This window comes from Crinia signifera, chromosome 6, assembly GCF_055691185.1.
Source record: "Crinia signifera chromosome 6, ASM5569118v1, whole genome shotgun sequence".
Taxonomy (NCBI): Eukaryota; Metazoa; Chordata; class Amphibia; order Anura; family Myobatrachidae; genus Crinia; species Crinia signifera.
Genome location: NC_139222.1, coordinates 154,280,524 through 154,352,612, shown reverse-complemented (window position 1 = coordinate 154,352,612; position 72,089 = coordinate 154,280,524). Strand labels below are relative to the sequence as shown.

At 44.0% G+C, this 72,089-nt stretch overlaps 1 protein-coding gene across 1 annotated transcript; it reads left to right on the top strand.

Annotated features, from left to right (window-relative positions):
* The first annotated feature begins 33,462 nt into the window (after positions 1-33,462).
* On the top strand, positions 33,463-65,468 carry AHCY (adenosylhomocysteinase). The gene is made up of 10 exons (XM_083147694.1): positions 33,463-33,617; positions 48,773-48,963; positions 53,611-53,686; positions 54,640-54,792; positions 55,618-55,730; positions 58,335-58,542; positions 58,743-58,830; positions 62,460-62,577; positions 63,274-63,468; positions 65,021-65,468. The coding sequence occupies exons 1-10, from the start codon at positions 33,590-33,592 to the stop codon at positions 65,150-65,152; spliced, it is 1,302 nt and encodes a 433-aa protein (XP_083003820.1). The 5' UTR covers positions 33,463-33,589; the 3' UTR covers positions 65,153-65,468.
* Positions 65,469-72,089: the final 6,621 nt, after the last annotated feature.

Sequence of the window (72,089 nt, the reverse complement as noted above, 5' to 3'; positions counted from 1 at the left end):
AGATGTCCATTTCATCGGAGGTGGCTGACCTATCTGAGGCTTCAGTCCTGCCTCAAGTTCAAGAGACAGCCATTGTGTCTAAGGTCCCAGCAGGGTTGTCTGGGATACAAAAGACAGCTGAGGAGTCATCTGAAGACATTTCCTTTGATGGTAATCTTTCCCATTACCAGGTCCTAGCAGATTACTACTTAGACGCCATGAATCATGATCCCTCTTCTGGAGTCAATATGGCTAATATTGTAAAATGTATGATCTTATCCTTCCGAGGAGAAGCACTAGAATGGGTCAATCCACTTGTTGAAGCCAATGATCCTCGACTGCGAGATCTGATATCATTCTCCAGGGCCGTGATTGACAAATTTGGATTAAAGACTCCTTCATCTTCCTTTGTTAAAAGTCTGCCCATGCCTCTTCAAAACCATGGGTCATCTAGATGGCATGCCGAGAGTACTAGAGACTCTGCAAAAAAAATTTTGCCAAGATCTGAATCAAAGAACTCAACAGTTAGGGGCATTTGTGTCGGCTCTTTAGCACTTCATGGTCTCAAAGAATCATCTGCTAAAAAATCTTTGATCTGCACCCCAGAACTAGACTTCAACTCAGATTATGATTCTGAACACGATGTTACTCCTTTTTTGGGTAGTCTAGTGTTGGCCAGAGCCCATTTTGAAGAGACAGAGGTGTCACCAGCCTTGAAGGGATCTAAGTGTTCTTATAAGAAAAAGAAGCGCCGCAAGTGACCTTGAAAATTTCCATGTGGGGTGTTCGGAGCCCACCCCTAGAGGGGAGGGTAATGTCACAACATTCAGTTATTGTTTGGTTCTTACCTGGTTTCTGGCTTCTTCTTTCAGTTCAGCCCTGCTCCATGCTGCAAGGGAGTTCTGTGTGGTCTGAGCTTTGCTAATTGATTACAACACCTGGGTGAGTCCATGCTGCCAGACAGCTCTGTGTAACCTGACCATTGCTAATGATTAAACACCTGAGTGAGACATGCTCAGCTCTCATTGATTGAGGCACAGGTGATCCAGTTCCTTGTGCTTCCTATAAAAGGCAGTCTCTGGCAGACAGAAGGTGCCAGAGTATAGGTTCACTAACCTGCTCCAGCGTTCCCAGTGCTTGGTCTGATATCCAGTGTTACCAGTGTATGATTCCGGCTATTCTCCTGACTATTCTCCTGCCTGCTCCCTGTGTACTACATCCATGACATCCAGTGTATGACCTTGGCTTGTTCTGTGACCATTCTCCTGCCCGCTCCCTGTGTACTGCATCCTGTGACTCCCAGTGTATGACCCGGCTAGTACTTGGACTCTTGCTCAAGCCTACTCCTATAGTACCTGTATCTGTCTACAAGTTCCTGACCCGGCAAGTCTGACCATGAGTATTCAGGCTTCAGCACAGATGGTTTAATCAGAATCCCTCAGATACTAATTAAGTCACCTGTGCTCAAGCCTGGATATCTAGAAAACCTGCACTGTTGGTGTGCCTTGAGGACTGTGGTTGGGAATGCCTGCTCTAATGCCTCCACCTGTCCTGCTCTGCCTTTGATAGTAGGTGTCCCCCAACATTTTATTCTTGGTCCTCTTCTTCTCTATCTCTACATGTCCTCTCTGGGTGAGCTTATTTGCTCACTCGACTTTCACTATAACATCTATGCTGATAATACTGAAATCTGCTCCTTTCCTGTTCTCTCTCCCTCTGTCCTCACTCACATCTCCAACTGTCTCTCTTCTATCTACTCTTTGATGACCAAGCGCTTTTTTAGACTTAAAATTTAAAAGACTAATCTGACCTCTTCTGACCCTCCTGCATTAAGCCTGACCATCTCTCATCCTAACTTTCTGTTTATTCTCACTTCTTCCCCTTCTGTGTCACCCCTGTCTGTCTAACCCTCCACTTTATAATGTAAGCTCTCACGAGCAGGGCCCTTTCTCCTCATGTGCCTTTCTTTGAATATATAAACCTCTGCCACCCTGATGATTGCTTCAGTGTCCTATTCCCTGATGCAACTATCCATATTTAACATGTACATGTCCTCAATTGTCTTGTACTGTAATTCGTTATCTGTTTTTGCTCATTTGTGTATTATTAAGCGTTGCGGAACCTTTGTGGTGCCATATAAATAAAATATAATAATAATAATAATAGTTTAGTGTTTGTAAGTGTGTGTGTGTGTGTATGTGGCTGTTTGTATGCTTGGCTGTGTATGTGTATATGTGGCTTTGTGCTTGTGGGTACTGTCTGTCTGCGCATATATGGCTGTGTGTAGGCATGTACATAGCTGTGTGTGTTTATGAGGCTGTGTACGTGGCTATACATGTGTTCATATGTGGCTGTGTGTTCCTCTATATGTGGCTGTGTTTGCAAGATAGAAATGGTAGGTAGGGGGTACCAAGTGACCTGGCACGTGCCAGTCCCTTTACTAGCTTACAATATCCTTGTGAATAGCTACACTGACCCCAAGCCATGTGACCCTTTTATTTGGCCTGGCTGCTGGGGTGTTGGTGTTGAAGTAAGGATGGGGGGGGGGGGGGGCACCATTATTATTTCGCCTCCTTGCGCCTGGTGTGAACTTACTCTCCTGTCTAGAGTCCCATGTGTTTCCTTATGCAAGTAACACCTAGATTTTTCTTTTCGCTGCACACTATGGCCCTTATTCTGATTGAGTCAGACGGCTCCGTGGTATTTACGCATGTGCAGAGGCGTACGTCTGAACACGGAGTGAGGTCCATGCAGAAAACGATCGTACAGAACCATTCGAGCAGGGGGTGGAGAGGGGCGCGAAGGGCTGTTTGGGCTCATTACCATATGCGTATGCCCCGCGTTTCATGGGCATTCCCATGAAAACGCTGGGCATACGTATGGTAATGCGGCCGTGACGCACGTGTGGGGGGTGGACAACTGATGTAGCCGGATGTCAGCTGCCCGCCCATATCCCTGCTTTCATACGGAAAAATGTCCAAGTGGTCTGGAGCACTCGGTGCTGCCTGACCGCTCGATTCTCTCACCCTATTACATTTTACCCTATTTGTTTTGCTAATGTCATCTGTATAAAACTTCTAGATAGATAGATAGATAGATAGATAGATAGATAGATAGATAGATAGATACTGTAGATAAATAGATAGATACTAATTATGTCACCCATTTTGGTATCTACATTCGAAAAATGTAATTCACTGATTTTCCGTTTGCACAGTGAGCCTAATTCAGACTCTTGATTGCAGGGCATATTTGTTCTCGGAATGGGAAAAGTCATGTTGCACTGCAGATGGGACAGATGTAACATGTTCAGAGAGAGTTCAATTTGGGTGAGGTGTGTTCAAACTGAAATCTAAACTGCAGTGTAAGAATACAACAGACAGTATTTACCCTGCACAGAAATAAAATAACTCACCCAAATCTAACTCTCTATGCACATGTTATATTTGCCCCTCCTGCAGTGTACATGGGGCCCCATTTAGACCTGTTAGTTGGGCTGCTGGTGTTCGGACCCCAGCAATCAGTTTAACGCTGCCCCACGCAAGTGAAATCCTGCCCATCTGCACAGCTGCAAATGCACATTCACAGCCATGCACACAGGGGAAAATCCATTTGCAATCACTCACCATCAAATGGATTCCGCCTGTTCGCAGACTTACTCAGGGGTCCCTGGCACAGAGGTTAGCAGGGGGACCTGGCTCACTTTGCTGTCAGTGCAGGTGAGCTGCTGCGGCAGCGCCAAATAAGGGAGGGACCAAGTCTTCAGAGAGACTGTTTATGCTGGCTGACGGCTTAGGATCCACTCTCAGTGCCAGGGGCAAACGCAGGATTTTCAGAAGGGGGTTTCCAGAGGGGCGGAGCAAAGCCGAGTCAGTTAAAGTATAAATAATAATAATAAATATATATAGTGGAGTGGGCTTATTATTCATAATTTTCTAGTGGGAGGACAGCTTGCTTGACTGCAGATATCTCCAGTTCCCGAAAATAGATATTTTAGATTTTAATGGAATTAAAAACTAGAGAATCCCACCTACCAAATGATATTAGGGACTAGGGGATCAGAGTTCAGGAGGCAGAGCAATCTGCCAACGAGTATATAAAACTACATACCAAGTGTGTGGAGCTGGAGCAGTCAGGGCCGGCTCTACCATTAGGCAGCATTAGGCATCTGCCTAGGGCACCGGGATCTGGGGGGGCGCCATCAAGTATGTAAATCAAAAAATCAAGGATGTCTATGAGGATTCTTGTTGTACTTACTGCAGGTGGCGACAGTGGAACTTCTAAGACTTCACCTCCAAACTTTCCCTTGAGACATACTTCCCCACTTTGCTTCCCCCCTCCTTGTACTCTGTTGTGGGTGGCAAAGGGGAGGGTTCAGTGGGCCTCCAGGGAAAGCAGGGGTCTTTCCCACCTTCCCGGGGGGCTGTGAGGACCACATGATTTTTTTTGGGGGGGGGGGGGGGGTTGCAGTTCTGCCTAGTGTGCTGAGAAACCTTACACCGGCCCTGGGAGCAGTAACCAGCTGCTGAAAGGCTGATATCTCTGGTTCTGGGAACAGTAGAGACAAGCTACTAGTGTTCATCAAAGGGGGAGAGTCCCAGCTTTTGGAATATACCCTCAGGAAAACTCTATGTCAGACAGAACCTGAAATATATGACTGGGAAAAGCAATTCACAGGCTTGGATGGGGACCACTGCTTTGAAGTCAGATATCTCCGGTTCCCAAGGGCCGATTTCTAAAAATCTTGTACCCATGGAAAGAGGGGACCCTCAGCTTTCAGCCTAGGGCCCTTAGACTCCTGGGGGGGGGGTTTCTGGGTACTCAGAACCCCCCTGTGTGCGCTACTGAGTGCTGAGCACCACGGGCACTGGCTGGGAGAAAGACTCAGAAGCGGCAGATGGATGGCTCCGGGTTCTGTCACTCCCCGGAGGCTGCGTCCTTCCTCCTTCTGCCAGCGGGTAGATGCGGCCTGGCTGCGGGCACAGGACTCACACAGATCAGTGTGTTGGTGTGGCAGGTATGCGGCACACTGGCAGTGCCCCCTGTGCCACATGCTGCGGGGATGAGCTGGGTAGAGACAGCATAGGGCACACAGATGTACAGAGACAGCACTGGACACATTGGCACCTGTACAGAAAGACAGCACCGGGCACACTGGCACCTATACACAGAGACAGCACCGGGCACACTAACACACACAGAGACAGCATGAGCACACTAAGGCACACACAGGGACAGCACATGGCACACTGATACACACAGACAGGACTGGTTGCACTGACACACACACACACACGCACTGACACACACACACACACACACACACAGACAGCACTGGGCACACTGACTGGTTCACTGGTTATAAAATACAGGGGAGCCCCAATTATTTTGGCTTGAGGGTGCCTTGTAAAAAACTTGGAGACCCAAAGGGTGCCTTGAAGGGAACCGCTGCTCTAGCTTCTTTCACTGGACTGTAGCTGCCCAGCATTATATACAGTATTATACTTAACCATGGAGTACCGCACATTCAATGCCCCACTAACTCCTAACTTAACTTTTCATACCAAGCAGGTGGATGTAATTGTTTCACACTATACTAAATGCCACTGGAGGGCGCTACACTTACATATATTGCTTTGCATGAATCAAATTGTACACAGTTCTGCTCTAATTAGTTTGTATCCACAGCTTACAACTGCTCTCAGTGCTTCATTGTGTGTATATAAGAGGCATACACAGAAGATAAACTCATATGTTTATGATTCATAAAGGCGTTTATTTAAATGGGAAGCTTCATGCTGCTTAGGGGTTTTATTACCCAAATATATGCAAATAAACCTATTTGATATTGCTTACTTGATACGTCTCTATTTCCCAGTGACTATTATTTACCCAGGCATAAAATATCAATTACATTAGATTAAGAAATGAGATCAACAGAATCTTAAGGCCCCCATACCAGGGTTGCCTACCCTCCCGGAATGGCCGGGAGGGTCCCGAAAATCGGGTCACCCTCCCGGCCCCCCGGAAAGGTGGGCAACCCTCCTGGATTATGGGGGACCCCCGCTCCCCCCCTGGTTGTGGCCTCCCCTCGCCCCTGACCGCGGCGTTTAAAAACCTTATCTGCCACAGTTGTAAACACTTACCAATACTTAATATAATTGAGAATTGAACATTGGAAATGATTGTAAGTTTTACTGTTGTCTGACAAAATATACTGCTATTATGTTCAAACTTGAAAATAAAAACAATTTTGAAAAAAAAACAAAACCTTATCTGCCGATCTCAGGGGAGGGGGCGGGGCTAAGTGGCATAATCGCGTCATTTAGCCCCACCCCCTCCACGGAGATCGGCAAACCGGGTCCCTTTCCTTCATGGGGCGGGGCTTAATGATGTCACTCTTAAGCCCCGCCCCCGGAACTCCTGCTGAAACAACTCCCGGAGATGAGCTTTCAAAAGTCGGCAACCCTGCCCCATACACTATGCGATTTGGGCATGATTTCACCCGAATCTGATGAATCAGGCCATGAAAAATATTACTGGCATTCACAAGCACTGGTATTACACTGTTTATAAATATTTTGATTTGGTCCTGGACCACCAATCCAAGGCAGTCCTCCATATGCTCCAAGGTGCCCCATGGAGCCACAGCACACAGGGCCTTATTTTGGTTCATTCTTTCTGACAAAATCCTTCTTAGATGGACAAAACCATGTGCACTGCAGGGGGGGCAGATGTAACATGTGCAGAGAGAATTAGATTTGGGTGAGTAATTTTGTTTCTGTGCAGGGAAAATACTGACTGCTTTATTTTTACACTGCAATATAGATCTCACTTTGAAGTAAAACCTCACCCAAATCTAATTCTCTCTGCACAAGTAACATCTGCCCCACCTGCAGTGCACATGGTTTTGCCCATCTAAGAAGGATTTTGTCAGAAAGAATGAACCAAAATAAGGCCCACAGTTTGGGAATCACTGTTCTAAACGGTGCTAAATTAGAAGTAGATTCTGATTGGTTGCCTAAAGCAACATCCCATGTGAAATATAACTCCCATCTTATTAAATTTCCCGCAATGCATCTTTCTCGTTTTGACCAATTTTAGATAAAACCAGGAGAATGAGAGCTGTCCCTAGGCAAAGGCTATCTCTGTCTGTTTGCATCCATACATGGGAGTCAATATCCTCCATGACAGGAGTACCCCTCTATAAAGATACCCAGATGCGTTTACAGTGGTATACTTACTTGTAAGTACAGTACGCATCCTTCATCTTTTGAAAATACACCCGTGGTGAACCTATAAAAAGAAACCTTTATGTGCACCATCTTCCTTGTTTAGCGTGAATGAGGGTACGCTTCTAGTTACCCAATCCCAGATTTCCATTTATATCCTGCCAGTTTAATAGAAGGATTTCTCACACATGCTTTTATTTACTTTGCATATTCTGTCTTCCTGAGGAACATCGGATAACTGTGTATACAAACCTTGGTACTCTTTACCTAGAAGGGCGCCCATCGTGGCCATCTTGGGCATTGAATGCACTAAAAAATCGGGTGCGATGCGACCGACGCGATGCCCGTGATTTCCCATAGGGAACAATGTTAAATGTCCCAATTGACCCGATTTTCCTGTTCAATGTCTCAATTGACCCGATTTTTCCATAGGAAACAATGTTAAATGGGCCACAGAGGCCAAATAGGCACCCTGAAGTGTGAAATGGCCCCCACAATTGTTAACGCCACCCCACGATCAACGTGAACCCGAAGCGTGGCGAGCGCAGCGAGCCCGCGAGGGGCGTCGGTACGCGTCCTACGACCTTTTCATACCCCCACTATCCACGTCGGCGTGGAGTTGAGAATAGAAAGTGGCGAGCGCAGCGCGCCACCGAGCCCGAAGCGTGGCGAGCGCAGCGTGCCCCGCGAGGGGACGCGGAAACCTTCACAGGTATCCGCGTCCCCTCGCGGGCTTCACAGCTGTCCGCGTCCGCTCGCCACGCTTCGGGCTCGGTGGCTCGCTGCGTTTGCCACACTTTCTATTCTCAACTCCACGCCGACGTGGATAGTGGGGGTATGAAAAGGTCGTGGGGTGGCGTTAACAATTGTGGGGGCCATTTCACACTTCAGGGTGCCTATTTGGCCTCTGTGGCCCATTTAACATTGTTTCCTATGGAAAAATCGGGTCAATTGAGACATTGAACAGGAAAATCGGGTCAATTGGGACATTTAACATTGTTCCCTATGGGAAATCGCGGGCATCACGTCGGTCGCATCGCACCCGATTTTTTAGTACATTCAATGCCCGCGATGGTCGCAATTTTTTACTAACGATGCCCACGATCAAAATCGTGGGCGCCCTTCTAGGTAAAGAGTACCCAAACCTTTCATCGCCCCTGGTCCATTTCTCCAAACAACTTTCCAGATTTAGGGGTTGAGTGGTGACCCTGTATTTGTGGATCAGGCTGAAGAAAGGCGATTGTGCCTTGGGACTTATTTTCTTTTTCTGTTTGTAAAGGGATGAGTTGGTAACTCTAGTGGAGACTAGGGTGTGCTGGTGTTAGATAGACTTGTGGTGTATGTGGAGGGACAAGTACAGGATGTTTTGGGGGTAGAGGGATATGGGGTGTATGTGGTAAGACATGGGAGGTAGGTTATATAGGGGTAGAGGCATATGAGGTTCATGTGGGTGGACAGGGGGAGTAGGTTGTGCAAGGGGGACATAGAGATAGGGGTTAGGTATGGGGAGATAGGGGTGTATGTGTGCTGGGGAGAATTATGGGCAGTAAGTGTGTGTGTGTGTGTGGGATAAGGGGTGTGGAGGATTATGGGGATTAAGTATGTTTGGGATAAGGGGGTGTGCGGGGGTTTAAATTGGGCTATGCGATAGGCTACTGGGTCAGAGGCAGCAATGCAGCCAGTGGATTGCTTCAAGGCCCACCGCAATGAAGTTGATGGGATTATCCTCTAGGGACACCAACAAAAATTTGCCTAGGGAATAAAATTTGTTAGGGCCTGCTCTGCCCCCAGTGACAGCCATCCCAGCTGCCTCTGTCGCAGAGCCAGCACGGAAGTGGTGGCTGAATTCTTCAATAGGAGGAGCAGCTACCTGCGCTGAAAGTAGCTGGTTTGCCGGCTGCATTTAAGAAGACCCGGCCGTGGTATACTGCTCTTCCCTCCCTCGCCTGTCACAAGTCTGCCTGCCCGACAAAAGCCTGCTGCTTGGAAAGTGTTTTTTTTTTTAAACTGTTTTATATATGTACAAAGAGAGGGTACAGAGTGCGCTTATGATATACTAATATGCATATCATATAAAAGATATTTATTTATAGCAGGTTTTACCTTTATAATATTTTGTATACAAAAGATAAAAACAAACAAATACAATTCAGTTCGTATCCTGTATGTGGTTCATTCACAGCATATGTTTTGATCACAATTTGAACTGAATTGTATTTGTTTGTTTTTATCTTTTGTATACAAAATATTATAAAGGTAAAACCTGCTATAAATAAATATATTTTATATGATATGCATATTAGTATATCATAAGCGCACTCTGTACCCTCTCTTTGTTCATCTCTAAATTTCGGGTCCCGTCTAACAGGGGATCCAACAGGGTTGCTGCTCCAGGATATCAAGGCGCAGATTGGGGTACCCCCCCTTGTTTCTTTTTATATATGTATTTAATTGTTTGGGAGTACCATAGAGTTGAAGCAGTGAAGGGGATGTAGAGGTGAAGAGATGACAAGGGGACAGAGATGTGCATTGAAGGATGGAATGAGAGGTGAAGCGAAGGAACTAGTGAGAGGTGCAGATGAGACACCGGGATAGAGAGGTGAAAGGAATAGAGAGGTGAAAGGGATACAGGGGGATGGAGAAGTACAGGGTTAACAGAGAGATGAAAGGGGGGAAGGAAAGGTGCATGGGGGACAAAGGTTCAGGGGGAACAAGTGCATGGAAAGGTGCAAAGGGGAAGGAGAGGTACAGAGGGATGGAGAGGTGCAATGACTGCACATGCATACACACATATCTAAATTCATCTGGGGGCATGGCCAGCAGCTGACAGAGCCCTGGGCATGCCCTCACAATGGCAAAAAAATTGTGGCGTGTCTTCCGCTAAGCCATGCCCCTTCACAAGAGGCCATGCTCCTTTCTTATTCATACTATAGTTAAATCTAGGACCACCCATTAACATATTTCTAGATATGCCTATTCTGGCACTGTCTCTCTATCTCTGACAGTGTCTCCCCCCCAACTATTCTCTCTCAGACAGTATTGTAGCTCTCTCTCACTCCCCCTTCCTCTCTCTTTCCTGATCTCTCTCTCTCTCTCTCTCTCTCTCTCTATCCCTCTCTCCCCTGGGAACTCTCTTGAGCACAAAAACCCTGGCAATGAGCATGTAACTCCTGGCAATGAGCATGTAACCCCTTTAACGACCCATTACAGTTCACATTTTAAAAATCCACAGGTGACCTGGAAAACATGAACTGTTAACTGTTATGGGTCCATGAGGACCAAGTTTGAGAGATACTGTTCGGAATGCTAAAAAATATGTAGAATGATATCGGTTGCTATGGCCAACATCTACACTTACTTAAAAAACAAGCTTCTCTGTAAATTTATACCCAAAATTCTGAGTAGGTTTGGGCTTAAACTCTCTAGAAGTGAGAATAAACATATTTATTTGCACTTCCACTAGAGTACATGAGCTGATGCTGATGGCTGGGCTGTTAGAGAATGTAATGTTTTATTTTATTTTTTTATGTCAGAATAGAGCTATCTCGTCTGTCACAAACACATGTTCTTTTTCTGTTTACTATTCACCTTGATAAATGGTATTGTTTGCTCAAGGTTTCCTTTATGCCTTTTTTCTGTCTGGCAGGTGTATTTTTGTCATGATGTCATAGTAATTGACACACTTCTTATTTGTAAGTAATAAACTGAGCAGCTGTCAAGTGTCTTTTTGTCATGATGTCATAGTAATTGACACACTTCTTATTTGTAAGTAATAAACTGAGCAGCTCCCATGGCATCCATTCCACTCTTTTAAGTGTGTTTAACAACTATGAGACGGAACAACCAAATGAAGCATTTAAAAATTATTAATGATAACTAGCTGATGTACTCAACTGGGCAAAGGTTTGCTGGGAGGAACATTTTACAAAGTCGAAATGTAAAAAAAAAACCCTACTTAGTAGGTGGCTGCAACCAATACCCCTTTTTTCTACTATACTACCAGGATCGCACCTGTGATGTCATAGGGAGGTGGGCCCGGGCTGCCCTGGGAGATGAGAGCATCTCCTGGCAGCAGCTTTTACATTGCAGTGAACGGGGGCCAGGTCGCCTCGACCCGGATTACCTATTTCCATTGCCCCTGGACCTGGGAGCATTCCCAGGTAATTTCCTGTGTTGGATTGCCGGGACACTTGACCAGGAATTTTTCGTGGGATGCGTTTCCACTAGCAAAAACCCTGGGTCGATGCATGTCCCCATGCAAAATCCTGGGTTATTTTTTCTAGTGGAAAAGAGGTATAACTGTCACAGCAGATCACATGTTCCAGGTCACACAGCAGGTGCATAGGAAGTCAAACAAATGCATACCTTTCCCAACTTTTGAAGCTAACCAGTCGGGATGCTGCTGCTGAGCGCCGAAGGCGCGTCAAAATTTTCGGGGGGCGTTGCCTAATTTGGGGGCGTGGCCTATACTCGCGGCTCACCCGCGAGGCCACGCCCCCATTTTGCCGCTATGGGGCATGACCCAGAGGCTCTGTGAGCCTCTAGCCATGCCCCCAGCCCCCTGGCTGCGGGAATAGACGCTGTGCGCATGCGCACAGCGTTTATTCCCCGCTGCTTAGCAGCTGACAGGGGGGACTCCCAACAGCCCCCTCACACCGCGGGACACTGCCGCCCGCGGGTGGGACAGCGGGACAGGCCCTGACAATCGGGACTGTCCCGCTAAAATCGGGACTATTGGGAGGTATGCAAATGTCACATTTACAGAGCAAAATATTATATATTGTAAATGGCAGGCAGAAACCACTTATAACAAGACCTTTTATATTTTATCTGATGGGCCTCGGTCAACATCGTCAAAATTCTGTCATACATAAAAGTCATTTTTCTGCTATTAAATATAATAATAATCGGTACTTGTGTACTAGCACGGCACCCACGATATTTGGTCGCACCAGTGGCATACACCCGATGTACTGTGATGCGATTTTAAATTGTATAAGCCCCCTATACGATGTTTAATTGTATAAGCACCCTAATGTGGGCTTACAATGTTAAATGCACCCCCACGCCACCCCCACTATGAACGTAAACCCGAAGCGTGGCGAGCGCAGCGAGCCCGCAAGGGGCGGCGGTTCGCGTCCTCAGACCTTTTCATACCCCCACTATCCACATCAGCGTGGAGTTGATATTATATAGTGTGGCGAGCGCAACTAGCCACCGAGCCCAAAGCGTGGCGAGCGGACGCGTAATACCTGTGAAGTAATGCGCATACGCTCGCCACGCTTCGGGCTCGCCACACTATATAAAATCAACTCCACGCCGACGTGGATAATGGGGGTATGAAATGGTCGTCGGACGCGTACCGCCGCCCCTCGCGGGCTCGCTGCACTCGCCACATTTCGGGTTCACGCTCATAGTGGGGGTGGCGTGGGGGTACATTTAACATTGTAAGCCCCCATTAGGGTGCTTATACAATTTAACATCGCATCGCATTGTATGGCATTGTATGCCATATACAATGGTATACAATTTTAAATTGTATACCATAGAGTGCTAATCGCGTCGCATCGCATACCATCGCATGCCTTATGGTCTGCGATGCGATGGGCGCCGTGATAGTAAACAAGTACCTAATAATCATACTTACCCTCTTTCTTTATCACCCTTGCATTTATCTCTTGTTAGGGCTTAATACATCTGCCCTCTAGTCTGAAACTTAACAGACCTTACACTTTATCACTTCCACTTTATCACTTAATACATCTGCCCCAATATTTGGTATGACCACCCCTTGCCTTCAAAACAAAGAGGAAGAGCCTAAATCCAGAAAGACCCTTTTTGTGGTGAATATTCCAGAATTTTACTGTGCCTGATTTTTATTTGGCTACCTTCAGCCACCATCAGGGGGTCATTTTGGTTGACTTGCAAAGCTGCGTAATTCGCAGCTTTGCGAGCCAACTAAAAGCCACCAGGTGGCCGCAGAATCGCCCAACTCCTCGCCGATTTTCCCCACACGCATGCTAATGGATGTTTCGTATAAACATCCATTTACAGCCGACCATCAAATGATTTCTTAAGCATTCGCAAATCTAATCGCAATCTGGTGACTCAGATTTGCGGCACCCTGCTATGTGAACAGGGCGGGCAGCTGACATCAGGGGACGTCAGTTGCCTGTCCCCGGCACCCTCGTCATGGCGCCATTAGTATGGGAATGCCCAGTGTTTGCATGGGAACGCCCATGAAAAGCTGGGCATTCCCATGGGTGCAATCCGAGCCCGCTGCCCACTGCCTGCACTACTCTGTGTGAACGGGCCGGCTACTATACAAGTCACCATGTCCGTTTGCAAACAGAGCCTGCACATGCGCATAAATGGTTATGTGCATGCGCAGTAGCAATTACTGATTCATTTGTTGCTGATATTTCCTGAATTTTAGAAGATTTTTGTATGTTATAAAACCTTTAAAGTGCTGGGGAGGCAAATTTCGACACCTACTTCAGAACTGATGCTGATTTTAGTTCTACCAGCTATACCCTATTTATGCTGTATTTTATCAACACACCCTGTACGTTACCTTGTAATTTTTTTTTGTTTGCTATGTACGGTGCTGCGGACACTTTGTGGCGCCTTATAAATGAACAAACTACTACTAAGGATAATCACTGAAGAAGTCTCACGTTTGTCAGTTTTTTTAAGATTCACCTTGCAGCAAACAACTGGAAAATTCATGTTCCTAAAAGGCTGAATTAAATATGCAAAAGTAAAAAATGTACAAATTGCCAAACTGTATTTGGTTTTATATTCTGTAAAAGTTCTATTTTTTTAAATTGTTTTAAGGCTGCCTATAAAAATATATTTTTATGAAATAGTATGGGCTTTTGATACAGAGAAAAGAGCAAGTATACAGATAAATTGGTTACATTTTATTACTCTTTCTTTCAGTTTAATATAACCTAAGATTTTAAGAAAATAGAGCCTCAGCCCCTACAAACCTTGTAAACCATAATATTATCGATCTCACATATGCTGCTTTCACACCGCAAAACCTGCTTTGACCTGGTTTTTGACAGTCAACAGGTCAGAGCAAGTTAAACCCCTTTCACATTTCATGTTGTAAACAGTATATTACTAGTTAATTATTGTTTTTGTAGCTTTCACATTGAACCCGTTTTCACCGTTTTTCCCATTTGCCAAACGGACCCCGCTGCCTCCCCAACAATGCATGGTGGACCCCGCTGCACGGCTCCCTGCACGCTGGCAAGTACCAGGGGAGGTGGGGAGCACTGCCAAGTACCAGGGGAGTGGGAGTTCTGCCATGTACCAGGGGAGGAGGGAGAGTGCTGCCAAGTACCAGGGGAGGGGGGAGCACTGGAAACGGACCCCGACGCACACTGCCCATTCGCCGAACGGACCCTGCGGCCTCCCCAGCAATGCATGGACCCCCGCGCGCTGGCAAGTACCAGGGGGGGGGGTGTGGTGTGGGATCCAAAATACCGGTTAATACCCATTCACACTGAAAAATTAATGGGTCTGAACCATGTAGGATCCTTCTTTTTAACCGTTTTGAATTTGAAATTTTTTGAACCGGTAATTTAAAACTGGTGCTTTCACACTGCAGCTATAACTGTTTTGAAACGGTTAAAAATCGGCAAATTACCGGCTTATAGCTGCAGAGTGAAAGGGGTATAACAGAGCAATGCCACCTCCCCCCCCACCCCCTCCTAAAATCTGCAATGCCCTAGTTAGGTTCTATGGACTGCAGCCAATGCAGCCCATATAAGCCTGCCTTACTTTGCAGCCCAAGTCAGCTTCTATGGGCTACAGCTGATGCAGCCCATATAAGCCAGGCTGTTGTGCATGCACAGTGCCTATGCTGCTACTGCGCATGCGCCGGGATCAGAGCCAGACAACTGTATTTTACAGGCTCCAGGATCCTGGCAGGCGGAACCGGCGAAGACTCGGCAGCGGGGACCAGCGGAGATCCAGTGGTGGGGGCCGGCGCAAACCTGGCGGCGTGGCCAGTGGCAGCCCCCTCCTACTCACAGGTAGTAGCTGCCACTGGTGCAGTTGCAATATGTATACCAATCAATAGGGGAAATTCAATTGTTTGTGAGTTACTGCCAACAACACAAATGTTTATTTGCGGCCATTTGAGTCGCCCAGGTAAATCTATGATATCACTGCACAACAGTTCTCAGGAGAGTAAAGGCCCCCATACACTATGCGATTTTGGGACGATTCGGGTGAAATCGGCCCAAAATCGTAGGTGTGTGATATCTTATCCGATCCGATGCGCGGTCCCGTGCGCATCGGACCGGATCAGGGAGGTCGGACGGTCTGTACATACGATCACGTCCGACCTCCCTGTATGCATATGCCTGCCACCTGACAGGCATATGCATGCAGACACCGGGGCAGCGGGTCCCTGAGCACCGGCGAGTGCTGCTGACTGACCTGGCCGGGCAGTGGTGGGGGCGGGCGGCGGTTGCGGTGAGCGCTGCTGACCTGGCCGGGCAGTGTACTTACACATAGCAGCAGCGGGGACGGGCAGCACAGTGGCGGCTATTATATTTTTAAAATACTTGTCAAATGACCGGCCGCTCTCTGATTGGCCGGAGAGCTCTCAGCCAATCAGAGAGCGGCCGGTCATTTGACAAGTATTTTAAAAATATAATAGCCGCCACTGCGCGTCCCATCCCCGCTGCTGCTATGTGTAAGTACACTGCCCGGCCAGGTCAGCAGCGCTCACCGCAACCGCCGCCCGCCCCCACCACTGCCCGGCCAGGTCAGTCAGCAGCCGCTGCCCGCCCCCACCGCTGCCGCTGCCCGCCCCCACTACTCCTCACCGCCCTGCAGCTCCCCGGGTTTTTTTTTACATGGGATAAATCGCATGCGATTTATCCCATGTAAAAAATGGCACATCAAGTGCCAAATTGTATGTGAGCCTCCCGGGGAGCTGCCGGGCGGCTCGCAGGTAAATTGGGTCCGACTTGTCCCTAGGACAAGTCGGCCTAATGTATGGGGGCCTTAAGAATTCGCACTCATCACCAAGTGTTCAGTCGCTCCCAATAAGCCTTTCCAGATTCCATCACATGACCATATATTATATATATGGTCATATACACAATATATTGTGTAATATTATATTGTAAAACACTGTCAATGGCAAAACTAGATAGGCAATACAAACTATTTTAAAGTGTCATCCGAATTAGTAAAATAAATAAAAATATTCCTCCCTTATATCATTCATAGAGGGAAATTTACTAAGATGTGTATTCTACTTCACATGTGATGTTGCTATGGGCAACCAATCAGAATCTACTTCTTATTTACTTAGCACCATCTAGAAGACAGTTGACAGGATGTGATTGGTTGCCCATAGCAACATCATATGTGAAGTAGAATTCACATCTTAGTAAATTTCTCCATCGTGTTTTATTCACATAAGCATTTAGGGAGATTACATACAATACTATACTTACTATCCATGAAACAAACCATTTCCAAAAATGCTACAGTACATTTTGTTCTTTGCTGATTTGATAAATAACACATACATAATACAGTACATTAAACAGACATGCAGCTGAATCTGTTAACAGAGGAACAAATTGAGATTTACTGTAAAACAGGCATCTCTTATCATAGCAGAAAGACAACACTTCCCTGAGGATAGATATTAGGTTTGTTAATAGTGAAAAAGAACAAAAAAACAAACCCACACTGTCAATGCGTGTGATAAACAGAGCAAGCTTGTTTTTTTTATCAATCACTTATTAAACATTTGGTTTAGGTAACCTGTTCTATTAGCCAGCTCATCCAGTCTTGGGCAATTTCGCTCACAATATTAGGGGGTTATTCAGAGTTTTCACAATTCCTTTGATTATTGAACACATTTGCATACGTATGGATCGTAGAGTACATGTGCAAGCCAAAATAGTGACAAAAATAGCGAAGATATGTAATTACAATCCCTTATAATTTGACAAAAAAACAGGTGCCCAGGTGTTTTAAAGGTGGATTTATGATGTCAGCGCTGGCCTCGAATATCCTGTATATAATAAAGTTGTGGAAGGGTCAGACTATGTAGTCCAAATCGAATGGAAAATGACACTGAGTCGCAGTGTTAGCTGCATTCGATGCATATTTGATCCTGAGTTGTGGCCCTGTGGCAATGGTATCGCAAGCAGATACACGGCCAAAATGTATCAATCTTCAAAAAGTGATAAAATGGAGTGTGATAAACAGCCAGACAATCAGCTCCTACCTGTCATGTTACAGGCTGGGCTTAAAACTTAAGACTTGGCTGGCAAGTCTATTTCTGCTTCGATCTGCTCAATGCAGCATGGGGCAGGGGGGCCTCCCTCCTGCCCAAAGCGGCAACCCACCAGGTCCCGGAGGCCATTGATATCAAATCAGTATCAACAGCCACCCCGTGTGCACACCCATTACTAACATTTGCACAGACTGGAAAAATCATTTGATAGTTCTTGAATTGCGTATGGCTGTGCAGCAGGATCGTAGATAGCGATATTTTCACAGTTCCCTCTCAGATTTGGACAGGATGGGTTTTCTTTCTGTCTTGGTGGAGGCTGGCCTGAATCCGCCCCGGCAAACTTATGCTCAGAATGCCAGCAGTTGGGATCCTGGTACTGACATCTCCAGTGTCACTTTTTTGGTCACGAGTATAAGGACACCTGGCCTTCAACAGGAACTGAAATTACATTGTATTCAAAAACATATACTTTAATATGGCGTTGGTCCCCCTTTTGCAGCTATAACAGCTTACACTCTTGGAAGGTTTTCCACAAGATTTTTGGAATGTTTCTGTGGAAATTTGTGCCTATTCATTCTTTCCTCCCACTCCTACCTCCAAGATTTTTCACGTGCTGCTCCCTTACTCTGGAATACTCTACCTCTCCCCCTCAGACTTTCCACTTCTATACAGAACTTCAAACGGGCTCTTAAGACCCACTTCTTCACCAAACCCAGCAAACTTTCCTTCTAACCTTCTGTCCCTCGCCCTGTTTACCCCTCTGGTGTCACCCCTGTCTGTCTGCCCCTCCTCTTTAGAATATAAGCTCTCACGAGCAGGGACCTCTTACCTCATGTGCTTAGCCAGGCAGTAATAGTCAAAAAGGGGAAGGGGAATTGGAGAGTCTGCACTGGTTGGTGCTATAGCACCTAGTGGGGCCCCAAGCGAGACAATATCCTTTAATTTATGTATAATCTCTGTGGGGGTGCAGCCAAAGACAATGGGTTATGAGCAAAAAAGGTAAAAAAGAGAAAAGATTGTCTTCTTTTTTTGGCGCACAGAAGAAAAGATAAGGTATTTTAATTGTTTATCGTAGTATTTATTTAAAATTTAGCTTTTATTTGGTCTGTTTTAAAAACTGCTTTTACTGTGAAATATTAATGCAGTGAGAATTAATTAAAATCGGTATCAGTGTGTCTTTTTTATCTTTTGGTTTAATTCTTGTTCAGAGACGTGTGTTGAGATTTCTTTTATTTTTATTCAGATACTTTAATACATCATGTATATGATACAATGTTTCTTAAATGGGTTGTATTTGTATCAAGGTTCCTCTCATTTATTCTTCCTCTGTGAGTATTTTAACCCCTTCCTGACAGAGCCAGTTTTTGCGTTCCTGACAGAGCCCTTTTTTTCAAATCTGACATGTCTCACTTAAGTGGGGATAACTTTTTTTTGCTTTTACTTATCCCAGTGATTTTGAGATTGTTTTTTCGTGACACATTGTACTTCAAATTAGTGGTAAATTTGGGTCGATACAGTCTGTGTTTTTTTGTGAAAAATACCAAAATATCGTGAAAAAATGGAAAATTTAGCGATTTGCAAAATGTTAAATTTTCTGCTTGTGAGACAAATAATCTTACCACTCAAAATAGTGAATAACTAACATAGACCATATGTCTACTTTATGTTGACATCATTATTTCAACTTCCTTTTAATTTTTTGGGACACTAGGAGGCTTCAAATATGAATAGCAAATTCTCAAATTTTCAAGAAAATTTCAAACACTGATTTTTTTAGGGACCAGTTCAGTTCTGATGTGACTTTGAGGGACTTGTATGTGAGACACCCCCATAAATGATGCCATTTCAAAAACTGCACCCCTCACAGTATTCAAAACAGCATTTTGGAAGTTTGTTAACCCTTTAGGTGTTTCACAGGAATTAAAACAAAGTGTAGGTGAAATTTCAAAATTTCTTTTTTTTTGCAGATTTGCAATTTTAATACATTTTTCTAAGGAACACAGTACATTTTACTAGAGAAATGTGACTGAAAATTGATTCCCCCAATTCTTTTGTTTTCATAAATATCCTATATGTGGCCCTAGTGTGCACGGTGACCAAACCACAGGCTTCATAATAGAAGGAGCACCTACTTGATTTTGGAGCCTCCTTTTTATGAGATTATTTTTTAGGCACCATGTAGGTTTCTAGGCACCATAAGATGCTAAAAGTTAGGAACCCCCCCACAAGTGACCCCATTTTGCAAACTACACCCCTCAGGGAATTCATCTAGGGGTATAGTGTACATTTCAAACCCCCAGGGGTTTCACCAATTGTGGTACAACTGGGCAGTGAAAATGAAAAATTATTTTTTTTACACAAAAATACAGTTCTGGCTCCAAATTTGTCATTTTCAGAAGGTATGAAGGAGACAAAGCACCCCAAAATATGTGCCCCAATTTCTCCCGAGTACGGCAATGCCTCACATGTGACCAAAAAATACCAGTTGGGTGCATGGCAGGACTCAGAAGGGAAGGAGTGATTTTTGGATTTTGCAGCTCAGATTCTGGTGGAATTTTGGTGGGTGCTATGTCGCATTAGCAAGACCCCCAAAGCACCAATACAGTGGAACCCCCCCACAAGTCACCCCATTTTGAAAACTACACCCCTCAGGGAATTCATCTAGGGGTATAGTGTACATTTCAAACCCCCAGGGGTTTCACCAATTTTGATACAAGTGGGCAGTGAAAATTAAAAATTAAATTTTTTTACACAAAAATGCAGTTCTGGCTCAAAATTTTTCATTTTCAGAAGGTATGAAGGAGAAAAAGCACCCCAAAATCTGTGCCCCAATTTCTCCCGAGTACGGCAATGCCTCACATGTGACCAAAAAATACCAGTTGGGTGCATGGCAGGACTCAGAAGGGAAGGAGTGATTTTTGGATTTTGCAGCACAGATTCTGGTGGAATGAATGGTGGGTGCTATGTTGCACCAATACAGTGGAACCCCCCCACAAGTCACCCCATTTTGCAAAGTACACCCCTCAGGGAATTCATCTAGGGGTATAGTGTACATTTCAAACCCCCAGGGGTTTCACCAATTTTGATACAAGTGGGCAGTGAAAATGAAAAATTACATTTTTTTACACAAAAATGCAGTTCTGGCTCAAAATTTTTCATTTTCAGAAGGTATGAAGGAGAAAAAGCACCCCAAAATATGTGCCCCAATTTCTCCCGAGTACGGAAATGCCTCACATGTGACCAAAAAATACCAGTTGGGTGCATGGCAGGACTCAGAACGGAAGGAGTGATTTTTGGATTTTGCGGCTCAGATTCTGGTGGAATTTTGGTGGGTGCTATGTCGCATTAGCAAGACCCCCCAAGCACCAATACAGTGGAACCCCCCCACAAGTCACCCCATTTTGAAAACTACACCCCTCAGGGAATTCATCTAGGGGTATAGTGTACATTTCAAACCCCCAGGGGTTTCACCAATTTTGATACAAGTGGGCAGTGAAAATGAAAAATTACATTTTTTACACAAAAATGCAGTTCTGGCTCGAAATTTTTCATTTTCAGAAGGTATGAAGGAGAAAAAGCACCCCAAAATCTGTGCCCCAATTTCTCCCGAGTACGGCAATGCCTCACATGTGACCAAAAAAATACCAGTTGGGTGCATGGCAGGACTCAGAACGGAAGGAGTGATTTTTGGATTTTGCAGCTCAGATTCTGGTGGAATTTTGGTGGGTGCTATGTCGCATTAGCAAGACCCCCCAAGCACCAATACAGTGGAACCCCCCCACAAGTCACCCCATTTTGAAAACTACACCCCTCAGGGAATTCATCTAGGGGTATAGTGTACATTTCAAACCCCCAGGGGTTTCACCAATTTTGATACAAGTGGGCAGTGAAAATGAAAAATTACATTTTTTTACAAAAAAATGCAGTTCTGGCTCAAAATTTTTCATTTTCAGAAGGTATGAAGGAGAAAAAGCACCCCAAAATCTGTGCCCCAATTTCTCCCGAGTACGGAAATGCCTCACATGTGACCAAAAAATACCAGTTGGGTGCATGGCAGGACTCAGAACGGAAGGAGTGATTTTTGGATTTTGCAGCACAGATTTTGGTGGAATGAATGGTGGGTGCTATGTTGCACCAATACAGTGGAACCCCCCCACAAGTCACCCCATTTTGCAAAGTACACCCCTCAGGGAATTCATCTAGGGGTATAGTGTACATTTCAAACCCCCAGGGGTTTCACCAATTTTGATACAAGTGGGCAGTGAAAATGAAAAATTACATTTTTTTACACAAAAATGCAGTTCTGGCTCAAAATTTTTCATTTTCAGAAGGTATGAAGGAGACAAAGCACCCCAAAATCTGTGCCCCAATTTCTCCCGAGTACGGCAATGCCTCACATGTGACCAAAAAATACCATTTGGGTGCATGGCAGGACTCAGAAGGGAAGGAGTGATTTTTGGATTTTGCAGCTCAGATTCTGGTGGAATGTTGGTGGGTGCTATGTGGCATTAGCAAGACCCCCCAAGCACCAATACAGTGGAACCCCCCCACAAGTCACCCCATTTTGCAAACTACACCCCTCAGGGAATTCATCTAGGGGTATAGTGTACATTTCAAACCCCCAGGGGTTTCACCAATTTTGATACAAGTGGGCAGTGAACATGAAAAATTAAATTTTTTACACAAAAATGCAGTTCTGGCTCAAAATTTTTCATTTTCAGAAGGTATGAAGGAGAAAAAGCACCCCAAAATCTGTGCCCCAATTTCTCCCGAGTACGGCAATGCCTCACATGTGACCAAAAAATACCAGTTGGGTGCATGGCAGGACTCAAAAGGGAAGGAGTGATTTTTGGATTTTGCAGCTCAGATTCTGGTGGAATTTTGGTGGGTGCTATGTCGCATTAGCAAGACCCCCCAAGCACCAATACAGTGGAACCCCCCCACAAGTGACCCCATTTTGCAAACTACACCCCTCAGGGAATTCATCTAGGGGTATAGTGTACATTTCAAACCCCCAGGGGTTTCACCAATTTTGATACAAGTGGGCAGTGAACATGAAAAATTACATTTTTTACACAAAAATGCAGTTCTGGCTCAAAATTTTTCATTTTCAGAAGGTATGAAGGAGAAAAAGCACCCCAAAATCTGTGCCCCAATTTCTCCCGAGTACGGCAATGCCTCACATGTGACCAAAAAATACCAGTTGGGTGCATGGCAGGACTCAGAAGGGAAGGAGTGATTTTTGGATTTTGCAGCACAGATTCTGGTGGAATGAATGGTGGGTGCTATGTTGCACCAATACAGTGGAACCCCCCCACAAGTCACCCCATTTTGCAAACTACACCCCTCAGGGAATTCATCTAGGGGTATAGTGTACATTTCAAACCCCCAGGGGTTTCACCAATTTTGATACAAGTGGGCAGTGAAAATGAAAAATTACATTTTTTTACACAAAAATGCAGTTCTGGCTCAAAATTTTTCATTTTCAGAAGGAATGAAGGAGACAAAGCACCCCAAAATCTGTGCCCCAATTTCTCCCGAGTACGGCAATGCCTCATGTGTGACCAAAAAGTGGCAGGACTCAGAAGGGAAGGAGTGATATTTGGATTTTGCAGCACAAATTCTGGTGGAATGATGGTGGGTGCTATGTCGCATTAGCAAGACCCCCAAAGCACCAATACAGTGGAACCCCCCCACAAGTGACCCCATTTTGCAAACTACACCCCTCAGGGAATTCATCTAGGGGTATAGTGTACATTTCAAACCCCCAGGGGTTTCACCAATTTTGATAAAACTGGGCAGTGAACATGAAAAATTACATTTTTTTACACAAAAATGCAGTTCTGGCTCAAAATTTTTCATTTTCACAAGGAATGAAGGAGACAAAGCACCCCAAAATCTGTGCCCCAATTTCTCCCGAGTACGGCAATGCCTCACATGTGACCAAAAAATACCAGTTGGGTGCATGGCAGGACTCAGAAGGGAAGGAGTGATTTTTGGATTTTGCGGCTCAGATTCTGGTGGAATGAATGGTGGGTGCTATGTGGCATTAGCAAGACCCCCGAAGCACGGTGAAATTATGAACCTAATATTCCATAGATGTGTGGTATATTTTAAAACACTCCTTTATACATAGGCCGGGTTTGTCGGGGCAAGTGTCACACTGGAAAATAGTTTGCTTTCTTATTCCCTTTTTATAGCAAACTTTGCACCTTTTTTGTGTCCTGCCCTTTTTTCCAGTGGAGGGGATTTCATCAGGAAAATGCTGCCCTGGTACAATACGGGGGCCAGTACTAGAAGTACTGGGGCCCTCTGCCTGCTGGTTCCCAAATATTAGGCCCTTTATGACTTCCTCTTGAAAGTGCATAAATGTCCCCCTCTGGCCGGTAGAACGGAATAGCACGTAAGCGTTATACAGTGCCATCTGGATGATATACACGGCCACCTTCTTGTACCAGATTTTTGTTTTCCGCAGGGCACTGTACGGCTTCAGTACCTGATCTGAAAGATCCACTCCGCCCATGTACCTATTGTAATCCAGGATACAATTAGGTTTGGAGGTGTGGGTACTGGTACCTCGTACAGGGACGGAGGTGGTACTGTCTCCGTGAATTGTTGTCAGTATAAGGACATCCCTCTTGTCCTTATATTTGACCAACAACATATTTTCGGTGCATATTCCCCTGCTTTCACCCCTTCTCATTACTTGGGCAATGTGCGTTTTTGGGAGGCCTCTTTGGTTCTTGCGCACAGTACCGCAAGCTGCTGTACCTCTTGAACCAAGGGCCTTAAACAGGGGGATGCTAGTGTAAAAGTTATCCACATAGAGGTGATAACCTTTATCCAGGAAGGGGTGCACTAAATCCCAGACAATTTTCCCACTAACACCTACGAGGGAGGGGGGGCATTCTGGCGGTTGAATTCTTGAATCCTTCCCTTCATAAACCCTAAACCTGTGGGTGTACCCTGAGGTGCTTTCACACAGTTTATACATTTTTATGCCATACCTTGCCCTCTTACTGGGAAGGTACTGGCGGAATTTAACCCTTCCTTTAAAATGTATAAGGGACTCGTCGATACAAATAAATTTTTCAGGGATGTACACCTCTTCAAATTTGGCACTGAAATGATCAATGACCGGCCTGACTTTGAATAGCCGGTCAAAGGTGGGATCATCTCTGGGTGGGCACTGTGCATTATCGGTGTAATGTATAAATTTAAGAATTGTCTCAAATCGAGTCCGGGGCATGGCCATACGGTAAAATGGAGTACTGTACAGAACATCTGTACTCCAATATTGCCTAATTTCTGGCTTTTTTACTATGCCCATATGAAACACCAGACCCCAAAACGTCATCATCTCTACTGCATCTACAGGGGTCCACCTAGCAAATGATGACGTGGGGTTTTGAGCAATAAACTGCTGGGCATATAAATTAGTTTGGTCCACCATTAAATTTATAAAATCATCAGAGAAAAATAATTTGAAAAAGTCAATTTCTCTGAGACCTGTGGAATCAAATTGGATTCCTGGCATGGCCAAAAACTCAGGAACCTGGGGCTCAAAATTGTCTGGTGGTGGGGTCCATACTAGATCAATTATTGGGGGGGGAATCTCAGCTGATCTACGGGGGCGTCTTTGAGGGGGTCCCTCATCACCAGAGGAGGAAGAGGAGCTTAAGACGAATCCTTCAAATTCCCCGCTTGCATCACTGGCTGTGTCAGAGTCAGAAGCAAGCATGGCATATGCCTCCTCCACTGAATACATTCTCCTGGATGACTGGGAGGACATTTGGGAGGACATTTGGGAGGACATTTGGGAGGACATTTGGGATGCCATTTTTATTTTTGTGTTACTGGTAGTGAAATGTTTCAACACGTGTATAGTGTAGGGGGGGGTACAAACTTTATTTCAATCCGGGGGGTATGTAGTGTGTATGTGGTGCAGAAAAAAAAAAATACTTTATACCAATAAAAAAAAAAAAAATGAAGGGGTTAAAAATAAAAAATTGAAGGGGTTAAAAAAAAAAAAAAAGGTCCTGCGCCAAAAATTGAGCACAGATGTTGGTCAGTAACGTCTGTCACTGAACAGCGCTCAAAGGCAACAGGAATCTGATCAAAAAAAAAAAAAAAAATTGATCAACCCTGTACCGAAAAAGCTGATCAGTGATGTACGTCACTGATCGGCGCACAGTGGCCACAGGACACCCACAAAATCAGTGTGTGTAAAAAAAAAATTAAAAAAAGACCCCACAGCACTCACAAAAAAAAAAAAAGGTGATCAGTGATGCGACACTGATTACCAGTGAGGGACAGCAGGTGCACAACCTTTGGTGCAACTGACAGTGCAACTGGCAGCAACTGACAGGTATATATATAAAAAAAAAAACCTCTGCGCCCCCAAAAAGTTGCTGATCAGCACAGATATACTGATCAGCACAAAAGGGGGGGTAGCAGACACAAAATATACACTCTCTATCACTCTCTGTCACTATCTCTCTCTATCTCTCTATCTCTCACTATCTCTCACTATCTATCACTCTAGGACACTGCAGCAGCAGCACTGACAGTTATATGTATAAAAAAAAACTGCACCCCCAAAAAGGGGGGGTAGCAGACACAAAATATTCACTCTCTGTCACTATCTCTCTCTATCTCTCTATCTCTCACTATCTATCACTATCTATCACTCTATGACACTGCAGCAGCAGCACTGACAGTTATATATATAAAATAAAACCCCTGCACCCCCAAAAAGGGGGGGTAGCAGACACAAATCTCTCTATCTCTCTACCTCTCACTATCTATCACTATCTATCACTATCTATCACTGTATGACACTGCAGCAGCAGCACTGACAGTTATATATATATAGAAAACCCCTGCACCCCCAAAAAGGGGGGGTAGCAGACACAAAATATAGCTCTCTCTGTCACTATCTCTCTATCTCTCTCTATCTCTCTCTATCTCTCTCTCTATCTCTCTATCACACTGCAGCAGCAGCAGGAAGTCTCAGGAAGTCAGATCCAGGAAGCGTCCAGCACGCTACAAGCAGTGATAAGGTGATCAGGTAAGGTATTTGCAAGGATCAGGTAAGTATTAGCAAGGATCAGGTCGGTATTCACGGCAGGCAGGCACGGTGACCGTTCTGCACGCTATTCCAGACCGGAATGGCGTCTGCAGCGCAGTCACCGTCAGTTTAAATGTCGCGCCTTGGCTGTGATTGGTCCGTGGGTCCCACGGACCAATCACAGCCTTGGGGGCAGGTGGGATGAGGGTGGGGTGAGGTGTCATCGTCACCGATGACCCCCTCATGCCCCCTGACGCCCGGCGGTGATTGACACCTGTGTTACCGAGCGTCCGATTCGCTGGTAACACAGGAAAACGCTGTGAATGGCTGTTCACACTGAACAGCCAATCACAGCGATCGCCGACGGGGGGGCGACATCGCAGCCCCCCCTGGGCATGCAGGGACATGTCTGCTGTCAGGGACAGCAGACATCGTCCCTCTGTCACTGCGTCTCGAGACGCAGTGACAGTTTAAACTCATGACGTACATTTATGCCATGTGTCGGGAAGTACCTCCCGGCCATGACGTAAATGTACGTCAAATGTCGGGAAGGGGTTAATGAAATTTTATATTAATCTCAGAGGGCTGGAGGTATAGGGGAGTATAGATAGACAGTTTTTTAATTATATATATTATATTTCGACTGTCTCATCTTATTTTTCACCTATATTGATGTATAAAGTTAATTTCCTTTAGTTTTCTTAATCAACACATGTGGCTCCGATTTTTGTTTGATTGTTAATTATTAAATAGGGATTTTATACATCAATATAGGTGAAAAATAAGATGAGACAGTCGAAATATAACATATATAATTAAAAAACTGTCTATCTATACTCCCCTATACCTCCAGCCCTCTGAGATTAATATAAAATTTCATTAAAATACTCACAGAGGAAGAATAAATGAGAGGAACCTTGATACAAATACAACCCATTTAAGAAACATTGTATCATATACATGATGTATTAAAGTATCTGAATAAAAATAAAAGAAATCTCAACACACGTCTCTGAACAAGAATTAAACCAAAAGATAAAAAAGACACACTGATACCGATTTTAATTAATTCTCACTGCATTAATATTTCACAGTAAAAGCAGTTTTTAAAACAGACCAAATAAAAGCTAAATTTTAAATAAATACTACGATAAACAATTAAAATACCTTATCTTTTCTTCTGTGCGCCAAAAAAAGAAGACAATCTTTTCTCTTTTTTACCTTTTTTGCTTAGCCAGGCAGCACAGGCTGCCCTCCGGGTGAGCCAGCAGGGGACCGGGTATTCACTGCACCCGATCATGTATATGTAATGATCGGGTGCAGTGAATATATGAATATCTAATGAGCGGCTCTCGGCCCCCTGCTGGCTGCTATGTGTAAAAATATATATATTTTTAAATTAAATATATATTCATGTGATATAAGCACATGAATAAAAATAGCATGCCCCTTCTCAGAATAAAATTCCTGATTTTTTTACACCAAATGTAAAACAACAACAACCTTATTTTAAAAATTCACTTTCCACTTCTCCATGAAAAGATGGCGATTTGCTACACGGCGAAAATCACTTAGAAAGACGGCGAAAAGTGCACGTTGAATAGGATGATTCACTTTCTGACCCAAAAAATCACCTTCCAACGTGAAAGTAGCACAAATTTGCAGTGAAACAGGGCGAATTATCCTCATTGAATACTGCCCAATGACTTTGATCATGGTACTGTGATAGGCTGCCACCTATCAAATAACACGGTTTGTGAAATTTCAACATTGCTGGATATTCCACAGTCAACTGTAAGTGATATTACTAGAAAGTAGAAGCATTTAGGAACAACAGCAACTCAGCACCGAAGCAAAGGACCATGTAATATCACAAAGCGGGGTTTCTGCTATGTTGCTTGGTGCGTAAAAGTCACCAACACTCTGCTGATTCCATACCTGTAGAGTTAAGAAGTTCCACAGGATTAATATAGGCACAAAAACTGTGTAGCAGAAGCTTAATGGATGGGGTTCTATGGCTGAGCAGCTGCATGCAAGACTCACATCACCAAGTCCAAGCATTGGTAAAGCACAAGGACACTGTGGAGCAGTCAAAACATGTCCTGTGGAGTGACGAATCATCTTTCTCTGGCAATCAGATGGGTGAGTCTGGGTTTGGTGGATGCTAGGAGAACATAACCTGCATTACTGTATTACGCCAACTGTGAAGTTTGGTGGAGGAGGCAATGGCGTAACGGGATACGGTCGTATTGTGGACCCGACTTAGGTCGACAGTCATTAAGTCGACATGGTTCTAGGTCGACATGGATGAAGGTCGACAGGTGTCTAGGTCGACATGGGCAACATGGTTTTAGGTCAAGAAATGCGTTAGGTCGACATGGGTTAGGTAGACAGTTCGTGAGGTCGACATCAGTTTTTTTCACTGTTTTTTGAGCCGACATGTGCTGACAGGTGGTATTTCATGCCCTACCATCCACTAGGGCATGGTGGGAGAATAAAATAGTGCGCCGAGCACAGCGAGGCACCGTGCCCGAAGCATCGCATGTGAAGCGATGCGAGGGGTTGCGGTTGACTTCCAACTGTGTCGACATTCGGGTAAAAAAAACAGTGTAAAAACCATGTCCACCTCGCGATCTGTCAACCTAACCCATGTCGACCTTGCCCCATGTGGACCTAGACACCTGTCGACCTTCACCCATGTCGACCTAGTTGCCTGTCGACCCAATGGTGTCGACCTAATGACTGTCGATCTAAGTCGACAATACGATCCACACCCAGCGTAACCAGGGCTGCTATTAGAAAGTGTGGGACCAAGGACTGACAAAATAAGCAAGGCCCCCCTCCACTGCTGAATACCCTCGAGACCACTCCAGGGCCCGGGGCAGTTGCACCCCTAGCAACCCCCTGTTGGTGGCCCTTGGCGTAACTATAAAAAATGTGTCCCCCCACTGGAAAAGGATTCAGCCTAAACCACCTATGATACCTGCTCATTATCAGAGGACTCCACCCTCCCTCTATACTCTGCGGCTGCGGTCTGTCATATCTGCCCCTATTTTCAGGGTTTGGGCTAGGCCCCTTATTTCCAGTAAAGGGCAATCCCAATGTTTAGCATACCAAGATATTCTCGGGGAGTGCTGGGTGTGTCCCCAAAATAACAAAAAACGGGTTGCTTTGCTAAACCACACTAACCCCTCCCAAAGCAAGCCCTGATTCACTAATGGCCAAAGCTGGGACATATGAATATAATCTAGAGCAGGAAATGGGAAGGGGGCAGGATAGAAACTTTTAAATATATCAAGGGTTTTAAATTGGTCCAGGAGGGAAACTTTAAAAAAAGAGGAGTATAAGGACACGGGAACATGCACTGAAATTGGTCAAAGATGGGGTTAAAGGAAATTTGGGTTTTGACCTGGGTAGATTCTGGAATCGACCCGGGATGCAGGCAGTGTGAATGGTCCCGTACCCGGGATTGGGGGGACAGGACTTTGAAAAAGCTGCTGATTGGAGCTTTCTTGGGCTCACAAATGCTGATGTCATCTTTCAGAGCCCTGGGGTCCATTTTTTAATGACATGCATATGTATTTGCAGGGATCAGTGTGAATGGGGCTGTCCCGGGATGATCCCAGGTCTTAGTGCAGTGTGAAAGGGTACATTCCTGGGTACATTCCCAGGAAGCGTCCAGGAACATATTCTGCGAGTGTGAAAGGGGTATTACTAATTACATATTAGTCTGTGAATTGGGCCCAAAATACAAATGGAAAATACACCACATTTTCCATTCGTATTTTGATGAAGCATGCACTGATCAGTTAGGTCCGTGCATGCTTCTATGTGTAGAAATGAAAAAAAAAAAAAATGGTGTGGGATCACCTCCATGAATATAACCAGCCTCAGGCTCTTTGACTCGGTGCTGGTTCCATAAATATAGGGGGGAAAAGACCTGGGATCCCCTGTATTTCTTTAACCAGCACTGTTTTTTTAGATTGGTCCTGGTGACAAAAAGAATAGGGGTCCCCCTTATTTTTTATAAAGGACCTGCTCTGCGAAGCGTGTGCCTGCTCAATCTAGCTGTGTGTGGGCTGACCAGTGCACCATATTTATACATGCTCTATTGGTGAATTGTTTGTACCTTGGCGCTTCGACTTCCCCAGCCCTTTTTATGGTAGACGGAGTTAAACTTCACAAGTATGAAAACCACACAGTATCCAGTATTCTCTACCTTTCTCAAAGGTAGAAGACTAACAAATATGGCATAGATGTGGATCTGAATTATGTTGCTGTTTTCAGCTACTGCCAATGAGCAACTGTACCGATAAGTATAACTTATATGGATCATTGTTCACTGGATCATTAAAGTATTTTTTTCTTGTGGATTTAAAAGGGTGTGCTGGCCTAGTCTGTCCATGGACGGGGTGAGACCTCTCTGTTGATTGATTTACCATATTGGATTTATCGTCCCTGCACCCTGCTGTTTGCTCTTGAGTAGTGTGCGTCTCCCATATACACCCTCCAGTGGTTTCCTATTTTTTTCATACCAATCACTTTTTTTAAGGGGGCGGCGAAGAATTGATGGAAGTTTTTAAAGTATTCTGACATACTGTGAGTGTCGACCCAATGCTTGTCCACCTAGTTTCTGTAGACCTAATGACCGTATCCCCGGGGTACCTGCCCACACCCTCCCTCTCACGCTGTTCGGATCGCGAACTGGGTGAGTTGCGGTTGCCCCTCCCCCTTGCGCCGTGTCGCACCTTTGCTCCCTTGAGCCACATCTTTTGGAAACATTTGGTGGTACGGAACACTGCCATCGTAAATAAAATGTTGAAGGTTGCAAACCTTTGCTATGCAATGTCCATACCTATCGGGCCGTAGCTACCACTACAAGTGCAATCCCTGCTGCTAGAGAGAAGACATGCCGCAGACATGCTGATGATAATGCAATCAGTTGGTGGCACAAGAAGGGAGGATGATATAGTGTGATGGCACTAGGGGCCTTATTCTAGTTCACTCTTTCTGACAAAATCCTTCTTAGATGGACAAAACCATGTGCACTGCAGGGGGGGGGGGGGCAGATGTAAAATGTGCAGAGAGAATTAGATTTTGATGAGGTTTTACTTCAAAGTGAGATCTATATTGCAGTGTAAAAATAAAGCAGTCAGTATTTACCCTGCACAGAAACAAAATAGCTCACCCAAATCAAATTCTCTCTGCACATTTTACATCTGCCCACCTGCAGTGCACATGGTTTTATCCATCTAAGAAGGATTTTGTCAGAAAGAGTGAACTAGAATAAGGCCCTATATTCCATCTCCCCTTCTAATGAATTTTTTGCGGGTTAAGGAATTTGGGGTTTATTCTGTTTGTTACGGTGGGACCGTATACGGGCGGATCTGGCTTTATTTTCATCTGTGCATGCGTAGCTTTCGCAATGCGCATGTGCGGCGACCTCACACCACTCACGGACGGGTCTCTCTGTGCGAAAAAACCTGTCCGCAAGAGTACGGTCATTGTGGGCGGCATGTGGGCTTATTTATGGGAGCGGCCCGAATAATGAGGAAAAATGGGTGTACACACAACCGCCTAGATCGGCGAACGCACCGTGCATTTTGGCTCAAAAACAGGCGGACGCCAAAGATAGCTCCAGACCACCCCTAGAGATACCGTATGAGAACGGACGCCTGGGTCTGCTAATTAACGCTGATTACTAATCAAACACAGACACCTGAACGTAATAAGCAATGCTGCAGGCTATTAAGTGAAAACCATTATTTCACTACATGCAAGCCACACACAGCCCTCAAACACATTGGAAGCATATCTTTCTACACTTCTCAACATGTAAAGGTTGGTTTAATTTTAGGTAATATTCATTCTAATACCTGGCTATATATGTCAAGGTAGTTATTTTATAACTAAAGAAAGTGTTTTTTTCTACTTTAAAAAGCAGGACACTCAATTCACAGGAGTCGACATGTGTCAACTTTTTCACTAACACAAACATACCAGTTTTTAATTATGGAAAAGACACATAAACCACATCTAAAAGCAACAATGATGTTTTTGGACTCAATTTCTACTTGCAATGTGGCGTACGCTCAGATATGTGAAGGTGTCCGTGGGTAAACGGACGAGATCCGTCCGTGCACTTTGGTGTACACTCTGATGTATGCCAGGTATCGGTGGCTAAGAGGGAGATCTGTCCGTACACGGTGGCGTACGCTCAAGTGTACGCCACTCCCCATTGTCGGTGTTTGTGACCGTCCGCGTGCGGTTGTTCTGTGGGTGGACTTTCGCTCACCGCGAGCGTATGTAAAACGTACGGTGTGACGGGCCGTATATATACGTTTCACCGACCTAACCAGAATAAGACCCAGTAGGAGGCAGCTTTTGCAGACTGACTCGCCCCATATGTTCCTTTTTTACAAACAGTTGGTAGCACTAACAGTAGTGTGATGTGTGGTCCTTATCCTGAACTAGAACTGAATGACTATGCAGTTATTATCTCAAACTAATGATAATAATCAGTCACTAATGCAGCGCAAGAATAGTTATGTGTAAACCAAATCCCTAAGGTGTAGTATCACTCCTGAAGCCTATGTACTTTCACATCCCGGATAACACCGCCATACTGATTATCAGCTCATATGGAAATAAAGGCTGCACACAGAGCCTGTGACACAGATAAATAATCATTAATAGCTGCTCAGTACACATTCATCACTATCTCCCGGCACTTTGCACTGACGCCCGGCCCAACGTCACCGGGTCTCAAAGTGCACAGCCCGTCAGGACTCATCACATAACAACCGAGAGGGCGGGTCTTAACCAGTAGCAGTATCCAACCGGGATAGGCTGCGAAAGTTATCATTCAAATTGGTTACACGCCCACATTATTAGTCAGATGACACGGACCACTCCCCCAGCGCTTCCTTATTTGGCTTAGAGCGGTCTATTCTTAAAGGGGACGCTGAGTAACACTCCTTCTTTCTCGCTGGTTCATCGGGCTACCGTACCTGCTCTCTGCTCCTCACCATGTCTGACAAGCTGTCCTACAAAGTTGGTAAGTGGTGATTCACTGGGTGGTGGGTATGTTTGTTAGACCGGGCATAGAACAACATAGACCTGCACGGCCGTTAAGCCCCGGGGATTTAGTACCAGCTGCATGTCATACATTACACTACGCCAAGGATCGCATCTATGCGTGTTCCATGCATGTGCTCTCCAGCAGCAGCAGCTGCAGCCAGCGTTCACGGACAGGCTGAAGAACTTGTACTAGAGCCACACACTGTTGCTATATCATTCTGGTGTAATGCACATAACCGCATTGCCACTGTAGCGTAGGACTCAATAATTATATTGGGCACTATCGAAGGTACTCCTAACGGCTTCTGCTGTGTGTGCAGATAGTCCCTTTCTTCTGACTTATGTTGAGTCGTTTTAACGGGGAATGTACAGCCGCCCCCCTGTTATCAAACAACCGATTATCTAATAATGGCCTGTGTTCCCGGTTTTATGTGGACAGCACGCTGCTGCACGCCCGGCTCAGCACACGCGCGATGATTCCAGGGAGTTGTAGTGTCTTTCCAATCCAAGTAATGCTAGTCAGTCACTTGTGAAACTGTATTTCCCAGCATGCTCCGGGGCCCGGCAGCTTACATGAGCTGGCACATGTTGTAACAGGAGCTGTCAGCAATCGCAGAGCAGATCTGCACTGAGCAGTGCTACTTCATTCACTACACGGGGCTGGGACTATTTTATGTAACGGTAGTAATAAAGGCCCCCTTGTGAGATTTTGTCAGATTTGACACAGTTCACATGGATTGGGATAATTTATCTGACAAAATCTTATGTGCCTGATGTGTAGGACCCAATGCACTATACCATGCTATTGGTTATAACCAAGAGATTGATCCTCCTGCACATAGGATAAATCTAGAGTCACTCAGGTCCAACTTGTTAGACAATAAGTTGAACAAAATTTTAGCGGGCTTAAGGTGCCCACACACTAGAACGATTTATTATTATTTTTTGCTGATTTCAAATATATTGTCCGATGATGTTACAATAATCAGCCGATATCGGTCCGATGCGCGCTCCCGTGGATCTTTTGCTAAATCTTCTGATCATTAGGCTGATTTGTCCTTAGGACAAGTCAGACCCAATTCTCCTGTGAGCCGCCCGGCAGCTCCTCGGGAGGCTCACATACAATTTGACACTTGATGGGCCATTTTTTACATGTGATTAATCGCTTGTGATGGGGAGCTGCATCGGGCGGTCATCATAATCTGAGGGACGCCGGGGTGTGCAGCGGGCGGTGAGTGCTTTCACTAGCGGGCAGCGAGTCCTGGCCGGGAATGCAGATATCATCATCATCAGCAGGACGGGCAGTGCAGTGGGCGGGCTTTAGATTTTTAAAATAACCTGTCAAATGACTGGCCGTTCTCTGATTGGCTGAGAGCTCTGCGGGACACCAGGGCATGCAGCGACTGCTTTCACTTTCAGCCAGAGAACGGTCAGTCATTTGACAGGTTATTTTAAAAATCGAATGCCCATCCCGCTGATGATATCTGCATTCATCGTCAGGTCAGGACTCTGCACACCCCGGTGTCCCGCAGATGAGGATGACCTCCCGCCCCACTGCTCCCCCGGTCAGGCATATAGGCATATATACAGGAAGGTCGGATGTGATCTTATGTGCTGACCGTCCGGTCCGATGCACACATCAGATGTCGCACACCTGCGATTTCACCGGTTATCGTCCCAAAATCGCATAGTGTATGGGGGACTTTGGTAAAGATGTGCGCTTGCCTGATATCTTTTGTACAGGATGGCTAATTTATGTGCGCATCTTAAGATCGCAGATCTTTCTAGTGTGTGGGCACCTTTTTTAAAAGGGACCTCCTGACCTCACAGGGGAGGAGAGGGGGTGGAGAGAGGAGGAGCAAGGTTGGAAGAAGGGTCCCAAACAGACCCTCGTGGGCTCGCTTCTCTCGCCACCTGGTTACTTAAGGCAACTAGTGGTGTCGTGGCTACCCACTGCCCTTGCTCCTCCCCTGGGCATGGCAGGTCCTTTAGCCCACTACAGTTTAGCATCTACCTTTTATGTAACGTCTTCTACTCTGGATCACTTTACAACACTACTACTTTCAGTGTTACCTAGACCCACACTTCTTGTTTTTGTTTCCAATGAAGGCAGGTATTCAATGCTTTCATGGGGGGAAGGCAGCGAATCCTGTGTAGGATTCTCTGCACATTCCCCCCAATTCTCCCTGTAGGGAGATTTGCTGCCCAGCCTCCTGTCTGCCCTATTCAACTCACCAGGGGCTCTCCGTCCCTGCGAGCGAATAGGGGGCGAACCAGGAGACCGGGCGGCAAATGACAGGGCGGGCGGTGATAGACAGGGCGGGAGTATGCACAGCGCTGAACTCCCTCCCGCCCTTGTTTAGCGCTCACCTCCTGGCTCTGCTCCACAGCGGGGGAAAGCTCCCCGGAGCCAGGAGGCACAGCATAGAAAATAGGACGGCGGGCGGCAAATGTGACAGGGCAGAGCGCGGGCGGCGAATGCCGCCGGGGAGCTGAGGGACGGCTGCAGGCAGGGAGATGGAAGCCTCCCTGCCTGCGCCAGACACTGTGTGGGGGACACAGGGAGAGCCCCCCAGAGCTGGCAGGGGGCTGTTTTCGGGAGTCGCTACACACTGGTCCCGATCGTGCATGTGTATTGATCGGGATCAGTGTGCAGTGAATATATGAATATAAATGAGCGGCACGCGGCTCGGCCCCCTGCTGGTGAATGTGTAAAAAAATAAATAAATAAAAAAATTAAAATATATTAATGTGCTGCAAGCACATGAATTAAAATAGCATGCCCCTTCACAGGAAAAAATTCTGATTTTGACTCCAAAATAAAAATAAAAAACGCTTTTATTTTCAAAGATCACATTCCAGTTCTCCAGAAAAAGATGAGGAATGTAAAAAGGAGAATCCGGGGAAAATCACTGGAGAAAGCAGTTCTCCACTTCAGCATTGAATAAACTCTCGGCGAATTCCACTAAAAACCCCATTGAAAACCACTGGCGAATCGTGGAGAATCAAAAAACAGAGAATCGCCAGACATTCGCTCTTCATTTGCAGAGAATTGTGTCCATTGAATAGGGCGAATTGTTTTTTCTGTGAGAAAATTCCCTGTAAACCTGGGGAACTGCCTGATTCCCCAGAAAATATGGCGAATCAGAGGCATTGAATACTGGCCGAACAATTACGTTTCTGTGTTATCACCCCATTGTGTTATGAACACACAATTTTGACACATTATGCTACACACTGATGCCTATTACATATTCTACCACACGCACCATAATGCCTCTTATATATTATTCCACATTGGTGCCGCTTACCTACATATGTTAAATACGCCACTACCATACCCCCACTATCCACGTCGGCGTGGAGTTTAATTTATATAGTGTGTTGAGCGCAGCAAGGCGAGCGGACACGCATTACTTCACATGCTGCGCTCGCCACACTATATAAATTAAACTCCGCACCGACGTGGATAGTGGGGGTAGGAAAAGGTCGGACGCGTACCGCCGCCGCTCGCCACGCTTCGGGTTGGCGTTGATAGTACGGGTGGCGTGGGGGTGCTTTTTAACATTGTAAGCACCTATTACGGTGCTTATCTTATAGGGGACACATTTAACATTGAAAACGCCCATTAAAATTGTATATGCCATTCGATGGTATACAATTTAAAATTGTATAACATCGGCTACCATCGTATGCCTTATGGTATGCGATGGGCGCTGTGCTAGGAAACAAGTACCAAAACCTAATACAGTGGTTTGTAAACTACAAATGGAGCCCCTGTCCTCTTTGCTCGGTGCCTGCCAGTATGCCCCCTCTGGTGAGCACCAGCGGACAGGGACACCATTAACCTGGGACGCACGTGCGTCTTAGAGTATCGGCATCTGGGCAGTGGGACCCTGCCTGTTTTCCGCTTCAGGGAGATGGGTTGGGGGGACACAGTGGGAGCTCCGTTGCCATGGGGCGCGTGCCCCCTGGCAGGAGCTGGCGGGGCCTGGCGTAAAAGATGAAGCCAGCTACATCTGTGTGCAATTTACAAATACCAGTCCATCAATCCAAACTGCCCAGTGTAAGTCTGTAACCACTGCCATATTTGGCAGAAAAGCTGACTGCATGCTGGCTCCACCAACTCGCCTGCCAGAAAGAAGGAAAAACATAACTTCACAATCTTTAAAAGCATAGCCCACTCTAGAGATGTTGGTCAATCACACTTGATCGCCCCATGCTATTTAGCCAGACGCACCTACACTTTTTTTCTGACCGATTTATCTTTTGAAAAGTCCGTGTGTATGCTCAATATAGTTTACATTGCACTTTCCCAAGCATTGTTAATGGACCCTACCCCCTTTGCCTATGCATCATGCCCAATGTTGACATTCTTATTAACAAGGCATGTTGTCAGTGGGGGCCGGGTGATGTCACTGACTATATTTGTTACTGATATTGTTCATTGCTTATGCACACTATCTGTCACCTCTACCTATATTGATGGTAGATGCTGTCTTGTAGTGAGTACGGGGCTTTACACCAATGCTTAGCAATTTATTTTGCCTGCCAAATATATATTTCTTCTACGATCCCCATGGCAGCCAAGACCTTGGGATTTCATCCCTCTCCCTCTAGTTAGACAGGCTGTTTTTTCCTTAGGACCTCCCTCTGTTAGTATAAATCCCAGCTCCTCCCCATCCACCTTGTCTTTTTTTCCTGTCTCCTTTCGTTTAGTTAGAGAGGCAGAGCAGGTTTTTTTTTTTTCAGGGAGCTTACCTTTAGGTAGGGGCACTCTGGGGGACAGAGCAGCATGGGAGTGTGGACCTGCGGTCTCCTGCCCATGTGGAAGCGGCCGGGGATCGTGACCAGCATTGAGTCCCGGTTAGCATGGCGGTTGTCTTGGAGCTCCGGCAGGGGTAAGTCTCCTGTGATGCGGTACAAGCCGGCTATAGCGGCGGGCAGCGTGTTCGCGGCTTCCGGATGCGTGGTCGCGAACTACAGTACCCAGAAGTCAGAGCGTTACAGACGCGACTTCCGGGTACGGATTATAAACGCCTGTATGAACTACACTTCCCACAAGGCCGTGCGCGTGACGCACTTCCGGTGCGGGCGCCGCGGGAAGGAGCACAAGATACAGGCTATTTAAACCCTGTGTGTGCTTGTAGCAGCAGTATGCAGTTGCTGCTGGTGAGAGAGGTTGCTGCATCTGGTGTGATTTACTGCTGGATAAGGTGAGACTGACTGCTGCTGCAGTTAGTAGCTGGAGTATGGACTTTTGGACTTATTTAATGCAGTGTGTCTATTATAGGACTGCGTGTTTATTCTGCTAAAATGGATTTGCCTTCCCCCCCCAAGGACAGATAGTGCCCCTGTGAGGTAAGCTCCGGTATTACAGATAGGTAGGAAGATTTAATTTATTATTATGATAGTGATAGGCTTTTTTACTGTTTTGTAGTGTGCCTGCCAATCCGGTGGTTCCCAAGAAGAAAATAGCAAAAAAGAAAAATATTGATAAAAGCTGTATGGTCTGCGATAAAGTGTTCTCCGGACCTCAGACAAAATCTGTATGTGATAAATGTGATACTCAGCAGGTTTCTACTCCTGAGCAACCAAAAATCCTAAAGGATTTAATGGAATGGATGAAGAGTGCATTTGTTTCCAAAGAGGAATATTTGGGAACACAGAGTAAAAGATCTAGGGATCAGGCCGGGTTCGATGATAACGATGATGATGACGATGAGGAGGCTGCGTCAGGAGGAATTCCGGATGCAGACTATGTGCCCTCTGACGAATCTGGAGAGATTAAGGAGGAGACTAGGAGTTTCAGTTTTGAGAAAGTAGAAAGTGTTTTGAAGGCTATTTACAAAACTATGAACTATAAAGAGCCTGTGAGTACTGAAACAGGAGAGGACATTCTGTTCGAGGATAGGTCCAAAAAGAACCGACATTTTCCTATTCATAAAGTAATGAAGGATCTAATTACAAAGGAGTGGTCTAACCTGGACAAAAGGCAGGGTAAACTGTCTAGGATAGACAGGATGTATCCGGTTAAAGATGATGTGTTTTTGAGTTGGTGTTCCCTACCCAAGGTGGACGCGGCAGTGGCGGAGCTTACTTCCAGGACCACTCTCCCGCTTGAGGATGGGGCATCGTTTAAAGAACCCATGGACAGGAGAATGGAGGGAGCTTTAAAAAAGCTTCATTTCTCATCTGCAGTGTCGCTTAAAGCAGGAGTTTCGGCTGCATCAGTTGCTAGAGCACTGAGACTGTGGGGAACCGAATTACATTCAGATATAGAGGAGAGAATCTCCAAGCAATATCTGTTAAAAAAATTGGAGACCATGCAGAAGGCAACCGAATTCCTCTGTGAGGCCTCACTAGACATCGTGTCTTTTGCAGCTAGGTCTATGGCGGCAGGCGTGACGGCGAGGAGAGCGCTCTGGCTGAGGTCATGGGCCGCCGACGCTAACTCAAAGAATAGGCTGGTGGCTCTTCCTTTCGAAGGCTCTCATCTGTTCGGCACAAAGCTGGATGCGTTGATCCATAGGCTGACGGGAGGAAAATCCCTGAGGCTCCCTCAGGATAAAAGGAACAAGTTTCCATATCCAACTTCGTCCAGACAACAGTACAGAGAGGCCAAGGCCTACAGGCCGGGAAGACCTTATGGGCAAAGGGGCTCCTTTCCATTGTCAAGACAATCCTTTCGGCAGTCTGCTAGGAGAGGAGGCCGGCAATGACAGCCACAGAATACCAGAGGTGGGAGCGCGGCTACTGGCCTTTGCCAACCTCTGGAAAAGTCTAGTACAAGACAAATGGGTGATAGACATTGTAGAAAGGGGTTATGCGTTAGAGTTCCTAAGACGACCCACAAAAGATGTTTTTTGGGAATCCAGGAAGCCCAAGACACCGTTGGAAAGGATGGAGCTAAGAAAGCTGCTAAAGCAACTGAAGGAGATAAAGGCGGTGGAGCCAGTTCCAGTCCAACAAGAAAAGAAGGGCTTTTATTCAAATATATTTTTGGTGAAAAAGAGCACGGGAAGCTTTCGAATTATTTTAGATCTAAAAAGATTGAACAGCTTTATAGACGTGAGAAGATTCAGGATGGAGACCCTGAAGACGATTCTGGCGGGGATAGAAGAAGGCGATTTTATGGTCTCGCTAGATCTAAAAGACGCGTATTACCATGTGCCAGTAAGGATCCAGGACAGAAGATTTCTGAGATTTTCTGTGATGAAAGAGCATCTACAATTCACGTGCCTGCCTTTTGGCCTAGCGACGTCCCCCCGAGTCTTTACGAAGGTTCTAGTCACAATAATTGCCGTCCTGAGAAGAAGGAAGATTCGTATTTGGCCTTACTTAGACGACTTGTTGATAGCGGCATCCTCGAAGAAGAAAGTAATGGAAGACCTGGGGCAGGTGATAGAGATGCTTCAAGACTTAGGATGGATAATAAACTTTCAGAAAAGCCAGTTAACACCAACAAGGTCGATTCAGTTTTTAGGGGTTCTGATAGACTCAGAAAGGTTCGAGACCCGCCTGTCAAGAGAAAGATGTCAGAAGATCAGAGATCTGGCAGAAGATGTTATGGGCAGGGAATCCTCACAGCTGAGGTTATGTCTGCAGCTTCTGGGCATGATGATGTCTTCCATCGGCACGATCCCATGGGCCCACTGGAGGTTAAGAAGGTTTCAGTGGGCGCTTCTTCCCTTCATAAAGAAAAAATGGCCCCTCACAAAGGCCGTCAGACTAGAGAAAGCAGTGAGAGACTCTCTGTTATGGTGGACGGATCAGGAGATGGAGAACAGGGCAGTTTCTCTAAGTCTTCCTCGTTTCGCGGTGTTAACTACGGATGCAAGCGCCTCAGGCTGGGGGGCCCATATGGAAGATCAGAAAATTCAAGGCTCTTGGTCGGAGAAAGAGAGCAAAAAATCTTCCAACTGGAGGGAGGCGGAAGCAGTTTGGAGAGCCTTAATAGGACTCGAGCACAGAGTCAGAAAAAAGCATATCAGAGTTTTTTCAGACCACATGACAGTGGTCTCGCACGTCAATCATCAGGGCGGCACCAGGAGTCGAGCTCTGATGGCGGTTATGTCGAATATCCTGATGTGGGCGGAGAAGAACGTTCTTTCCATTACGGCGATCCACGTGCCAGGCAAAGAAAACGTGTTGGCAGACTTCTTGAGCAGGAGCAAAATCCTTCCTGGCGAATGGGAGTTGAATGGGGAAGTGTTCCAGGAGATAGTCAAGTCTTTCGGGGTCCCGGATATAGACCTGATGGCTACGAATGCCAACAGAAAGGTGAAGAAATACTTCTCAAGGTACTCTCTACCCCAAACATCAGCGGTAGATGCCTTTTCGATTCCTTGGACATGTCGTCTGGGATACATCTTTCCTCCAGTCCCGTTGATCCACAGAGTGCTAAGAAAGATCGTGCAGGAGAGAGTGACGGCCATCATAGTTCTCCCCTTTTGGCCAAGAAGGTCTTGGTTCGCGACGGTGCTGAAGCTAGCTATACAGGAACCTCTGACTCTCCCGGTCATTCCAAACCTTCTATTTCAGGGGCCCGTAAACCATCCAAATCCAGGGATGTTATCTCTAAAGGCTTGGAAATTGAAAGGAAGTTACTGAGAGAAGAAGGCCTGTCAGAACAAGTTACCTCGTTGTTGCTAAAAGCTAGGAAAGAAGTGTCATCGCTGGCATACTACAGAGTGTGGCAGGCGTTCATCCGCTGGAAGGGCTCAGAAGAAAGAGTTGAACGAGCCTCCAACCCTGAAGTGCTTCAGTTTCTATTTAATGGCTATGCAGCTGGCTTGGCCTTATCGACATTGAAAGTACAAATCTCTGCTCTGAGTATATTACTTGACAGAAAACTGGCAGAAGAAAATCTCATAAAGAGGTTCTGCAACGCGGTTAAAAGAATTAGGCCCTCCGTAAGATCACTGGTTGCCCCATGGGACCTAAACTTGGTCTTGAATGCCCTTATGAGGGACCCGTTTGAGCCACTAACAGAGACTCCCTTGAAACTTCTTACTTGGAAGATAGTGTTTCTAGTTGCAGTCACTTCCGCTAGAAGGATCAGTGAACTTCAGGCGCTATATATTGAGGAGCCCTATCTGAAGATTTTCATTGATCGGGTAGTCTTAAGGACACACCCCGATTTCTTGCCGAAGGTTATCAGTTCATTCCATCTTAACCAAGAGATCACACTCCCGGCCTTTCATCCTGAACCAAAGGAGAAGGAGGAAGAGGAATGGCACACATTAGACTTGGTGAGAGGAATCACCATTTACCTAGACCGTCTTAAGGACATAAGAAAGTCGAAGAATTTGTTCATTATCCCAGAAGGGGTAAGAAAGGGTCTGTCACCCTCAAAACAGACAATCGCGAGGTGGATCAGAGAACTGATCGTATTCGTCTATCAGCAGGAAGACAAGGAAGTTCCTGGTATTATAAAGGCACACTCCACCAGGGCCATGGCAACCTCATGGGCAAGGAAGGCTCAAGCCTCGGTTAAGGATATCTGCGGTGCAGCAACTTGGTCATCCCTTCATACTTTTGCAAAGCATTATGCTCTTAATGTATCAAAATCTTGTTTTGGGGATCAAGTGCTCCAGAGTGTCCTTGAGGATTAAAATTATTTTTGGCATTGATATAGTTTCCCTCCCTTTGTTCTTGCTTTGGTATTATCCCAAGGTCTTGGCTGCCATGGGGATCGTAGAAGAAAACTGCGGATTATACTTACCGATAATTCCTTTTCTTCCTAGAGATCCCATGGCAGCCATTAGTTTTCCCCCCCTTGTGGTGTTTTTTCCAGGACGGAGTAAAGGAGACACTAAAAAGACAAGGTGGATGGGGAGGAGCTGGGATTTATACTAACAGAGGGAGGTCCTAAGGAAAAAACAGCCTGTCTAACTAGAGGGAGAGGGATGAAATCCCAAGGTCTTGGCTGCCATGGGATCTCTAGGAAGAAAAGGAATTATCGGTAAGTATAATCCGCAGTTTTTGCTATTGTTCTTCAGTAATATTGACACCTCTAGCATAGTGGTTTTTAGGTCACCTGGCTGAGCGCAGTGCTGTATAACTCACATTTCAAAGCTTCAGTTGTCCTAGAAAACATAAATTAATTGGGTCATGAGGACAGAGTTTAAGAACCACTGCTCTAGTGCAGCAGACTCCCTCTTGTGTATTTCTTATTATTATAATTTTTTTTTTTAATGTATATGCATGTACAGTGGCAGGTCCAGAGCAGGGGCTGCCGTACAGGTCACCATTCATAAATTAGAGCCACATCAAATGCCACCCCAAACTGATTCTCTGGCAGTTGGTGTGGTTCCCAGATTTGAGTTTTGAACTGTGCTGCCCTCCTCAAGAGCAGTGGTCAGGGAACTCTGTCCTCATTACCCAGCAGGTGCACAGGTGTACTAATTACTCAGACACATTTTATAAGGTCCGCAGGTGGAGTTAATTATTTCACTTGTGATTCTGTGTGGAGACCTGCACTGCGTGGGGTAATGAGGATCGAGTTCCCTGACCACTGCTCTAGAGCCTCTGCTGTAATACGCATTATGCACAGCCAGTAGACTGCAACATAAATTCCACTTACTATGTCTGGATCTATTCTATCTAACTCAGCATATTAATGTTTAATTAAATAAATAGCTCTTTAAAAAGACTAAGCTCTAGCATATTGTCCTGACAGCCCGAATATGTATGCCTCACGGCATTGCTGGTATTTCGGGATCCTTCTCTTCCCTGTCCAATAACCCCCCCCCTTTTTTTTTTTTTTTTTTTTTGCATCTGGCTCCACTTCTGTTGCCTGTGTTTGTACATGACTGGGACCTTTTGTACTGTTCTGCTATTGGTACCTTCAGTGGGTGTGTCTTCAGTCACTAGTTGGTATTGCTACCTCACAGTGCTGGGTCATTGGTTTAATTCCAACCATGCAATGACTTGTGACACTGGCTTATTATTGTGCTTGCTTGTGTTTTTTTTCCATTCACTATGCAATATCATATTGGTAGGCTTACAGGCGTAAGACAGTTGTGTTTTATGTATCTTCTACTACTCTACATGGTACATATCCAGTTGCTGATCCTAGGCCCATGCACACTAGACAATGTGGTCAATGAAAGTTATTTGTTATACCAGTGGTTCCCAAACTGTGTGCCGTGGCTCCCTGGGGTGCCTCGGGACACATGCAGGGGTGCCCTGGGTTGGCAGTCCAGGACCAACTCAAATTATTAATGGTTAATTATTTATAAGCAAAAGCAATGCTGGTGGCTGCCATTAATAAAATGTGTACAAACAGAAGCAAATCCTGTCCTACCACATACCTGACCCAAAGAATCACATATAAACCAAATCTTATAAATTTATTTTTGGCCTAGGGGTGCCGTGAAAAAATGTTGATACTCTAGGGTGCCGCGATTCAAAAAAGATTGGGAACCCCTGTGTTATACAATTACATAGAATTTGACGGCAGATAAGAACCATTTGGCCCATCTAGTCTGCCCCTTTTTTTTTTTCTTTTTTATCCTTCAGGTAATCTCAACCCTTTTTTATCCTTTATTTCTTTGTAAGGATATTCGGTACTTATGTATTATCTGGGCTCCCATGTTAAATGCACCCCATTTTTTCATACCCCTACTATCCAATTACGCATGGAGTTGATTTTATATAGTGTGGCGAGCGCAGCGAGCCACCATGCCCGAAGCGTGGCGAGCGGACGCGGTCTCATAAGAAAAACGGGAGCCCAGATATTACATAAGTACCGGATATTCATATGCCTATCCCAGTGGTTCCCAAACTTTTTAGAATCATGGCTCCCTATAGTATCAGAAATTTTGTCGTGGCACCCCTAGGTGATTTAGAAAAAATATTAAATGAAGTAAATTGTGTTTTTGTCATCCTTAGGGTCAGTTATGTGGTGTGTGACAGGATTTTCTTATGTTTGTCCACATATTTTATGATTGGGAGCCACCAGCACTAGTTTTGCCTATTACATTGACAATACATTTTTAATTGGTCCTTGACCACCAAGCCAGGGCACCCCTGCAAGTGTTCTGAGGCACCCCAGGGTGCCTAGGCACACAGTTTGGGAACCACTGGCCTATCCCAAGCATGTTTAAATTGTTCTGCTGCCTTAGGGGGAAATTTACTAAGATGTGTATTCTACTTCACATGTGATATTTTTTTAGCACCCTCTAGAACAGTGGAGGCCAACCTGTAGCTCTTGAGCCTCATGCGGCTCTCCCCCTTGTAAAGTGTGGCTCCTGCTGCCCACCGTCCGTCCCAGTCCCCCCTGCTGCCGGTTACTTGAATCCCTTCTCCTTCTGAGGGGAGGAGAGTGCGCATCACGTATCTCTCCTACCCCTTACTGTGCATCCTTGAGACTGGGCCATCTGCCAATTGGAGCTCGCGGGCCAGCAGCCAATCAGGAGCCGGCCAGCAAGCTTTGATTGGTGGACGGCCCAGTCACAGGGAAGTGAGGGGGAAGGAGACGCGCGGTGTGCTGTGCTCTCCTCCCCTCCGTGACATCACAGAACTGCAGGGGGACGCCAGACTGTCCTCTCCCCGCCCGGCAGCAGCAACAACAGTGAGTGCTGCTGCTGGGAAATTTGCACTGTGGGGGCATAGCAGCTTTTTGGCACTGTGGGGGCATACCAGCTTTCTGGCACCGTGTGGGGGGCATATGTGTATCTGGCACTATTGGGGGCATTTGTATATATGGCACTGCACTATTGGAGGTATATTTGTATCACACCCACCCAAGGGGTCAAAATAGACTACGCCCCTTTTTTTGGCGCATGCGCCTTCGGCGCGCGCATGATGTCGGCTCTTTAGCTTGACTACCGATATTTTTCGGCTCTTTACCTCTGACCGGTTGGCCACCCCTGCTCTAGAAGATAGTAGCCAGGATCTGATTGGTTGCCCATAGTAGCATACACATCTTAGTAAATTTCCCCCTTAACCTCTACCACCTGATGGGAGGCTATTCCACTTATCCACTACCCGTTCTGTGAAGTAATTTTTTTCTAACATTTCCCCTGAACCTACCTCCCTCCAGTTTCAGTGCATGTCCTCGTGTTCTATTACTACTTTTTATTTGAAGAAAATTTCCCTCCTGTACTATGTTAAAACCCTTGATATATTTGAAGATTTCTATCATGTCCCCCCTTTCCCTTCTCTGCTCTAAAGTATACATATTAAGATCTTTTAGTCTTTCCAGGTAAGTTTTTTTTTTTTTTTTTTTTATTTTTTTTTTTTGTGATGTAGGCCATGCACCATTTTAGTTGCCCTTCTTTGTACACTCTCTAATGTATTTATATCCTTCTGAAGATATGGCCTCCAGAACTGGAAACAGTATTCCAGCCGTACCAATGACCTATGAAGTGGCATTATTGCTTTTTTTTTTTTCAGCTGCTGATTCCTCTCCCTATGCAACCAAGCATCTGATTAGCCTTCCTCATTGCTTTGCTACATTGCTTTCCTGCCTTTAAGTCACTTAACATAGTAACTCCTCAGTAGTTTTTCATTATAGTACCCTTGATACTATATTGAGCTTTTGGGTTTTTGAGTCCCAAGTGCATAATTATTTTTTTTTTTGCATTCAACTGTAGTTTCCATGCTCTTGACCAATTTTTTAATTTACCTAGATCATCAGTCATTTGATTTACCCCTCCTGGTGTGTCTACTCTGTTGCATATCTTTGTGTCCTCTGCAAAAAGGCATACTTTCCATTCAATACCACTTGCAATGTCACTAACAAAGATATTAAATAGCACTGGTCCAAGTACAGATCCCTGGGGTACTCCACTGGTAACATGTCCTTCCATAGGATGCACTCCATTTACTACAACTGTCTGTTTCCTATCCTGCAATCCATTTAATTGTTTTATAATCCAATCCCACACGTTCAAGTTTATTTTGCAGTCTGCGATGTGAGACAGTGTCAAATGCCTTACTAAAGTCTAGATATGCCACATCTACCACCCCACCTTTATCTATTATTTTGGTCACGCAGTCAAAAAAGTCTATCTGATTTGTTTGGCATGATCTCCCTGCAGTAAAGCTATGCTGTTTTGGATCCTGTAAGTTGTTTAATTTAAGATATTTAACTATTCTTTCTTTTAATAGGGTTTCCATTAATTTCCCTACTAGTGATGTAAGGCTCACTGGTCTGTAGTTACTTGCTTCCGCTTTTGTGCAGTAAAACTACATTTGCTCTTTCCAGTCCTCTGGAACTGCACCTGTATCTAGTGACTGGTTGAATAAATCTGTTAATGGCGGTACCAACACATCTTTTTTTAAGGGGTATAGTATCTCCTTTAAACGCCTGCATAGTGGGATTGTAAATTGTATTTAGCACCTCATCCAACCTCTAGTGAACATATCCCGGGACCTTAAATGGGGGCCCAACACTGATACTATTGTTGGAAAAGCACAGCAGAGGCTATTGTTCCTTAGGCAACTAAGGCAGTTCAACATCCTACAGAAGCTTCTGCAATTGTAGAGTCTGTACTGTACTTCTCAATACTGGTCTGGTATGGCTCCGCCAGTGAGAGAGACTAATGCAGACTCCAAAAGGTAGTCAGAACTGCGGAGAAGATAATTGGGACGGACCAGGATCTGTACCTGTCCAGAGCTAAAAAACGGGCAACCAAGATAGTCTAGGACCAACTGCATCCTCGCCATGGCTTGTTCAACCTGCTGCAATCAGGCAGACGCTACAGGGCTATTCCCACCAGAAGCCTAAAGTTTCTTCCCTCAAGTGGTTCACCTGTTCACACGTGAACTCATGAACACCTCACTGTCTAGTCGCGCCATAACCCTTTGCACATAATCTAACAGTGTCCCCTCGGAATAACTTTCTATATGACTGTACATGTTCCCTCACCTGTTTATATTGTTCTTTATACTGTATGCTGTTTACTTGTTACCCACCTGGCTGCTGCACAGCAAACCGAAAACAAATTCCTAGTATACGCAAGTATACCAGGCCAATAAAGCTGATTTTGATATGTGATTTTGTTTGCAGTAAGATGGCGTACAAAGGACTTAAGTGAATAAAAAAAAAAAAAAAAAAAAGGTTTTGGCTATAGAAACCGTATTCGCAAAGTATATTGTAAACGCAGATGTCTCTTTCAGCTGACATCACCTTGGCTGAATGGGGTCGAAAAGCAATTGAAATTGCAGAGAATGAAATGCCTGGCCTGATGAAGATGAGGGAGATGTACTCTGGGACCAAACCTCTGAAAGGAGCCAGGATTGCTGGATGCCTGCACATGACCCTCCAAACAGCTGTGCTCATAGAGACTCTGACGGCACTTGGAGCAGAGGTACTACATTTATTGTGTTTGTACGCATATCACTTGCCTTCTGCATAATAATGCAGCAAACCTATATGGGGTGTGAGTAAAAACTGGTGGTGATATAGGTGGTCGTCATTTGCAGGCACCTCCTGGAATTCCTCCCCCCCCCCCCCCCCCCTATTGTGTTATTTTTCCTCCAACAGGACATTCATTGAGGTCACCAGCTACTAGTAAATTGGTAGGATGAATATTCATGTAGCTCCCAAATATAATTCTGCTGTATATGAAGTTGGTCTAATTTAATACAAATTACTGTAGAAGGAAACCTTAAGCTGGATACACACTAGACAATATATTGAACTATTGGCCTAATTCCAATGGACCTTTATGACAAATCATTTAAATCATACTATCTGTGCTCCCATGGTCGTTGGTAACATCTAGTTGATTTCCCCCCCCCCCCCCCCTTTTTTTTTCTCTTTTTCTGTGTTAATATCTTATTTACATGCACATAGGCTGTACAAGCAGCTTCAGCTAATTGAAATGGCATCCCTAGATTCAGTGTGTTATTGACTGTATCTGCATGTATGAGGTACATTCTATAGGTGATAAAGTCCAAATGGCATGTATTTTTTATTTTTTTGCCTTGCAATGCACACTCCAGCCTAGTCCATATCGCAAGGCAAAAGTATATGTAGGCAGGTATTTTTTAACTAGATTGCATGTACTTTGTAATTGACTATTGGGTGTAGCCCATATTGGCTCAAATCGCACCTAGCATATATCTCAGTGTGTGGGCACCATTAGGCTGACATTAACCTATTTACAATAAAAGCTTCCAAGGCTCTAAAGCAGTGATTTTCAACCTTTGTACCTTGCGGCACACTAAATAAGATTTTAAAATTGCCAAGGAACACCATGAGATCCCCACAGGGCAAAACACATTGGCCCCCACAGGAAAAAAACAAACCTATTGCCCCCCATATAAAAAACAATCACACTGGTCCCCAGAGGTAACACAAATAAAATACATTGGCCCTTTACTTTTTTTTTTTTCACTAGCTATGTGTACAATAGTAGAGGAAGGTTCAGCTCTTGCACTGATTAACACAAGTGACTGCTTTATCTAATGACTAGGGGCCAGATTCTCGAAGCTTCAAAAGTGATACAATGGAGAGTGATAAACAGCCAGAGAATCAGCTCCTGCCTGACATTGCTCAAACACAGTCTGTGACATGGCAGGAAGGAGCTGATTGGCTGGCTGTTATCATTCTCCAATTTATCGCTTTTGAAGCTTAGAGAATCTGGCCCCATGTGGTGTGACCCACAAAACAAACTTGTTAATAAACTTGACACACACACACACACACACACACACACACACACACACACACACACTCAAAATTTTTTATTTATTTTTTTTACCAGGAATGTTAACATAAACCCTAAAATGTACCGCTATGTCCCATCGCATGACTCGCTATGCTATTTTATTCTCCCACCATGCCCTATTGGATGGTAGGGTATGAAATACTGCCTGTTGGCTCAAAACAGTAAAAAATCCCATGTAGACCTAATGCTTGTCATCATCATGCTGGTGACCCAATGACCGTATTCCCTACTGGATCTTTCCACTCGTGCAAAAAATCTGTTGCGCTGCCTGTTCTTATACAATTTCCTTAATCTACCTGGATCACTTGGATATGCAATACTGTATGTCGGTGGCATCAACACTCCTCTCCACTGCCTATAATTCTCCCAACTCCCCCTCCCAGCAGTTAGGCAAGGGTTCTTGCAGTTCAAAAAAATATAGAGATTTTAAGTTATTTTTAGGTTTTGATGTGGTAAGATGTTCAAAATATACCACACAAGTGTATCAAATTGATAATCTACCATACAGTAGTAAACCTAGCTAATAATATACCTCACAGAGCTCCTTCTTTAATGTCCCTCTTTTATATGGCCGCTCCAGACTCCCTCTGTTACAACTCTGTATGCCACAGAGCCCTCAAGTCCTTGCACTCAAGCTGACCATGCAGTAGTTGTGGTGAGTGGATGCAGTTTAGCATTGTTGATACCGATATTAATATAACCAGAAGAACAATAAGTAAAATGCGCAGTTTACGTTCTCTTTCCGTAACTTGCGTACCCTTTATCTCTAGCTACGTGCGAACAAAGCCTAGCGGACCTTTTCCGTGTATTGTACACGCTGGATCAGTTCCAGTAATAAGAAATCCCTTTGCAGTACTTAGTACTTAAACTGCGAATACCTTTTATGGACAATGTCCGTAATATACCTTATCGCTAGATGCGAATAATAGACGAGACAAAGATATAACAAAGTGAGGAGATAGATTCTCCAAATGGTGTATTTAGTCCCTAGCGGACAACAGGGGATTACAGAAAGTAAGAACACAGTGTTACACTTGATACAGTTAAACTAACAATAATAAATATACTTTAAACTAACAAGGGAACAGAAACAGATACATAATATAATCAGCCACCTTGAACAAACAGGAATACAATTGTTACCGTAAAGAGAATATCGCAGCGCAGTCCAGTCGGAGCTCGCTACGTTCAAACTGAACTTAGCCCGGTCAAGATGTAGGGAGAGATGCAGTGCCAAAGAGACCAAGCCAGTTCAGGGATAGCTATTTTATAGGGTCCAAGAAGGGGGGTCAAAGGCCGTTGTAATTGGTCAAGGATTCGAATGTCCAGTCCTCAGTGATTGGGGCAAAGAATTACACTTGATTTGGATTGGTGAAGGGGGAGTGTACTTTGGTGTCCTTTGTGTGTTGGCATCGTCGTCGGGGGTCGTAAACAGCAACAAGAACCGGTTATAACTGGATTCCTTTGTCTCACACAGTTTAGCAGACATAGTCCTTGAAATATGGATTTTGTCTGTAATTATCGGACCATATGAGTTGCGACGTTTTAGCAATGACCGGAGTGCTGCGCATAAGAAACGGAACATAACGATACTAAACATTATACAGACATAGTGTGTATTGCTGATTAAACTATGTGTAGTGCTCTAAACCTTTAACTATATTTTATTTGGTGTTAGTATGGTATTATGAATTTGTGTATTCGTATGGCTGCGCTTATGATCCACTTTGTTACACAGACTCGGGTATTTATACTTTATTTGCGCAACTCTGCGAACCAAAATGGCGGCCATACTATCCTAAAATTGCGTGTGTGCAACTCTACTTTAACAGCACTCAATCATCTTTTACTTAGTGTAAGGGTGTGAGTGGACAATATTGTGGTTAAAACACTTTGCTTTTAGGAAACTACAGGCTAGTGCACTGATAATTCTACTGCTAATTCCACATTTTTAATTGTCTCCGTTTGGCGGTCCTAAGCATGTACTTCAGCCAGAATTTTGAGTTGGATGGTTCACATGTGACAGTGCCAGGCCATATCTGGCATTGGAGGCTCAACACACAGACTGCAGTTTTAAATGACATGGTAACTCTCCTTGTTCAATGGGCTGAAATAAAGCTTAACCCACTATTAGTGTAAAATTTAACTATTTTCCGGTAAAATTGATGTACCCTATCTCACACGACACTACTAAATGTCTTATCCATGCACACATTATATCCTGCATTGATTATTGCAATAGTCTCCTAACTGGTCTTCCCAAGAACAGACTCATGCCACTGCAATCCATTTTAAATGCTGCTGATCTTCCTAGCAAGACTCTCATCGTCTGCTGAACCGCTCTGCCAATCCCTCCATTGGTTGCCTGTATTTTACTGTATTCACTATAAAACCCTTCTACTCACATATAAAGCTACTAACCATACTGCACCAGCATATATCTCTTAACTTATCACATATCTCCCATCTCGACAACTTTGCTCTGCGCAAGATCTGCGTCTCCTTACTGCACGGATCACTAGCTCCCATTCACTATTACAGGACTTTCATCTGGCTGCTCCCATCCTATGGAATGCCCTTCCACGCACAGTAACTCTCCACTAGCCTCCAAACTTTCAAGCGTTCCCTGAAAACTCACCTCTTCAGGCAAGCCTATCATATTTAAGTTCTACACTCATAACTCTGAGGCACTAATGCATTATATAGCTTTTCTTCTGGACTTGTAACTTGGTGGGACTGCTATGCTATTACTGGTGCCTGTCCTTGTGTTTCCCTCCTATGTCCCTATTGATTGTTTGCTTGCAGCAGGGCTCTTATGCTGAAGTCTGTGTTACCCAGTTTGTTTTATCACTGTCTACTATTGTAAGGCGCCATGGAATCTGCCCCGCTGGGTGCCGGAGGGCTCACCGTCAGTCAGGATTCTAACAGTCATTACCCCCGATGTTCTGACTCCTAAAAGCCTGACACACTGGCAGCTGGTATTCTCCCTCGTGGGAGTCCAGGACCCCCATGAGGGAGAATAAAATAGGTGGGGAACTCAGTAAGCCACTGTGCCCGCAGCGTAGCAAGGGTCTTTGTTGCGCTCCCACCCCCAGCCCTCTCTGAGTCCAGGCAGTCGGGATTACGACTGTTGGGCTGTTATACCACACCCTGCCGCGCTATAGAAGAAACTGTAAATAATACACTGGAGTTAAAATACTTTTGTGAGCATCCCCCATGGAATGGCAGGAAGGCATTTACAATATTTTCTTTTCCTTTTTTTTTTTTTTCTTCTCCTTCTAGGTGCAATGGTCCAGTTGTAACATCTTTTCAACACAAGATCATGCTGCTGCAGCCATTGCTAAGACTGGTGTTCCTGGTGAGTGTGCTGAACTAACAAGATTTCCATGACCTAGGCTTTCCTAAATTTGACCCTAAAGGTCCAGGTTTTTATGGGTATTCAATCTTGTGCTTGGATGGTATAATCAAATCGATTTTAAGTGCTTGTCAAGGTGTCTGTGTACTACATGTGCCTATACACTGTGCGATGATTTCACCTGTTATGGACTGCATCGCATGTAATTTGCGTTCAGAAGGCAGTACAAAAAGTGGGTGCGGGAGCGCACATTGCACTGTGTATGGGCACCTTAAGCCTTGGAAGTGGAAGAGAGCAAGTGAAGGGTGATAAACTACCAGCCAAGCAGCTCCTAACTGTCATGTTACCGGCTGGGTTTTAAAAATGACATTTAGAATCTGGTGGTATTTGATTCTCCACATTATTTTTTTTTTTTTTGCTTAGCGCATCTGGCCTTAGGTTTGACAAGTTATAAGCCCGTTGGTATCTTTTATTGGTCTAATTTATCGCTCTCCAAGGTTTGGTACATAGATTCCCCCCCAAGTCACCTGTGCTTAAGCAGGAACATTTTTTAAATCTTTCTTGTTACAGTGCCTTTAAAGGCAAAGGGTTTGAGCATTGAGAAATTGACGATGGCAATGAATTTTGTTTAACAGAAAGACTTCTGTACATATTACAAAATGATGGGGTTGGTTGTTATAGGCAACTACTTACCCAATTGATTCAGCGGTGGATGTATCAACCCCCAAATAAAGCTTGCTTGGAGAAAGTGAGGCTTTTTAAAGTATGTTCCATGTTAATGATTGAACTCAAATCATATCTGTATTGTCATCAGTAGGAGCTGTGATTGTGAGCAATAGTATTGCATGCATTCTTCAAGATCTAAACTATGCCATTTAGTGAGATGAAAATGGACCACTCTTGTTTGAACTGTTGATGAAATATTTCCCCCCCCCCCCCCAACTGCTTATTTACAGTGTATGCCTGGAAGGGAGAAACTGATGAAGAGTACCTCTGGTGTATTGAGCAGACCCTGTTCTTTGCTGATGGCAAACCACTCAACATGATCCTTGACGATGGTGGTGACCTGACCAACCTTGTGCACAGCAAACACCCAGAGTTGCTAAAAGGTAAAAATTTAGGTTTAAGCCTTTGGCTGGCTATCTGCCAGAGCAATTTTCTGACTCTCACCTGTAGGTCGCTTTTTTGTCGCTAGATGGCAGCATTGTACAGGCTAACTGGCTGAATCATTTTTGCTTTCTCCGCCACACATCTTCAAGGATTCTCTCCATTATAAAGCATATAGGGCGAGAAGTGATCAATTGTATGGTTGTTTATCACTTTCCAATCAACTGCTAACTGTCATTTTCACCCAGGCTGTGACACGACGGGAGCAGAGTGTCTGCTTGTTTATAACTTTTTCAAGCTTCGTATTTCTGGCCCTTAATGTGTAAGCAGCTTGCCATTTCTAGTCGCCCACTTACAAATACAGTTGACAAAAATAAGTTCTTAGAAATACAATGTTATTCTAACTAAAAAAAGAAATGCCTTGGATAGGCAAGTGCAGCTTTTTCTATATGTTGGAAATGTCAGCACAGACTAAATACCCTCCTAACGCTATAATTCTTTGCATATTATATGTATATGTGTAATCTACACACAGAATAACTGAAATGTTACGGACATGTAACAGATAATCTTTTTGTATATGTATCTCCAATCTGAGTGTCAGATTACAGATGTGATCAGTGCTACACATAATAGGATGTACATTCCCGCTATGCATACTTTGCAATAGGAGATGCCCATTCTAATGGGAGCTGGCTGCGATGAAGGCCCGAGGTGTACACTCTTGATCCCACTATAGCGTACTGCTGTACTTCTCTTTATGCACACAGATTATGAGGAATCCTTGACTGACAACTTTCATCTAAGAACGGTTTTGTTTTATTCAGGCATTAAGGGAATCTCTGAGGAAACCACAACAGGTGTGCATAACCTGTACAAAATGAAGACTGAAGGGACCCTAAAAGTGCCTGCTATTAATGTCAATGACTCTGTGACAAAGGTATTGTATTCCGTCCAAATGACATCTGTATGTATGGCTTCTGTTTATTACTGCATATGTCTTTTTTTTTTTGAAGTTGGCCATTCTGAAAAATGTGTGCTAATGAAAGTATGTCCTGCTAGAACACCAACTGCGGCCTACTCTAATTGAGGTATTTTAATGCTCATCTGAGCCAGTTAGACCTTCAGCCCACACAAATGGATATGACCTTGTTGCACTTCAAGTATTTTGGGATTACTTGAAGTCTAGGGCTTCCACTTATTGGTCTTACAGGGCTCCAATGGTGGTTTTGTTGAGCTAAGAGGACGTGAGTATTGATTAGTACTTGATACTCAGGTGATCTGGACTTCTGTGCCACCCACTATGTCTGTCTGCATACCTCTGGGACTGCCTGTATGCAGGTTCACCCTAAGGGTACAGAACTCACCAGCAAGGGCTGGGGTAGGAGTTTGCTTCCGGCACTAACTCTGAGGGAAGATGCCATGGTTAGGCTTTCGGGAGGGTTGGGGGGGGGGGGGGGGGGGGGGGTTGGGTCGTAGGTGAGTGATTGGGTTGGGCTGTAAGATACTCCTCACTGTGAAACTACAGAGTGAAGGGACACACCCTGATTCCCCCACCATGTATATGAGCATAAGCCTGAAGTACTCTCTACCAGGGGCGAATTTAGGTGTCAGACCACTCACCCGCCTCTCCCTCTTGCGCCGCACGACTTTTTCCACTGGAGGCACCGCCGAGGAGGAAGAACACTGCAGCGATGTGTAGGGACTTCGGCAGTGGAGTGACTGGCTCACTGTCTAGTGCCCCTCCCCTTATTCAGTGCCCGGGCCGCGTGCACCCTACCCATTGCGACATATATGAATCTTTCTGTTGCTACAGTGGAGGAGTACAGGGAGGATAATGGTGTCTAGTGCTGGGTACACTCCTGGCGGGTAGCTGCTGTCATGCAGACCGAGTGCCCAGTTTAGGTGATCAGCCCCTCAATGTGTCCTGTGTTAACATCACAACTGGACGTCTATCTTAATTTGCCTAACCAATTGATGTCAGTCACTAGTGGCCCCTGCAGTAAGAGTACAGGCTGTTGACATGTCAATGTATTTGGCTGTGCTGTAGGGGTGCCACAGTCTTTGGGTTTCGACGTTCAGTCCTATTGGGTGGACATACCTGCCCATCCACAAATATTTATCGTCCAGTGTGTGTACCCAGCCTTAGGGGGGTATTCAATCCCACCAGTGACAGTCCGAATTGTCGAGCATTTGTTTTTCTCGTTTTGCTCGACATGAATATTTAGCTCGACAAGTCGAGTTCTCGCCTATTCATACTGTAATTTCAATCCCACCAGTAACAGTCCGAATTGTCGAGCATTTGCATTTGTTTTTCTCATTTTGCTAACTGAAAATTTAGCTCGACAAGTCGAGTTCTTCCCTGCTCGACAAGTCGAGTTCTCCCCTAGAGAAGAAAGTGGCAATTGTCAGAGATAGGCTTCATTTTTATAGTCAATTATATAAAAGTAGATATCTTGTTAAAAATGAAAATTCTCCTATAAAAACCATTTCCAAATCAGCAGACTGCACAATGCTGGTATCTCCCTGAAGTCTCAGTACAGGAATGAGAGCTCTGAGGTAAATTGCAATGCATTGCATTGTAGAAATAAACAAAAGAATGGCAACAAACAAACATTGTATCCTGAGTAATTCTGCCCCAGCATGGGATACAAGGGACCTAAACATAGGTGTTTGATCAAACCAGAAGTAGACCTAAATAGACATGTATACAGAAGACTTTCAATGGGCAAAATGCAGCACAGTGAACATAAAAGGTGAGCAGAAAAAAAGATAATACTACTTATATGCCAAATGGAATAATTTAAACAAATGCGTAATAATACAAGCTGAAAACTGATGCTGACAATGGAATAATGGGTTAAAGCATACCATATAAACATGCAGCAAATGTAAAGTTAATCAAAAGAGGAATATTTAGCAAAATATCACAAAGACAGAAGTCAAGATAAGCACTACAAACATTAGTACAATCGTGCATATACATTTAACACAATTTATGAACATGCAACAAGAGAAACTCCCTTGTCACGACAGAAATAATTGTCGAGTTAAATTTGAGGGAAGAGTGATTTCAAACAGTCGAGGTCAGGTGAATTCTTTGACATTGAATAGGCTGCAGGATTTATCTCGACAGATTTTACCCAAAATAACTCGACAAGTCGAGTTATGTTCAACTCGACAGTCGAGCAAACCGAAAACCAAATCAGGTGAGCTCTGCTTGACAAGTCGAGAAAACTAGACCATGAATAGGCGACCTCATAAATAACCAACCTCTCGTCGAGAAAACAACAAAGCTCGACAAAAATAGGGAGCTCGACAGACATTGAATACCCCCCTTAGACTTCCAGGCTTTGCAGGATAGAGATGGAGCTGCCTAGAATACAGAAGACTGCATGAGGCTGGGAACAACTCTTGGGCTGTTATGTGGACCGCCCAAATCTAAAATGTCATATTGGATGAAGTATGAATGCAGGTGACTTATTTGTATTTACTTATTTGCTGTGTCAGCTATTCAGCTATACTTTGTCTTTATTTTTCCCAGAGCAAATTTGATAATCTGTACGGGTGCAGAGAGTCGCTGATTGATGGTATAAAGCGTGCCACAGATGTTATGATCGCAGGAAAGGTTGCAGTGGTTGCTGGATATGGAGATGTTGGAAAAGGCTGTGCTCAGGCATTAAGAGCTTTTGGAGCCCGTGTTATTGTTACAGAGATTGACCCCATCAACGCTCTTCAGGCAGCTATGGAAGGTTAAGCCTTGATAAATGTATTTCTTCCCATTTTGCCGTAAAAAAAGTGTATATATTTAAGAAGGGGGGGGAACATTTTGGAGAACACAAAATTGTATGCAGCGCTCAAAGGTTCACAAAGATGTATATACCCCCAACATGAATGAAAATTGTATTTGCTAGTTTGATTGTATTTAATTGTATTGCTTATTCTTTTTCAGGTTATGAGGTCACCACAATGGATGAAGCCAGCAAAGAAGGGAACATATTTGTCACAACAACTGGATGTGCGGATATTGTGGAGGGAAAGTGAGTGGTTCTTGTACATTGGGCCATGTTCACGGAGAAAAATTTGCCGTGTTTTATGGCGAGTTTGTGCTATTTTCGCGTTGGAAGGAGCATTTTGCTCTCAAAGTGAACCACCCTATTCAATGTGATATTTTCGCCGTCTTTTTAAGTGATTTTCGCCATGTCTCTCCGTGTAGCAATTCTCCATCTTTTCATGGAGAACTGGAATGTGAACTTTTAAACTAAAAGGTTTTTCTTTTCTTTTATTTTGGTGTCAAAAAATCAGGAATTTTTTTTTTTCTGTGGAGGGGCATGTTTTAATAAAAAAAAAAAAAAAAAAAAAGATAGATAGATAGATAGATAGATAGAAGTAGTGTGTCAGTCGACACAAACGGGCGGCACTCTCACGGATTTGTTTAAAGCAAGTAATTCAGACCCACAACTGGTTAGTCTGACGTTTCGGTTTTATTAACCTTTTTCAAAGACAATGAAAATACAAAGACAAACTTACTTTATAGCAGAGTACACCCGTGCGTCCTCCCTTCATTCCTACGTCTGCGCCCCGACCGCGCTGGAGAGTGACGTCATTGGCATCACGTCCTCGGCCGCGTCCCACAGCCAGCCGGCGGCGTTACCGTAGTAACCAAGGAAGCTAAAGAAAAAAATGTGCAAAGAAGCCGTTTAAACCCAGCATGCTGACAGGAACAGAACGGTTATAATAAAGGCTAATGTAGCGATGTACGCTACACAGGACAGACACACAATTAAGGAAAAGGCTTAGGACATTGGAATGGGAAACGTGAACGGTATATATAAAGACATTACATAAAAAGATGGTGATACTGTACATGCTAGAACAACAAGTCTGGTGAAAAAAGTTAATTAATGAGAAAGAGCAGGGAGACAATTATGAAAAATATGACACCCTCAGATGTCATCATAGGAAGCAATTCAGGGAAGAATATTCATTAAGTCCCGAAGGTGTGATCACATTGAGTTTGAAAATCCATTTTGCTTCCAATTCAGTCGAGAGAAATCTCTCGCCATGCACGGAGAATAATTCTCATTGAATATGGCCCATAGTCTTCAGCAGAAGCTCCCTTTTTAAATGTCAGCATGAGCTTTATTTCAGAGTAAAGTACTGCATGGATCATGTAGATCAGGCATGTCCAAACTGTGGCCCTCCAGCTGTTAAACTACACATCCCAGCATGCCTTGCCATAGTTTTAGCATTGCCTAATAACTGGCTAGGCATGATGGGACTTGTAGTTTCGCAACAGCTGGAGGGCCATAGTTTGGACATGCATGATGTAGTGTAGACTCTATGGGCTATATGTACTATAAAAACACAAATCCTCGTCTATTCAGTTCTTTAGCATAAATCTGTTACAGTATTTTGACTTTTTTTTTTTTTTAATGTTTTATGTGCTTAAGAGTCTATTAAACATTATTTCTCAATAAGAAAAATCAGCATATTAGCTAAAATTGACCAAGATAACCTTGCACTTGAAAGAGTAAAATTTGGACTGAGCTATACTTCCGGTGGTTTCCTGCTTGTAACTGGTGAAGGCTCCTGAAGTTTAATTTATGCGCCTGGTTTGAACACTTTTTTTTTTTTTTTGCTTGTTTGTATACTGTTTTGGGAACTGACCATTCCTTTTGTGTGAGCCGCTCAACACCCCAGCCCTGGCGCCTACTCTTTACCATTTGGTAAATGCTTCCTTTTTTTTTCTTTTGTGCTTAAGGGCCAGATGTATCAAGCTTCAAAATTTTTTAAATTGGACCGTGATAAACAGCCAGCCAATCAGCTCCGAACTACCATGTTGCAGGCGCGGTTTGAAAAATGACAGGTAGGAGCCAATTGGCTGGCTGTTTATCACTCTCCAATCGGCTCCTACCCTTTATTTTTCAAACACCGCCTGCAACATGGTAGTTAGGAGCTGATTGGCTGGCTGTTTATCACTCTCCAATTTTTCACTTTTAAGAAGCTTGATACATCTGGCCCTAAGTCTGTAGCCCAGAGTAATCAATGTCTAATACTAGTACAGAAAGTTTAGACACCATTTTATATTTTTTTTGGTACTTATGTAGTATCTGGGCGTCCGATTTTGTGATTGTATGCCTTACCTTAAGGCATAAAATCAGATGCGATGCGATTCGATTTTGCATAGGATTCAATGTTAAGAAGGTCCTGTTCATTTCCCCACTATCCAAGTGGGCATAGAGTTGATTTTATATAGCGTGGCGAGCGCAGTGAGCCACCGAGCCCGAAGCGTGGCGAGCGAAGCGCATATATCCAACTCCATGCCCACTTGGATAGTGGGGAAAGGAAAAGGACCCCTTTTTCCCATTGAATTCTATGTTAAAATGGACTCAGACCATTTTAACATTGAATCCTATGGAAAAATCTTGATCATCGCATACGATTTGGTCGCATGCGATCCGATTTCTAAATCGGACGCCCAGATACAACATAAGTACCATTTATTTTTCTTTTTTTTTTTTTTTTTTTTCTAAACTTTCACTAGTGTAATCGACTATTCTAAGACTATGAAAAAGCATTTCTAGTTGTTTAATTATACAGGATATTTGGGATTGCTGTTGGTCCTTGTATTTTTGGAGAAGTCCACTCAAGTACAGGGAGAACACCTAACTCCATAAAGCCAAGTTAATGTAGTAGAAGCATCTATTCAAATTTAAAAATAAAATGGAATTCTCAATTAGTTTCTTATGGCATCTGTAGCCCACTCAATGTATATAAAATATTTTCATACATAAATGAGTGTAGCATCCAATGCAAAGCCTAGGATGATATTTCCATATGGGTTGACTTTGTAGTATAGACTTTGGCCTTCCAGCTGTTTTACTACAATCCCAAGCATGCCCTACTACGGTTTTACTATTTAGGCATGCTAGGATTTGTAGTTCAACAGCTAGAGGGCCGAATGCTACCCATCCCTGCACTAAATGATTGACATGGAAATATCTTTAACTATCATCGTGCATTATCATTAAAAATAATCATACGCAACTTTTCAAGCATTATATTTTGTAAATAAAATGTATAGTAAGTCTTTTTATGGCTTGGCTCAATAAAATTCTGGTATCAATGTGCAGCAGTTTGTATCTACCTTTTGCGCCACAGTAGGTTCTTTTTTTTTAATGACCAAAAGGGCTTTATTGTCAAAGCAGTAGCTTTGTAAGCAACCAGATCTCGGTGGGTTGGAGCTGACAATTTAAAGTGCCACTAAGCTTAAGGGCTATTTGACACGCTCCTGCCGGGTGTCAAAACCCCGCACGGCCAGGAAGCCTTGCCGCACACAGCAGTTTACAATGGTGGGGATGGCCACAGCCTGGCAGCCGTCCCTTCCAGTGGTGGGATCCGGCTGAACTGTGGCCGTCCCCATGTGAATGGACACATTTTTGTCCATTGATAACTATGGTGTGCGGAACGGCTTCCTGGCCATGCAGGGTTTCGCCGCCCGGCAGGAGACTGAGCATGTGGCATAGCCCTAAGTGTGACGCACTCTGGGTTTTACTCAAAATGGTAGGGCTGCTTCACTTTTTTTTAATATAATGTCTGCATTCAATCATGTTTGGTTGTGCCATATAAACGTATTTTTTTTGTTTGTTGTTTTCAAACTGCTCAGACACTTTGACCAGATGAAAGATGATTCTATTGTCTGCAATATTGGCCACTTTGACGTTGAACTTGATGTAAAATGGTTAAACGAAAATTCTACTAAGAAAGTTAACATCAAACCACAAGTAAGCAATGTTAAAGTCTATTCAGTGTGTTTTAGGGCCAGATGCACTAAGCTTCAAAAGTGATAAAATGGAGAGTGATAGAGGCAGCCAATCTGCTCCTGCCTGACATTTTTCAAACAGTCTGTGACAGGGCAGGTCGGAGCTGTTTGGCTGGCTGTTTATCACTCTCCATTTTATCACTTCTGAAGCTTAGTGCATCTGGCTATTAGTGATTTATGATCACTGTATGTTGCCTTTTTTTTTTTCTCTAAATGGCTGGCTTGGGGGAAAAAAGATGTTGGTGTATGGTGGGTTTTGTTTTTTTTACTCCCAATGTATTATCGGGACTAAGTGAATGCCCTTTTATATCTGCTGCTGTGCTTTTTTGGGGGGGATTGACCTAAAGCAGCGCTTCCCAACCCTGGTCCTCAAGTACCCCCGACAGTGCACCTTTTCAAGGTCACCCAGCAGGTGCACTCATTATTCAGATATATTTTAAAAGATCCACAGGTGGAGCTAATTACGTCACTTGTGATTCTGTGTGGAGAACTGGAAAACGTGCATTGTTGGGGGTACTTGAGGACCAGGGTTGGGAACCGCTGACCTAAAGCTTCCAGTAGCTATGCATAGGATTTCCCAAGTAAATGACATTCTAGTAGACTTGCAAGTAAAATTTTAATGTAGTGAAAAAAAAGTTAACTCTTTATTTGCATATAGGTAGATCGCTACCTCCTGAAGAATGGCAGACACATTATACTTCTTGCAGAAGGGCGACTGGTGAATTTGGGGTGTGCCATGGGTCACCCTAGCTTTGTTATGAGTAACTCCTTTACAAATCAGGTGATGGCTCAGATTGAGTTGTGGACCAACAATGAGAAATACCCGGTGGGAGTGTATTTCCTTCCCAAAAAGGTAAGTTATTGCTGAGTATCCATATGCATCCCTCAATGCTACAAATGAGGTTCCAATATGCAGGTTCAGACTCCAATCAGTCAGTGTGGGTGATGGTGTCCCCTTCCCTGCAAGACTATTTAGGAACACCTCGTTAATACTGTTGTAGTGTTGCTTGAATGTCTTCCAATGCTTATAAAATATATATATAACGTTACAGAAATAATTGAACTTCTTGTGTAGGATAAAGGCTATGGCTTTCTCCACAGGGAGCCATCCTAACAATGTTCCTGGCCCTTCTAGCAGTGCTTTCTTTAGTGTTTATTGGTCTACCTGTAAATTTCCTAAATCAACTTTTAAAGGGAAGTTGATAAAACTGGGGCACGGCAACAAAGGGAGATTTAATTGTGCTTCCTGACAACAGCTGACTGTTTATCTTTGCTGGAGTATTTCAATAAGCCGCTCCATTTTAATGGAGGGCTCTCTGCCAGCATTTACAATTTCTTTGTGTTGCCACCAGTAGATCAAACAGTCTTTAAAAGTTATGGGACACCTTGTGCAGTAACGGGATCTGGTGTTAGATGAAAAAAGGCTGAGAAGAAGAATTGCCTGAATTATTACTCTGAAATGAGAAATGTGCTGGATGGCATTTTCTAAATTGTGCTGAGTTTATAGATGCTGTATGCTCATCCAATGTATATATGAAAAGGCATGCCAAACAAAGTGTACAAATACTAGTTGCACTTTTTTAAAATGAAAATTAACCCAGCTACTTTTGCTTCAGTTACAGATAGTTTTTATTTTTTATATAAAATTTTTTTTTTTTTTTTTTTATTATTATTATTTTTTTATATATAAAAAAAAAAAAAAAAATCTATCTGTAACTGAAGCCAATCCAGGAGTCATGTGGTGTAATAAAGGGATGTAATCACAAGCAGGAACTACCCAAACTGTTTTTTAGTGTCCGATAAACAAACTTGTGATCATTAAGTCCTTTTGCAAACTTGTTCAATCCTACTGTAGACACTCAAATAGCTTGGCCTATAAGGGGGAAATTTACTAAGATGGGAGTTCTATTCCAAATGGTATGATGCTATATGCAACAAATCCGATACTACATCCATTCTCTTCTATAAGGTGCTAAATAAGTAGGTTTTAATTGGTTGCCCCTAGAAACATTCCATGTGAAATAGAATCCCTGTCTTAGTAAATGTCCCCCTAAGTCTGTCGTACAGTAGACAAGGTTGGTCCAGCTGCCATACCCATTTGACCCCTTTGAAGAATTTAGATTTCTTACAACTTCCCAGAAAGCTCTGTAAAGTCTTTAAGTTGACTCATTTATATCTAGCATCCCTGTGTATTTATAGAGGAGGGGGGGGAGAGAGTATTTTCAACCATCTATGAAGTAATGCAGTAAGTAATTAGCTGACCATGATTTGAAGTATAGATGTTGTCATACACTGGCTCTTATTGTGCCTGGGGTGTAAAGTCCTTGTAACTTAAATGCACACATGTGGTATGGGTTTTATTTTATTTTTTTGTGCTTAATTACTGTTTTCTACTGTTTGTGCAGCTTGATGAAGCCGTAGCAGCTGCCCATCTAGACAAGCTGGGGGTGAAACTGACGAAGCTTACAGACAAACAGGCCAAATACCTTGGGCTGGAGAAGGACGGTCCTTTTAAGCCTGATCATTATAGATACTGAGGACAGTCTGTGATCCAAAGACCAACGATAAAAAATACATTCAATTTACCTGTTCTTTCCAATGGTCAACCTCCTGCTACTGTTTTTTTTTTGTAGTCTCTGTATCAAACATACTGTGTGTATGAAGATTATACCTCATAGTGCCTGTGTGCTCTATAAGCTAAAATACAACTACATTTACATGCAGCTCTTGTTTACTGCTTTGTTGTACAATATCCAAAGAAACTGTCATAATTTTACAGTGCAAACTCCTGACGTGGTCAAATGTGGGTTTTCAATGGAGCACTTAAGTTATATTAAAGCTTCTTGTTTGTAATGGTGTATTGATGTTTATTATCCCCAAACCCCCCCCAATTTGTGACATTTGTACTAAATAGCACAAACTTGGCTTTACACAAATATCTCTGTTCTATGATCTACAATGAAATTACACTTTACTAAGATATGCATTCCTGAAACACAAAGTGGTTATGAGTTCTTGATGGCAACACACTCTATCCATCCATCTCTGGGCAGTGCGAGGGATGGCTGTGCCTTACCCTTTAAATATGTGGGCGGCGGTTTTTAAGCTGCGACCACGGGATCGCTCACTTCTGGCGGACGCACGGCCTGCCAGGAGCAGGCCACATGCGTTCCATAGACCGGAAGTGGCGGTATTTAAGCGCCTGGCCGGTGTAGTAATATGCGCTGTGGTGCTGCTGGATTATTGCAACATGGAGGAAGCCTCTCCAAGTAGTTGGACTGCTGCCCAGGTAAGTCCTCCTTTTGAGGACTGGTTACTATCAAATTATTTTTTGTGGTTCAGATAATTAGTGGCTTTTTTATTTTCTAGTGTGCCCTCAGCACCTAAAAAAGAAAACCTTTTAAGAAGAACGCCAAGTGTTGCCCTGCATGTGATATATTGTTTGTAGGAGAAGAGGTTTTGTGTCCAGATAGCACTAAGAAAGGAGAATCAGGCCCTAGTGTGTCATTCCAAATTACTGAATTAATGAGCTGGATGAAAAATAATTTATCCTTCCTACTTCATGGCAGCCTTACAATGGGTTAACCCCTTATCTCCCAGTTTGTAGATAAGTAGTTTTTTCTCTGATGCTAGGATCCTCTGCTTGCTCCTCCTCCTGGTATATCTGCTCCCTCTCCCTGTACCCCCTCAGTCTTTTTCCTGTCTCCTTAGGAGTAGGTTATGTAGATGGTAGGTTTGTTTTATTTTACCTTGTCAGCTGGCTGGTTATGCGGTTGTCCCATGGCGGTGCCTATATCCCAGTACATGAGTCCTGGCCAGCGGCAGTGGCTATAGTGTCCAGGAAGCATGCTGGTAAAAAGCTTAATGTTCCCGGCCTTACAAGTACACCGTGTCTTCCGGATCAACGTCATGACGCGCTTCCGGGAGTGGCGTGCTTCCACAAGTACTTTACCATGAGTTCTAACTAGCGGCATGCGTTCCACGGCACTTCCCACGCTTCAAACGCTATTTAAGAGCCTGTCAGTAATGCTTGGTAGAAGCTGACTATCATGGAGGAAGCCTCTAAACCTGTTACCGTGCTGCCCAGATAAGTCCTCACCTTGAGGACTGGTTATATTGCTTTTTCATGGTCAAGTAGTTAGTGAGTGTTTCTTTTTACTTTTAGTGTGCCTTCTGCTAAGAAAACCTGCAAGAAGAAAGTGTTATCTAAGCAGTGCCCTGATTGTGACAAATATTTTGTAGGGAATCTAGAGGATATATTCTGTGGAGAATGTACTAAAGCTAAATCTCCATTGCAAACTCCACCCGCTCAATTCTTTGAACTTATGGAGTGGATGAAGAAAACTTTTGTGTCTAAAGATTATTTCTTTGCTAGTAATAAAAGGAGTAGGTCTCAGGCAAGCCTGGATCATGATTAAAATATGGTTCCGATATTGAGAGGGGTGTGCCGGCGCTAGCTGCTTCAATAAGGTATGCTTAACGGTTTTAAAAAGGTATAAATTTATTTTGCACAATAGTCTAACAATACATTTCTAAAAAACATATGTATGCATACATGAAGAATAAAAAATGAAAGATAAAAATAATGAATAAAATATTCAAGTGGTGCCTTAGTATTTTGATATGATCAATTTGCGCAATAGAAAGTCTAGGACTCCATAGTGAAAATGTTATTACCATCCTTTTTGTGTATCACCTGGATATGGGGCTGGTCCATGGAAGGTGACTCCAGAATGTCCTTGCCTTGTATTGTCAAAGGCTCCCTATTTGGCGAATGTCCTCCTTTTGGCTGGATTAGGAATATGGTGTATATCCCAGATGAAGGTCCAGTTTTTAAGTGGAGTATTTTGATCGTCAGGAGAAAAAAGGACTGGTCACTCTTTAGGTGGATGGGGGGTCCAGACACGTGAAATATCAGGCTCAACGCGTTTCCCCGGCTTGTCAGTGGCCGGCTTCCTCAGGAGCAAGTTTTCTCCCAGTCCTTTTTTTCTCCCGACGACGATCAAAATACTATTTTTTTTGTTGGGCTTGACAACCCAGTGCCGGCTGCTTAGTGATAGCGCACCACTCAAAAACCCTCATGGTGATGGGTCTTTTGCTTCTTCAGCTGAATCAGGGGAATTGATTGAGGATGATCGCAGATTTTAATTTGGAGACTGGATTCAGTTTTGAAGAATTTGTATAAAACTTTGAATTATAAGGAAATGGTAAAGGAAGAAGTGATACTCTTTTTGAAGATAGAGACAGAAAGGGGAGACACTTTCCTGTGTATAAAGTTGTGAAAGATATTTTACAAAAGGAATGGCAAAATGCAGATAAACTCATTGGTAGTTTAAAAAGACTGGACAGAATTTATCCTATAGAAGATGAAGATTTTCTTAAATGCTGTAATATTCCTAAGGTAGACGCTGCTGTTGCAGAATTAACTACCAAAACTACTATTTATTTGGAGGATGGAGCATCTCTAAGAGACTCCATAGATCATAAAATGGAGAGTGCTTTGAAGAGATTGCACATTTCTAATGCAGTCTCTATTAAATCTGGAGTGGCGGTAGACCAGTAGTAGTAGTAACCAGGGCGTTACGTTTATGGTGTATATCCCTGCAGGAACAATGAATGGATAAAGTTCCTATAGAACAAATTTCAAAAAATCTTTCTTCTATTCAAACTGCTATAGATTATGTATGTGAAGCGTCCTTAGACACATTAGATTATTCTGCTAAATCTATAACTTCAGGTATTGTTGCTAGAAGAGCCTTGTGGCTAAGAGCTTGGTCAGCCGATTCTTAATTGAAGAACAGATTGGCTAGTTTACCGTTTGAAGGATCATGTCTGTTTTGGAGTAAACTTGTCGCAATGATCCAGAGAATGTCTGGTGGTAAATAAGTAAGGCTACCCCGAGACAAATGTACCAGATATGGAGAAACAACATCTAGGCAAATGTTCAGGCAGGAAAGATCTTACAGGCCTGGTCGTTCATACCGAGATAGATATGCATCTGGCATGTCTAGGTAATTTTTTCGTCAATCCAATAAACGAGGTAATCAGAAACCGTGACGGTGCAGATCCCTTGTGTACGGTTATGGTGGCAGGAAGACTTTCACAATTTTCCCAGATATTGGAGAAAACTATGAGAGAAATGGGTTTTGAAGGTTGTAACCAAGGGATACCAATTAGAATTCGCCACCAAACCTTTAAGAAACAAGTTTGTAAATTCAAGTCTCCAAAGCCAGGTTTCAGAGACTTCAGTATTATTTCAAAGTGTACAAGACTTGGTAAATTCTGGAGCGGTAGAAGAGGTACCAGAGTCAGAAATAAAAACAGGATTTTATTCAAAAATCTTTGTAGAAGAAAAGGCATCAGGCGGTTTCTGTACAATCCTAGACTTAAGAAAACGTAATATGAAGATGCTAAAAATGAAGTTTCATATGGAAACTCTAGACTCCATCATCCTAGGAGTAAAAAGGGAAGATTATTTAATCTCCATAGATCAGAAGGATGCTTACTTTAATGTGCCAATAAGAGAAAATAACAAAGTATCTAAGGTTTTGTGTGCAAGGAACACATTACCAATTCACTTGTCTACCATTCGGTCTCACGTCTTCTCCAAGAAACTTCACAAAAGTGCTGGTAACTTTGATTGCATATCTAAGAAAGAAAGGAATAAAAATTTGGGCCTACTTAGACGATCTTCTTGTCTCAGGAATGCCAAAAGAATCAGTAATGGCAGATGCAACCGTGGTAGTAAGTGTTACAGAAACACGGATGGCTGATAAACTGGAAAAAGAGCAATTTCATACCATCCCAAATTATTCAGTTTTTAGGTGTCCTAATAGAGCGACTGTGAATCAATTTGTGTCTATCAGAAGATCTCTGTCTAAAAATACAAGGTGCCGTGGCTACAATTCAATCACAAAGAAGAATTCAACTCAAAACCTGTCAAGGAATCTGGTCAGTTCAAGAGAGCAGGCTATCTTCCAACCAGAGCAATTTAAGAGCCGTTTGGATGGTTTGATCTGTTACTTCAGAAATCAAATTCTAGGTTCACATTTGAGAATCATGTCGGACAACATTACTACAGTAACATACATTAACAAGCAAGGAGGAACAAGAAGTGCAAGTCTATTAGAAGAACTAAAGAACATTATGGATTGGGCAGGAGAACATCTACAATCAATTTCAGCCTTTTACCTACCAGGCAAAGAAAATTAAGAGGCAGACTATCTGAGCAGGAAAGAACTTTGTCCAGGAGAATGGGAACTGCAAGACTCAGTTTTCCAGAAGATAGTTCACAGGTTCGGTCTTCCGGATATAGATTTGATGGCGACCTACAACAGCAGGAAGATGAATCCATCATTTCTTCTCCAGGTTCCAAATGCCAGAATCATCCGGGATAGACGCACTGACCCAAGTTTGGAACTTCAAACTCTGGTATATTTTCCCACCAATTCCTCTAATATTTAGAGTATTGAAGAAGATCAGAAGACAGGGCTCTGGTAATTTGTCATAGTACCGTTCTGGCCAAGGAAAGCATGGTTCCCAATGCTACTGGATATGGCAATAGAAGATCCGATGACACTGCCAGTGTCAACTTACATGCTGAGCCAAGGGCCCCTTTTCCATCAGGATCCTCAAATACTAGCTTTAATGGCTTGGATATTGAGAGGCAGCTATTAAAGGAGAAGGGTTTAACACCCTATGTGGTGGATCTTTTGTTACAAGCCAGGAAAAAAATTGCATCGAATATTTATTACCGGATATGGAGAATCTTTCTTGACTGGCGTAAGGGAAAAAAGGTACTCTAGAAACTTTACAGTTCCAGACATCCTACAATTCCTGTGTGAATGTTATAAAAAAGGACTAGCAACTGCAACCCTGAAGGTGCATATTTTGGCCCTAAGTGTCCTTATGGATAGAAGATTGGCTGAAGATAAATTAATTCAAAGGTTTTTTTTCAAGCCATTAAAAGGACAAGACCCAGAATAAAATCCTTCATACCTCAGTGGGACCTTAATTTGGTTCTTAATGTTATCATGAATGCACCATTTGAACCCATGGATAGGCTGAAATTGACATTTCTGACTGCAAGAAGAATTTGGGAACTTCAAGCGCTGTGGGCTCACAACCCTTACCTGAAAATTTTTGAGGATAAAATAGTACTACGTAGTAATCCGTCTTTTTTTGCCCAAAGTGGCTTCCTCTTTTCATATAAATTGTGAAATTGTGTTTCCATCATTTTTTCCAAAACCATCCAATAAAAAGGAGCAAGAACTACATACATTGGATGTGGTAAGAGCGGTATCTATATACCTTAACAGAGTCAAGAACTTCAGACATGCAGAAACTTTATTTATTGTTCCATCGGGTGCTAGAAAGGGATTTCTGACTTCAAAGCAGACGTTATCCAGATGGGTCAAAGAAACAATTACTTTTGCCTACAAAAAAGTTGGACGTCAACTACCAGGGATAGTGAAGGCACACTCGGCAAGGGCGATGTCAGTATCCTGGGCTAATGAGGCAAGAGTATCGATTAAAGACATTTGTGAAGCTGCAACCTGGTCATCCCTTCACACATTTGCCAAACATTATGAGTTGGATGTGGCTAAAGAACATTTCGGAAGTCAAGTTCTTTAAAGTCATGTCATGAGGTATTTTATTGCCCTTCCATATATGCTTTGGTATATCCCATTGTAAGGCTGCCATGAAGTAGGAAGGAGAAAATAATGATTATACTCACAATAATTCCTTTTCTTCGGAATACTTCATGGCAGCCCATATATATCCCTCCCTATGTCTGTTTTTTCGCTAGGATCCAAGCGGAGACATTCAAAGACTGGGGGGTACAGGGAGAGGGAGCAGATATACCAGGAGGAGCAAGGGGAGGATCCTAGCATCATAGAGAATAATTGACCTGTCTACAAACTGGGAGATATGGGGTTAACCCATTGTAAGGCTGCCATGAAGTATTCCGAAGAAAAGGAATTATCGTGAGTATAATCCGTTATTTTCGTTACCAAAGATGAGTTTTTGGTACTTATGTAATATCTGGGCTCCCGTTTTTCTTATGAGACCGTGTCCCCTCGCGGGCCTCGCTGCGCTCGCCACACTATATAAAATCAACTCCAAGCGTAGTTGGATAGTAGGGGTATGAAAAAATGGGGTGCATTTATCATGGGAGACCAGATAATACATAAGTACTGAGTTTTTATATACCAAAAGGTCTAGGTCACAGATCAGCTTGGATAGGGATGAGGAGTGTGGATCTGGAGAGGAGGGGAAGCCCAGAAGGGCTATATAGAAGCGCTGGTTTTTATGCACCTGAGAGATCACACCAATGCACACCGCTGCTGCTCCCTGTCAGAGTTTGTGTAACTCAAGCAGAACAAGGAAGAATAGAAACATGCAGCTTACACTGACATGTACTACCAGGGAGCGCTGTGGTGTGCAGCACAATAATTACCACTGTTTCTTATA

What these genes read in the sequence shown, in the direction of transcription:
- AHCY (XM_083147694.1), top strand. Translation starts at nt 33,590, where the DNA reads ATGTCTGACAAGCTGTCCTACAAAGTTG. An exon ending in TGACGGCACTTGGAGCAGAG is followed by an intron (nt 48,964 to 53,610) that starts GTACTACATTTA and finishes TTCTCCTTCTAG; the next exon opens with GTGCAATGGTCCAGTTGTAA. An exon ending in TCAATGACTCTGTGACAAAG is followed by an intron (nt 55,731 to 58,334) that starts GTATTGTATTCC and finishes TATTTTTCCCAG; the next exon opens with AGCAAATTTGATAATCTGTA.